We start from the raw sequence: 72089 nt of genomic DNA, 5'->3' as shown, positions 1-72089 counted from the left end.
GCTTCTTCTTGTCTGCTTTCCTGGCTTCCTTCCAAGTTTGGTCCGGGGCTGCCTCTCCCGCTGTAACTTCCTCCGTGATCTTTTCCTGGAGCCCCAGCTTGGTTAGAAAGGTTCTCCCCTCCTCCGGTCGCTGCAACGTGCTCGCTGCTCCATTTTGTATCACCAGAAGGCCAAATGGATATAGCCAGCGGTACCGGGTCCCAGTCTCCCTCAGGATTTTGGTGATGGGGGCAAGTTGTTTTCGTTTAAGCAAGGTGGTGGGAGATATATCCTGGTACATTTGAAACTTATACCCTTCGAAGTCCCCTTGGCTCCTGGTGATTTGGCAAAATGTTTCTTTTACTTTAAAAAAGTGGAACCTTTCTATGATGTCTCGGGGGGGTCACCTTGTTGTGGCCGCGACCGCAGTGCTCTGTGGCAGCGGTCCAGGTGAAGGTCCTGCTCTAAACGGTCCTGCATAAGATGTTGAAGCCATCGGCCCATGAACTCCTCCGGGTCCATTTCAGACTCCGGAACCCCCCGGACCCTCACATTGTTCCGACGGTCCCTATTATCGGCATCCTCCTGCCTGTCCATGATGTCCCTGACCGTGTCCCTCACCTGGGCCACCTGCTTATGGAGGGCTTTTATTGTTGCGTCCTTTTTTTTCTCTAGGGAATCAGTGCGCTCCCCTATCCCGCAGATATCCGCCCTTAACGCTGCAACCTCTGACTGAAAACATTTTTTAATGTCCAGGCAAAATTCACGCATATCTCTGCGCCGCATAATTTGATTGTCCCGGCTTGTATCTTCTGCGTCGGCTTCCTCCTCCGATTCAGATTCACTTCGCGCCATTTCTCCCTGGCTCTTAGCCCGTACTGCGTCTCCTTTGGTGTAATAATCTGTCAGAACCGTGGAGGTTCGTTTTGAGCGGGTCGATCGCGACATCCTGGGTAGTCAGGGCAGCTTTGGGGGATTTATTGGGTTATTTTAATGCACTTTGAAGCTGATTTTTATTGAATTTTGCCGCAGGCTGTGAACGGAGCTAAAGGATCACACGTCCATGCAGTTCAGCCTTCGCGCATGCGCCTCGTTGCTGTCTTTTTTATGTGCCAATAAATTTCTTTTTGTACCCAGTTCCTGCAAGTTTGGTCCCACGCTATTTTTTCAGGCAGATGCACAGCCATCCACGAATTTTTTGCATTAACTAAGAAAGGAGCAGATGCCTCTGCCTGGCCACCTGCAGCACTTCAAGCCTTCGATTCACTCAAAAAAAGCTTTTGTGTCTGCCCTTATCTTACGCCACCCAGACCCCAAACTACCTTTCACTCTGGAGGTAGATGCTTCTGAATTTGGGACTGGGGCTATATTGTCTCAGAGGCAATCACCTCAAGCCAAGCTACCCCCTTGTGGTTTTTTCTCTAAAATAAAATCTTCGGCAGAGCAGAACTATGATATTGGCAACCGGGAGCTTCTAGCTATCAAGCTTGCACTACAAGAATGGAGACACCTTTTGGAAGGTACCGAAAATCACAATACTCACAGATCATAAAAATTTGCTCTATATGGAAAGCGCTCGACGCCTTGGTGCCCGTCAGGTCCGTTGGTCACTTTTTTTCTCTAGATTCAATTATCTTATCTCTTATATTCCTGTGTCAAAAAATCTGAAAGCTGATGCTTTTTTACCAATTCGTGGTAGAAGACAAATCTGAAGACAAATCGGAGAATATCCTTCCCTCCAAATAGATTATTCCGTTAATTATTTTGATGTCCTGGATGGCATTTTGGCTACACAAACTCTCATTCCTGAAGGTCTAGCAGTGCCGGGGGGTTGTTTATATGCTGCATCACAATTTCGTAAGAAAGTTCTAGAATGGGGTCATTCGTTTAAGTCTGCCGGTTATCCTGGTACCAGAAGAACTACGGATTTCATCAGACGAACATTTTGGTGGCCCAACATTTTAAAAGACATTGAAGAATTTATCAAATCCTGCGTCACTTGCGTCCACAATAAAACCACACGCAGCAAACCACCTGGCCTTCGACAACCACTGCCCATACCGGATCGTCCTTGGACTCATCTGTCTAATGGACTTAATTGTTGAACTTCCTATTTCCAGTGAAATGAACACCATTCTGGTTATTATTGCTAGATTTTCAAAGCAATCTCACTTTATTCCTTTGAAAGGCTTACCCAAATCTGCTACCTTGGCAGACATCTTCATTAAGGAAATCTTTCATATTCATGGGGTGCCTTTGTCCATAGTGTTCGATCGTGGATCTCAATTTATCTCGAAATTCTGATGTGCATTCGCCCAAAGGATAGATATTTCTCTTCATTTATCCTCAGGGTATCATCCCCAGACCAATGGACAAACCAAAAGGACTAACAAGACATTGGAGCAATACATAAGATGTTTCTTCTGTGACACTCAAGATGACTGGGTGGATCTTCTTCCATGGGCAGAATTCGCGCACAACTCCCTTATAAACGAATCTACACGGGAATCCCCATTCTTTGTCAATTACGGTTTCCACCCAGCATGGCTTCCCACCACGTCTTCTTCTTCAGGGGTTGCAGCAGCGGACAACTGAATTAATTCTTTACAGGAGTCATGGAGGTGGATTCAAGAGTCTCTCGAGGAGGCAACTCGCAGACTGAAATCAGAGGCTGATCATCATCGCCGCAAGGCACCCAACTTCAAACTTCAGTGTGGCTTTCTTCAAAAAATATCAGGCTTAAGATACCGACTCTCAAATTGGCTACAAGATTCCTGGATCCATTTCCTATCCTGGAGTGAGTCAATCCGGTAGCATATCATCTTAAACTTCTTCCTTCCACGAGGATACCTTCAGTTTTTCATTTGTCTCTCTTGAAGCCTGTTTTCAAAGTTCTCAATTTCCAGATTCCTCATCCAAACCATCACCTGTAATCGTACAAGGACAGGAAGAGTATGAGATACAATCCATCACCCATCATCGAATCAAGATGATCTAGAGGGGCTATCCAGTACCTGGTTCATTGGAAGGGGTTTAAACCAGAAGAGAGGTCCTGGATATCCTACCTTCAAGTACATGCCCCCAGTCTTCTAAGGTGGTTTCATGCTAAGAAAACCTCAAACCATATTGGAGTCATCCTGAGTCCACTCCTCAAGGGGGGTACTGTAAGGAATCGTGGAACACGTCCCCTGCAGCGTGCTCCCTTCTTACATGCCACTTCACAGCCTCCCGCGCACCTTACAGAGGACGTGCACCCACGGAGGGTTTTCAAGGTCCCTACAGAGCTTGACTATGCCCGGCTTGCGACGTACCGCTGCCCCGCTTAGTGCGCGGGCATCGCTCCCCAGCTGCATGTCAACACTCATTATCTCGCTCACCTGTCTCCTGCACCTCACAGCCTATCCTTGCCTCTGCAGAGGCCGCTCCTCTGCTCCACCCCCCTGTCTCATTGGACTCACTCACACATATATGCTCATCTCTCTCACTCCTTCTTTGGCTGAGCATAGTTCATTGTAGCCTTGCTGTTCCCACGTCCCTGTTCCTGCTGTTTTGCCTTGCCTTGCCTGCCTCTGTGTTTGATCTCCTGTGTACCGACCCAGCTAGAATTTGTACCCTTCTCTGGATATCAACCCCAGCTTGCTTCTGACCTTCTGTATCTCTCCATCCCTGAAGACGGCACACGAACAACAATTAGCCTACTGGCTCCAACCCCTTGACCATGGCACCCAGCTATGACTACTCTCCTGGATCCTACCTCTGACCTCGGCAAGTATCAAGACCATTCTACTCTCTCCAACCCTGACCCAGCTAACCTTGACTATCCACACTCCATTTGTGCCTTCACTGCTGTGGGTGGCTTGTTCTATACTCTCCCACCTCAGTAACGGTGTCCCGCCTTGTTCGTGGTTAGCGCAAGCATTACAACAGTATAGAGTTACAGTATATTCTGTACAGTATACAGTAACAGAAAGAGAGAAATAACCCCAATTGATGAACACTCTAACACTGAACAGTTGTGGTTTGTGAATTGATTTAAAATAATCTTTATTAGGAACAAATAATAAAACAATGGGCTTTGAAAAACATGTTAGTGGCGCCTAATTGGTACCAGTTAGAGTGTAATAACTTCGGTATAGGGAAGAAACAATCCCTATTACAGTATGTTAATAACAAACACTGTGCCTAGATAACTGACTAATATACACTGGCGACACACTTTATTCGAGCTCGGCTAGTCCCACGAATTCGGGTATACCCGGGTGTATTGAGGTTTGTGACTGTTTTCTGCCCGAGTGCATTGAGGTATTTTCAAGGCAGGAATTGAAGCATTTTATTCCCGTTGGCTGCAATACTGCACAGTATATATATATATACTGCATTACTATTCATAAATTTATGCCATCTGGTAGACATGCGAAGCATTGCAGCCTATTAAATCCTAATCATTATCATTTAACAGATCAGCCGCCCGTCAGCCAGGCATGAACCCAGGCTGGGAAGGCAAACGCAACGGGGCTTGTCAGAGGTGAGGAGCGGCGCATTCCAGGTATCTGCCAGGTACATACTGGGTATTTGCTCGAATAAAGTGTGTCGGTGCAGTAAGTCGCTACAGAAGAAACTGAATGAATACTAAGGATAAAACGCCACAGGCTAGTCTGGGTATAGTGGACCCCTCAGTTGGAAGCCACTTATTCCTATGTTAATGTGGTCATAGTGGTAGCCACAGAAATCAAGGACTGATAGACTAAGGTTAGCCTTTGATTTATGGTTGTAGTTTGTCAACCTAGGCTGAACCTTAAATAAAAGTACAGATCAATATGATAGGTATAATATACACCTTACTGTACCTAATTAAATGTGTAAGCTGTGAACTTAGATGAAAGCTCCTAGCTATCACTGTAAACCCATGAGACTGCTGAGTAGTAAATTATAGTATTGTTGCAATCAGAAATACTGCAACCCACTGACACACAGTATGAAGACAATGTTGCAAGTGTAACAACCAGTGCACACTACACTAAATAATGTGCTGGCAGAATACCCCTAGTAATGTATAAGCACAGATGGGGGTATTGAGTTGTGTATCAACCCCCAAAGAGGTACAGTACCAGAATGCAAATACCTATGCAAACTTTAATAACCCCAGGTAGGGGTCAGTGAACCCACAGTAGATGTAAAGATACAAGGTTCTGGATGTGAGATCAGCAATATGGCTAATTGTCTGGGTATAAGGAATGCTTGATATACGGTACTGATAAAATACCTATGTCCCTAGGATGTCGAGGAGTGAATACATGAACTTGTGCTAGTAAAAATTAACTGCTTGAACTTGTGCAAATAAAACAAATTCTTCTGTAAAGCAAGAGCTGTGTCTGCTCATCAGAGCAGACCACAGCTTTCTATAATGTGCTTGCTGTGCAGGGACTCCGCAGACGCTCCCATTGAGACAAACTGACTGTGTGTACAATACTAGTGCCCTGCACGTGCACGTGAGAGGAGTGACTGTAGTTATTCAGTTATACAGTATATAGTTTAACAGTAGTTATAGTCCAATATTGTGAAATACTCAATGCCTTTAATGCACTTTAATGCACTAATTTTTTTTTCCAGAGCTGTAGCACTACAGCAATGGGGGGACATGTGCAAAAATATTGTACTGTGTGTATACGGTAGTAACAGTAATTTACACTAATCACAGCCTCTCTCAATGACAAAATAACTTCAGTATGCAATGTAGCCATTACGAAGAAGATAAAGACAAGATTGTAAATTTGGAAGAAGAAGCGACCTACTGTATTTTTGTATTATTAATTTTTCCATGATTATCCTGCACAAATAAAATTGTTCCTTATTTAAATTCATGAGAATCATTTGAACTTTGTGTGTGTGTGTGTGTGTGTGTGATGATTATTAGTTCAAAGAAATGGGAAACAGGTCATCAGAATGTTTAATCCCCCCCACCCCCCAAATAAAAAAGTACAGCATGCCACCCACCTCATAAAGTACAGTATACATGATTGTAGTGTAGAATTAAAAAGCTAGTGATTGATTGTAAGAATAGCAAAAATTGTTATGCAAGCCCATGTCGAGAAGCAAAAAAAAAAGGGATGTCACTTTTTTTTTTCAAGACTAGAAATTCACATTGAATGAGAAGTCATTCTCGCAAAATCCCCCAGAAGTGCTTAATACATGTGCGTGTGCATGGTTTAAACCGGCCTCAAGAAGACTACACAAAGCTTCCAATTAAATGAATGGCTTTAGGGGAGGTGTTGATAAGCATTTGAAATACTTAATGCTGTGTGTGTGTGTGTGTGTGTGTGTGTGTGTGTGTGTGTGTGTGTGTGTGTGTGTGTGTGTGTGTGTGTGTGTGTGTGTGTGTGTGTGTGTGTATATGGGAGTTGTGTGTGTGTGTGTGTGTGTGTGTGTGTGTGTGTGTATATGGGAGGTGTGTGTGTGTGTGTGTGTGTGTGTGTGTGTGTGTGTGTGTGTGTGTGTGTGTGTGTGTGTGTGTGTGTGTGTGTGTGTGTGTGTGTGTGTGTGTGTGTGTGTGTGTGTGTGTGGTGCTACTACTCAAATTTACAGAATCTTTGCTAGACCGGTCATGTGTATGCAGGATTATTAGTTCAATTAAATCTTTTGAACAGGTCATAAGAATGTTTTGAACCCCCCACCCCCCAAATAAAAATTACAGTATGCCACTCCCCTCATAGAGTACAGTATACATGACTGTAGTGTAGAATTAAAAAGCTAGTGATTGATTTTAAGAATAGCAAAAATTATTATGCAAGCCCATGACGAGAAACAAAAAAAAAGGATGTCTCTTTTTTTTCCAGACTTGAAATTCACATTGAATGAGAAATTATTCTTGCCAAATCCCAAAGAAGGATTTACAGTATCACACTGATCCGGGTGTGCAAGATTATACCTGTACCTGTTGTTCAAAGACATACATGAATTCGGCTAAATTTGATGACACACGTGCGTTTCAACAAGGTTCTTATGAGACATACACGCATGCGCATAAATGTGATGACACGCATATGCGTTTCAACAAGTTTCCAATGAGACATACACACATGCACATAAAATAAAAACAGTATGAAAATAAGCCTACAGTAGCAAAAGTTAAAAGTATTGAATAATAAATAATACATATAGAATTAAAGATATACATTTTTATTTTGAGGTTTCTTAGCAGAGACATACTGTACACGCATGAGCGGAAAAAATATTTAACATTCGGAAGAAGAAGCAACGTTGTATTTTTGTATTACTCCTTTTCCATTTATTATCCTGTACAAATACAACACTTAATTTGTACAAAATACTTCTTTCCCATTGTAGACGAACGTTCCCAGAGGTACACAAATGGAGACTTTATAAGGTGAAATTATAATAGGCTTTATTGTGCCTTTTCCTTTTCATCAGGAAATTATCCAAACACAGGGGGGGGGGAACAAAGCTTCTTTTCACTTGGGAGTATTTCTAGTGAAATCCTATGCAATTAATTCACATCTCCCTTCGTCAAGCATATCTCGCAGTCCCAAAACATATAGCATGAAATAAGCAGATATAAGCAGTCTCTTAATAATGAAAGTCTTATCTGTTTCTTGCTGTATAGTAAGCTTCTCTGCTCTCCTGGAACCGCACCCGTGCGTGCACAGAAAATATCAGCATCCAGGTTTAGAAGTCTTATTTGGTGTCTTGCAATCAGCTATGCTGGGCAGAGCTCAAGACCGGTCAGCTCCAGAGATGTGTGTTCTCTTGGTCAGTCTCTCCTGGGAGTCTCAAGAACACTGCTCTGTCTCTTCAAAGGTCAGCTCTCATTCAGAGCTAAGGAGTCCCTTCCTGTCTCAACAGAAAGGCTTTTGTAAGCAATCTAAATCAGGCAGGTGGTGTTTTATTAATTGACTACCAGCAGTTAACCACCACACTGCTAGATTAAAGGCACATTACTTGAACAGGGATTACTCCCCTGTTACACCCATGTACACCATACAATATGAACTCGTAACATTAATCTTCAAATTACAATTACACACAAACACTTGCACAACTGTACGGCAATAATAGACAGGTTGAATTGCTGGTAGATTTTTAAGACAACAACTCGCGATCGCCCACTTGATATTCTCAACGGTATTGCAGACCGCGCTAAAATGCAGTTTTTTGAATCCAATAAAAACCCGAGTCAACACGTGTCTTAAGGCGGTACGGTTGGAAGAAATCAAGCACCACAACATGGGTATTCCGAGGTATTCACCGCGTGATTTGTTCGAATAACGGCCGCTGCTTCTGTATACGGTAACTCTATACTGTATACAGTATAACTATAATAAGTTATGGATTGGAGCACTGAGTCTTACATTCCAGTATTGGTGGTAGTGGTGGGGGGGGGGGGGGGGTTTCCTGCACTTTATCTTTGCCCAGCTCCAGACATGCACATGCAAAACAGAAATAGAAATAAGTGATTATACCAAGCATTAAAGCATTTAAAACAACACTTTTTTTTATTTATTAAAAATATTTTTCTAGAAATTTTGAACTACAGTACTGTTCAATCAAACAGCAACGTCGTCACAAAATTGGCTAGCCTTCAAGGGAAGAGCCCATGTATGCCTCAAAAGGCCATTGATGGTGTTTCTCATAGTTCTCATAACATGAGTGGTATCATGAAAATAACACTACATTTCTTCCAAAATTGTGTTGTTTACATTTTCCGGCAGACGTTTCTTATCTCCTTTATAATTTACATTGTGGGTCCACTCGCTGTACATCTCAAAACTGACGTGATGTTTAAAGATTAACAGGGCATATTTATGGGCTAAACCAGCACTTCCGATATTATATTTCTCCCGGACGCGCTGGGGCAGTTCTCTCAAGATGATGTCTGAGAGCGTTACAATCCTGGTTGCTGGAGCGGGTGTGCTTCTGGCAGCGGGCGAGGGTAGGTGTTCTGGGAGGATGCTTTCCTCCTGTTGTGACCTTATCGGGGTTGTTATCTCCTCCAACAGAAGAGCATGCATGTATTCTGCAGGCGGAGGAGGTGAGCATGGGGGGTTGTGGTTCCTCCGTGGTAGAAAAAGGCTACTCCAGGCCACCCTCCTGCTCCTGTGTCAGACATACAGGGGCAGGGACTCAAAGCAAAGAATAGATCCCTGCGATTCTCCTCTCCATCTTATCCATACACCTATCTATATTGAACATGGTCTCCAAAAGAAGATCAATCTTTTGCACCGTTGAGTTGTCAGGGATTTCAACACAACTTAAATCATTCAGCATGAGGACGAACGAGCTGGATCTGGTGCGAGGAGTGCTGTTGACATCTGCATGGATGATTGCTGAAGCAGGTTTGCTGGGGGTTCCCAGCAGAGCATCATTGTGGATGGGTGCTGGAGCAGGTGAGTTGGGGGTTCCGAGTAGAGAATCGTAGGGAATGGGTGCTGGAGCAGGTGAGCTGGGGGTTCCCAGCAGTGCATTGTAGGGGATGGGTTCTGGAGCAGGTGAGCTGGGGGTTCCCAGCAGAGCATCGGTGGAAAAAGGGTCCTCGTTTTTGGGCGTCCAAAGTGTATGATGTGAGTATATGTTAGCCATTTTCTTCTTCACATAATAAGGACCAGGGTTCTTAGCCTTTGGAGTCTTTGGAACATTTTCTTTATACTTCTTTGGCTTTCGCTTTGGCTTTGAAACAGATTCCGCCTTTTGCTCTCTCGTGGTCAGCACGACAGAAGAAAGCAGCTTCCTGCATCTGTAGAATCTGAGTTGATCCATGGATGCAGATGGAAGAATGCATAATGCAGTATCTGGACAAGGGCAAGTTCAGATAGAGATCAGCGTGTGGGAGGCTATGCAATTTGTGTCCCCTTTTATAAACTGTGTCACTTTTTGAATTTTTTGGCGGGCATGGACAAGAGCTGCAGGTGTTAAAAGTGGGCGAACTGTATACTAAACCTGTCGAGCGAGGTCCATTACAGTACAGTATAAATACATCATCACTTTTGTTGATACACATTGAAAATACATTCCTCTGTGCTTGATTTTTTTTCTAAAAGCAGCGATGCAGAAGAAAAGGATTTCAAAGGATCTCAGCATGAGAATACAGGATTGTTCAAGAGAGGACACAGAATTTTACAAATCCAACGCTGGTTACTTCGGGCCTCGGTTTAGCAAAAAGCACAGTCAGTTATCATGTCCATGGTAAGGCAAAAGTGTAAAGCAGAGTCCCAAAATCACAACAGAGTAAGTATTTTTGTTTTTTTACTGAATGTAATTACACTATTACTGGTCAAATGCATTCGGGTGTTTTACAGTACTTGTTTCCTAGCAATTATTTTAGAGAAAAAAACTTGTCAACAAAATGTACACTCGGACTGGCAAAGTTGCATCTTCCCCCATCACTGTGTCGACTCAGGAGATTCCTTCCTCTCCCTGTCCCTCTCTCCCATCTCCTGTTACCCTTTCTACTCCTTCCCACTCCTCTCCTTCATCTTCTACCTCTCTCCCCTTGCCGCAGCGCATTCCCCGCAGGTCTCGCATACTCACGCGCTCCCTTAGCCCCTGCTTTAATCCTCCTCGCTCCCTCTCCCCCGTGGTAGCTCCTTTACCTTCCCCTGTGGTGCCATCCGTCCTGTTGCCTCCTCCTCACGTGATGCCCGCAGCGCGGCGTTCCGCGCGCCTGGTGACGCGTCCAGTGCATGCACCCCCTCAGCCCACGGGGGACGCACGTGCATATTCCTCTCTGCCTTTGCTAGCCATCGCATGGGCACAGGCCTCGCCCGCATTCCCCTCCTCTTGGCTCTGTCCCCCTCCTGCGGTCTTCCCCTGCTCCGTGCGGGCCGTGCCATATTGCAGCCTGTGCGCGCATCCCCAGCTTACAGGGGGCGCGCGCACAGACTCTACTTATCAGGTTTCCCCTGTCTCCGCCTCCCAAGCTGTTCAGGCCATTCCCCTGACTGCCCCTTCTGTCTCCTCGTCTTCTCTCCCTGACCTCCAGCTTCTCACTCAGAAGCGTGTGTGAAGAGCTCCCAGGCATTTGGTAAGGAATCAGCTTTATTCTTTCTTTATTTGTTATATTTTGCTGTGGATCTGTGGGGGAGTATACTGTCAGTATACTGTGAGTTTTTAGAGGGTTTTGGGTGCTTTTTCAGGTTTAAAAACCGTTTTTGGTTTTCACCCAGAGGCTGCAGTGATTCAACCCTCGAGGGCCCAGGTCCCCTCTGGGACCGCAGGAGATGTCGCTGTCCCATCTCGAACAGTGACATCTGCACCCACCACAGAGGGGTCCTCGGGGGCCCAGGTCCCCCGTGGGACCGCAGGAGATGTCGCTGCCCCATCTCGAGCAGTGACATCTGCACCTCTCCCCGGGGAGCGGAGGGAGGGGGTCGCCCTGGAGTGGCCACCCTCTGTTGTCGCTGTCCCTCCCCCCGGGAGGAGACACCCTGTGCTGCTGCGCCCACCAGGTGGGGCCCTCGGGGGCCCAGGTCCCCCCTTGTACTGCAGGAGATTTCACTGCCCCGTCTCGAGCAGTGACATCTGCACCTCTCCCCGGGGAGCAGAGAGAGGTTGAGGGGGTCGCCCTGGAGCGGCCACCCTCTGTTGTCACTGTCCCCCCCAGGAGAAGAAACCCTGTACCGCTGCGCCCACCGCGGCGTAGCCCTCAGGGGCCCAGGTCCCCCCTGGGACCGTAGGAGATGTCGCTGCCCCATCTCGGGCGGTGACATCTGCACTTCTCCCCAGGAAAAAGAGGGAGAAGAAAACAGTTACCCTGAAGAAGTCACCCTCTATTGTCGCTGTCTCCCACCAGGAGCACCCTACCCCCAATGTAAGCACCGTACAGGGTGCAGGGAAGCGGTGGGAGGCTCCCGCTGAGGAGGTGGCGGTACCCTTTTTGGGGAATCAATCCCCAGGAAGAGGAAAGCAAAAACTAAGAACAAGAGGGTGATTGAGGAGGGCGAGGAGGGTGAACCGTATTACGTTCACCCTCAGAAGTCTCCGAAGCGGAATGCAACATCAATTCCGCACAGGGTGGCCCTGTCCAGCCCATAGGTTAGGATTAGCCAGTGTAAGCCGGACCCCATAAATATGCAGTCCCCCCCCTCGAAGATCTGGAGGGAATGCAGGAGGATGTACCCGGCGTCCCTGGGGTGGAAGATCAAAGTGCTCAACAACATGAGGCTTTGCTCCTAGAAATGGACTTTTGGGAGCCTTCCAACACCCCTCCCAGTTGGAGAACATCCCCCGGGGACTTGTGTTTCGGTGAATCTGCCGCCCCGGACACAGTTGTCTTCGGGGACTCGGAGGTCGGCCAGGATCCCCCTCCTGCTGTGCCGCCTTCGGGTGGCACACTTGAGGCTGAGCCCCGGTTTGTGTCACCGGAAGAAGGGGATGGGCTAGGGCTGACCCCCGTGGTTGGGGGTTTGGAGGATGGAGCGGGGAAGGCGGGTGTGGGTGAGGGTGTTTTAGCGAGCAGAAAGAAGGATATTCAGCGCTCGTGCTGCAGATGTAGAAATTGGAAAATCCCTTTGCTGCACGTGCATGGAGCGTCTCCCCAGAGGCTCCCACTTCAAAGGTGATCCCCCCTAAAAAGGGGGGAGGACACCCTGAGAAACAGAAAAGAAAAAATGAACAAATGCGCACCAGGGATGAAATTAGTATTGTTTATTATTAAAAAAAATACACATAAACAGCTGAGAGGATCCAACCCCTCCTCAGCTAAGTGGGTTAAACTGCCCAGATACATAAACCATACATATGGACTCTAAAAATAGAATACCCTAAACAGTAAAGCACACACAATAAAAATCAACAATCAATGTAATAAATAAGCAAAGAAAGTAACAACAGCCCAAGGTAATTTAAGTTAAAACCGCCATAGAGGACTATAGTACCGCTGACAGGGGGAAACGAACACTCACACTGGGGCAGAGGTGGGGGTCCACGGATGACCGCACAAGATCCGGATCGCGGCACCGCAGAAGGTGAAAAAACGCCACTTGTGCCTCAGGCAGGCTCCGTCTCAGCCTCTCAGCAAACACGCGCAGGATGACCTGTCGTGACCTCTACGCGTTTCGCACCACGTGCTTCGTCAGGAGGTCACATACAGCGTCATCCGCGCATATTTATAGAAGGCAAGGAATCATTAAGGACGGCCCCCTTCAGACGCCAGACCTAGCACCCTTTAAATGCCAACATTATGCTCAGAGTGATGCAGCCTCTTTCCTACAGTATGCAGTTTCACATGTTGCTGCACTCATGGGCTAAAAGTTACAAGAAATAAATAATAAATGAAACCTATACCATGATGCTTCACATAAACATAGCACAGCATAAGAACATCACATGGCATAAAAAGAAAAAGAGGAAAGCAGATACCAATTCATATGTTACATACTAATTGCACATCATAAATAGTTAATTTTATAAAAATAAATGCATAGTGCCCTAATTAGAAAAACATATGATCTTAATACAAATACCATAAAATAGTAAAAAGAGAGACTAATATAATACCAATTAAAAAGAAAAACATTGATCTAAATATTTGTTATCTTAAAAATGGAGTTAGTTCAATGAGTTCATTAAAACCAATAGGATGTCTAGTTTGCATTTCATAGATCCAATACTGTTCACGTTTTAATAAATGGTTCTCTCTATTTCCCTGTCTACTATTCATTTGTATATGTTCAAGCCCCTTAAATGTAATGCAATCAGGGTCATTATTGTGTATCTCATTAAAATGTTTAAATAGCGGGGTAAGTGGCATGCCTTTAGCCAAAGTTTTCGGTGTATTTTTTACATTCCTCAGATGTTCTAGCATGCGCATCTTTAGTGGTCGTTTTGTCTTGCCAATGTACTGTAAATTACAATTAAACTGCAAGACATAAACCACATGCGTAGTCTGACAATTAATAAAACTTTTGGCATTGTAAATCCGTTTGGTGGCACAAGACGTGGCTGTTTTTCCTTTACAGATATGTTTACTCGCCTTGCACTTCCCGCATTTGTATGTGCCCTTAATGCCCAAGCGATCTTTGATGTCACCAGATACAGTAGTTTTTCTGGTGATTTGGCTTGGGGCCAACATATTTTTTAAATTTGGCGCACATTTAAACACTATGCCTGGTTGTGACTTTAACTGAGGGCCCAATACAGGGTCCATTTTCATTATTCCCCAGTGTTTTTTCAAGATTTTTCTAACCCCATAATGCATATCACTGAACTGAGTTATAAAAGCAGGGATTTTGGTAATTTTACTTTTGTCCCTCTTATTCTTGTTATATTTCATCAGCGATTTTCTTGGATTTTTTTCCAGTTTCTTTATTGAGGAATCTATCAATTCCTCATTATAACTCTTATCAAGAAATCTTTTTTTGAGGAACTGAGATTGTTTATCAAATTCCTCAACTTTAGAGTCATTTCTCTTCAGTCTCAGAAACTGGTTAAAGGGAATGTTTTGGACCCATCTTTTGTCATGACAACTAAAAGGGTCAAGATAGGAGTTGACATTTGTTACTTTGAAATATGTTTTAGTCTGAACAGTATTGGATTCAATATATATCTCCAAATCAAGGAAATTTATACTAACTGTACTATTTTCACCACTAAATTTTAGGTTACATTCATTTGCATTTAGCTGATTGACAAACTCAAGATAAGATTCCTCAGTTCCCTCCCACACAATGATAATATCATCGATATATCTCCTCCACAGCCTAAGCTGTGGAGGAGGACATCGAAACACCACAAGCGACTCCCACAGTCCCATATACAAATTGGCGAACGATGGGGCAAATGTGGTCCCCATCGCCGTCCCCAGGATTTGTAAAAAGTAAAGGGAATCAAACATAAAGTAATTGTGACCCAAAATAAAATTGATTGATGTGAGGATAAATTCAATTTGTGTAATGGGTAGTGTTTGTGGGGTCATCAAAAAGTGCCTAACAGCCTCTATTCCTTTTTGATGGGGAATGCTAGTATATAAGGCTTGCACATCTAAAGTGGCTAATCTACAACAGTCATTCCAAACAAAATTTTCCAAAACCTGTAAAACCATAGTAGTGTCTTTAAGGTGAGATGGAAGTGATGTGACAAGTGGTTGTAAATAAAAATCAATATATGTGGATAAATTCGAAGTGATAGAGTTAATCCCTAAAATTATCGGGCGTCCAGGTGGGGAAGTGAGGGACTTGTGAATCTTGGGGATGTAATAAAAAATGGGGACCGTGGGAGTCTCAATATATATATATTCATATTCTGCCTTAGACAAAATCCCAATTTCAAGGGCCCCAATCAGAGGCTTTTTAATAAGGCCCAAATATTCCCCTGTAGGGTCCTTTTTTAGGGGGACATAGGTAATTTTATCTCCCAAAATGCAATAGGCCTCTTTGAAATAGTCCTCTTTGTCTAAGAGGACTATTCCACCCCCTTTGTCAGCTGACCTCAAAACAATATCTGGGTTGGCTTTCAAATTGTTTATACTTTTATTTTCCTCCCAGGTGAGATTGGAATGGTGTTTAGAGTATCTTTTCTTACACATTTCTTTAAAGTCTCTCTCGACCAATTTTCCAAACAATTCAATATTGTGTCCTCTAGAGGTATATGGGTAGAAAACTGAATTTGGCTTAAATCCTGAATGTAGATAACTACCAAAGTTGACAAAATCTGGGTCACTTTCTCTTAGGAGAGCTTCAAGATCCTCAATTAATGCCATCTCTTCAATATTGTGCTCTTTCAGCTCGTTTGATTGAGTACTAGCTGATATGTTGTTTGCACTGCTAAAACGACGCTGTAGAGTCATTTTCCTTAAATATTTCTGGAGATCTATATATAAGTCAAACTCTTTCGCATCCCTTGTAGGTGCAAAGGTGAAACCTTTCTTTAGCACCTGAAAAAGATGTTGGTCTATGGTGAGCGAAGATAAATTAAATATCCCACTGGTAGTTAGTGTTAATGACTCAGGGATCCCCTCTTCGTGGGTGGACTTTCTCCCTCCTCTCTTACCTCATCTGAATATCCCCTTTTGCGGTTCACTTTTGTCAGAGGGTTTGAGGGAGGGTTGTCTAGATCCCAGCTCGGTCTTTTGAGCTTGTTTTTGGATGTTTTCTGAAAAAAACAGTCATTATTATCATCATTATTTTCACTTTCGCTACCTTGACCTCTCAGCTTTGAGAATTTGTTGGAAACCGGTATATCAAATTCTATACGTTTATCTTCCTTGGGAACATATTGTTCTCTCCTTTGATGTTTATATTTATGTTTGATATCATTTGGCTTTCCATTTTTGCCCACTGTTGACCAGTTATCACTATGGCTTCTCTCTCTATGTTTATATTGATGATGAGGCCTTTCTTTAGAGTGATCTTTCTTATTTTCATATTGTGGTCTATTGGAATTTTTCTTCACTTTGTGAGCTTTTTCATTCTTCTGAGGTTTTTTTTTAAAGATTTTTGGATTTTGGGAATGGCACCAGATAGACTTAACTTTTGATCTTTACGTATAAGTTCTTTTTTAGATGGATCTGTGCTTACTGACTTTTGTGGAGTCTGATCATATAAAGTTGTTTCTTTATTAGCACTTTTTGCTGATTTATCTTTCCAATCTTTTTGCCTATTCTCCAAATAATCAATTTTATCTCTTAAAAACTTCTTGTTTTTTCTCATCATAATGCCTTTCTCATGTTTTTTCAGTTTCCCCAAAAATATCTTCCACCAATTTCGGCAGCCCATCTAGTGTTGGCAAACTGATAATGTCCATCTTAACCTTGTCAATTTTGCCTTTGGGACGCTATAAACATGGCGGCGACACTGCTCACCCGATCACACATACCGGGGCCTCTATCTCAGGAAGCAGGGGGTCCCTGGTCCACAAAGCTATGCGGTTCAGCTCAGGGGACCCCCTGCTCACTGTACAGTATTATTAAAACAATATTCATGCTGCTACGCTACCATAGCAGATAGCCGCAAAGGTGAGGAACGAGTCTTTAGTGATATGTGTGTTTTAGTCATAGTGTAGATGTGCAGAGGGTCTCCGGAGCTGAACCGCTTTGGTTTTAGGTCCGGGGACCCCCTGCTTACCGAGATACAGGCCCCTTTATGGGGTGCCGGTATCCCTCTGCTTTGTTTACATTCCGCGGTCACGTGATCGGGACCTTTAAATGCAGAGGGAAACCGGCATCTCATAAAGGGGCCTGTATCTCGGGAAGAAGGGGGTCCCCGGACCTGAAACCAATGCGGTTCAGCTCCGGAGACCCCCTGCACATGTACACTATGAATAAAAATGGTTTTAAAAATAATTTTTAATGTGCCTATGTTTGCGCCGAGAGAGCAGCGGATCTCTCTCTGCTGCAAACACATCTCGGCAGGGGACGGCTTCTCGGCAGTTTCTCGCCAGGCAGCCGTCTCGCCACCGGTTACTAGCCATTTTATCAAATGGTGGTGGCTCATTCATTCGCCAGGGATTCGCCTCTTACAGCATACAGTGAGTTTAACACGCCAAAAATATGGCTAATTGCTAAACTGGCTAATGCATTTTTTCGCTGCTTACTACATGATGCCCTAAGTGCCATAACCGGTATTGATCTTGTATTGGCTACTTCTAGCAGATCAATTATTCGTCGGGTATTATCCGCAGCTTGTCGACCCGCGATAAACCCTACCTGATCTGGGTGCACTAGTCTGGGCAGGATGAGACTCAATCTGTTAGCCAGTAATTTAGCATATATTTTGATGTCCGAATTTATCAGGGATATTGGCCTGTAGCTTCTACAGTCTAGTGGGTCCTTACCCTGTTTGTGTATCACTGAGATTGACGCTTCGAGCATTTACTAGGGGAAGGGGGTGCCTTCTAGTACTTGATTGTACATACGGAGAAGATAAGGGTTCAATTGTTTCGTGTATTTTTTGTAGTATAAATTTGAGAATCCGTCAGGACCCAGGGCTTTAGAGGGTTTAAAGTTTGTGATGACCTCGGCAACCTCCTCTGCTGTAAAGTCTCTGCCCATCACCTCTCTGTCACCCTGATCCATACCCGGTAGGTTTGAGCTTTGCAGAAAATCTGTTAGGGCTTTCTCTATACATGTGGAACGGGTCACCTTCCTTCAATCATATAATTCCTCGTAAAAATGCTTAAATTCTCCTACTAAATTTTTAGGGTTGGCTGTGATTATGCCTGATTTAGTTCGTATAGCTTGGATATTATAGGTCTTATCTTTGGGATTGAGCATCTTGGCCAATAGGGTATATGGCTTGTTTGCCTTTTCAAAGAATTTCCTCTTTGACCAAGTCATTGATTTCTCGGCCTGGGAGGTCAGCAACAGATTCAGCTTAATCTGAGTGTCTCTAATCTTTTGGAACGTAACTGGGTCTGGAGACCTCTGGTGTTGGTCCCATAGGGTTTTCAGGTCTTTCTGACCTGCCATGATTTTTGCATTCCTCTCTCTCTCTTTCTCTTGGCCGCCATACTGATGAGAGCCCCTCTTAGTGTTGCTTTATGTGCCTCCCAGAGTGTGATATGTGAGCGGACACTTCCTTCATTTTCTCTAAAGAAGTTCGAGATGTCTCCACTAATTTGCTCTTGTAATTCGGGTATTTTCAGTAGGGATTCGTTTAGTTTCCAATTTGCTCCTGGCCTGTCCAGCCCTAATTGTGCGCACCTTAGCTCTATTGGTGCATGATCTGACCACGAAATATCGTGGATCCCAGTATGGGAGATCTGTGGGACCAGTCTAATAGCGACAAAGAAGTAATCGATTCTGCTGAAGGAATTATGGGGGTGTGAGTAGAAGGGGTGAAGTTCCCTCCAAGTGTCTACCAGCTCCAAGTCCCGTAACCCCTGTTCTAGGGCTTTGGACCTTGTCGGTGTGCCATGCCTGGGGGGACGTGATCTGTCCAGGTCTGTGTTTAACACTGTTTTAAAGTCGCCTCCTACGATCAAGGCGCCTTTAGCATGTTTTTGGATGGCGGAGAATTTTGTGGTATAGAAAGCGGGGTCGTGTCCATTTGGAGCATAGATTACCGCGATTGTAATAGGCTGCTGATTTATAGTCCCTGCTAGCAGGAGGAACCTTCCTTCTTTATCTTTTTTTACTGTGTCCACCACCAGTCCCACTCTGGTATGTATTAATATTGCAACTCCACGTTTCTTCTCCTTTGCGGAGGATAGAAACATCTGTCTGAATTGCTTGTCAAAATATTTCGGAAAACTGGTGGTGCTGAAATGTGTCTCCTGAATTAAGACCACGTCCGCCCCTTTTCTCTTATAATCATTGAGGGCCACCTTTCTTTTACGGGGGCAGTTTAACCCTTTGACATTATGGGATATAATTGTCAGTGTCATGTTGTGGGTCTGTTCTTACCTATCTTTGAGTGGTTCCCGTGGTAGATGTCGGGGCTCCACCAGGGGGTCTCCTCCCCCTGCGATGTCCCGCAGCTCAACCAGCTCCAACGTTGCACCACCTAGGCAGAAGGCAGGGTGGGGGAGGGAGGACACATAAGGGACACATGACACATAAGGAAATGTACATTGAGTTGGCAGAGACTCAATGGTCCAAGACCATTGCCCCTCACTTGCCTTCGGGACCTGGGAATCCCGGGGAACCATTTCCAGATCGCTACCTGCTGACCTGGTGGCTCCCTTCCCAGTCCTCCTAAGGACTTGTTCGGTACCAGAGGTGCAAACCTCTGACCGAAATTGTAGGCACATAGCGAAGGCCGGACCGCCCTCCCAACCTGCGGCTGCTTCCGGCGTTCTGTCTTAAGCTTGCTAGTTTCAATCTTTTCCCTCCGACTAGCTGTAACGTTGGTTCTAGCTTCATTCCCTATATACATTAAATCCCCTATCCCTCTATTCAAACTTGTAACTCAACTGTGTTCTAATAACTCCTAATGTTCCCCATCTAATAACCTCTTGTAATAACCAGTTAACTCTGACCCCCCTTTGTAGTGGTCCTCCTATTAGAGCTCTTATTTAGATTATTTGTGAGTTGCATATTCAGACGGTTATGTGTGTGCCACTCTGAGCCCCTGCTTGCTTTCCAGGACTGCCGTTAGCCCCTATATCCCTGGCTGTGCCTCCCTTACCCCTCCTCACCTTTCTAGCTGAATTCTATTGTAATGTGAGGTCTAGTGTTTCTCCTCCTCCCCCATCTACCTTGGTTGTATACGTTGATCCTTTGTGGTGGATATTGGACCCCTCTCCCTGCTCAGCCCTCGACCCCTCCCCCGGCATCTTTATTCATTTATTGATGCCTTTATTTATTAATTAATTATCCCCCCACCCTCCATCTCCGGGCCCCCATAGTCCACAGCATCTTGACGCTTTTCCTCCTCGCCCCTCTGAGTCTCCGTCGGCCCGTCCGTCTGCCATCAGATCTCCTGCCGGATTTCCTTGTAAGGTGCCGGTGTCCCGCCTTTTCCGGCTGTCTCCGGCACCATCTTGGATGTGACTCGTCGTCCACGATGTCACTCTCTCGCGAGAACTGGCATTTCCTCCTCTGACGTCATCCGGCTCCTCCCCGGCGGCATTGGGGGTTGAATGCCAGTCCAAGATGGTCGCCACTCTCGGAGGTGCGCTGCAGGAGCTGGGGGGTGGTGAGTCAACTGACCTTAACTGGTCTCGAACTTGGCTCCCAACTGGGGAGCATCAACTGAAGCAGGTAAGCGTGGAGAATCGGCTCCTGGGCTCACTTTGGGCTGCGGGGTTGCTTCTTCTTGTCTGCTTTCCTGGCTTCCTTCCAAGTTTGGTCCGGGGCTGCCTCTCCCGCTGTAACTTCCTCCGTGATCTTTTCCTGGAGCCCCAGCTTGGTTAGAAATGTTCTCCCCTCCTCCGGTCGCTGCAACGTGCTCGCTGCTCCATTTTGTATCACCAGAAGGCCAAATGGATATAGCCAGCGGTACCGGGTCCCAGTCTCCCTCAGGATTTTGGTGATGGGGGCAAGTTGTTTTCGTTTAAGCAAGGTGGTGGGAGATATATCCTGGTATATTTGAAACTTATACCCTTCGAAGTCCCCTTGGCTCCTGGTGATTTGGCAAAATGTTTCTTTTACTTTAAAAAAGTGGAACCTTTCTATGATGTCTCGGGGGGGGTCACCTTGTTGTGGCCGCGACCGCAGTGCTCTGTGGCAGCGGTCCAGGTGAAGGTCCTGCTCTAAACGGTCCTGCATAAGATGTTGAAGCCATCGGCCCATGAACTCCTCCGGGTCCATTTCAGACTCCGGAACCCCCCGGACCCTCACATTGTTCCGACGGTCCCTATTATCGGCATCCTCCTGCCTGTCCATGATGTCCCTGACCGTGTCCCTCACCTGGGCCACCTGCTTATGGAGGGCTTTTATTGTTGCGTCCTTTTTTTTCTCTAGGGAATCAGTGCGCTCCCCTATCCCGCAGATATCCGCCCTTAACGCTGCAACCTCTGACTGAAAACATTTTTTAATGTCCAGGCAAAATTCACGCATATCTCTGCGCCGCATAATTTGATTGTCCCGGCTTGTATCTTCTCCGTCGGCTTCCTCCTCCGATTCAGATTCACTTCGCGCCATTTCTCCCTGGCTCTTAGCCCGTACTGCGTCTCCTTTGGTGTAATAATCTGTCAGAACCGTGGAGGTTCGTTTTGAGCGGGTTGATCGCGACATCCTGGGTAGTCAGGGCAGCTTTGGGGGATTTATTGGGTTATTTTAATGCACTTTGAAGCTGATTTTTATTGAATTTTGCCGCAGGCTGTGAACGGAGCTAAAGGATCACACGTCCATGCAGTTCAGCCTTCGCGCATGCGCCTCGTTGCTGTCTTTTTTATGTGCCAATAAATTTCTTTTTGTACCCAGTTCCTGCAAGTTTGGTCCCACGCTATTTTTTCAGGCAGATGCACAGCCATCCACGAATTTTTTGCATTAACAAAGAAAAGAGCAGATGCCTCTGCCTGGCCACCTGCAGCACTTCAAGCCTTCGATTCACTCAAAAAAAGCTTTTGTGTCCGCCCCTATCTTACGCCACCCAGACCCCAAACTACCTTTCACTCTGGAGGTAGATGCTTCTGAATTTGGGACTGGGGCTATATTGTCTCAGAGGCAATCACCTCAAGCCAAGCTACCCCCTTGTGGTTTTTTCTCTAAAATAAAATCTTCGGCAGAGCAGAACTATGATATTGGCAACCGGGAGCTTCTAGCTATCAAGCTTGCACTACAAGAATGGAGACACCTTTTGGAAGGTACCGAAAATCACAATACTCACAGATCATAAAAATTTGCTCTATATGGAAAGCGCTCGACGCCTTGGTGCCCGTCAGGTCCGTTGGTCACTTTTTTTCTCTAGATTCAATTATCTTATCTCTTATATTCCTGTGTCAAAAAATCTGAAAGCTGATGCTTTTTTACCAATTCGTGGTAGAAGACAAAACTGAAGACAAATCGGAGAATATCCTTCCCTCCAAATAGATTATTCCGTTAATTATTTTGATGTCCTGGATGGCATTTTGGCTACGCAAACTCTCATTCCTGAAGGTCTAGCAGTGCCGGGGGGTTGTTTATATGCTGCATCACAATTTCGTAAGAAAGTTCTAGAATGGGGTCATTCGTTTAAGTCTGCCGGTCATCCTGGTACCAGAAGAACTACGGATTTCATCAGACGAACATTTTGGTGGCCCAACATTTTAAAAGACATTGAAGAATTTATCAAATCCTGCGTCACTTGCGTACACAATAAAACCACACGCAGCAAACCACCTGGCCTTCGACAACCACTGCCCATACCGGATCGTCCTTGGACTCATCTGTCTAATGGACTTAATTGTTGAACTTCCTATTTCCAGTGAAATGAACACCATTCTGGTTATTATTGCTAGATTTTCAAAGCAATCTCACTTTATTCCTTTGAAAGGCTTACCCAAATCTGCTACCTTGGCAGACATCTTCATTAAGGAAATCTTTCATATTCATGGGGTGCCTTTGTCCATAGTGTTCGATCGTGGATCTCAATTTATCTCGAAATTCTGATGTGCATTCGCCCAAAGGATAGATATTTCTCTTCATTTATCCTCAGGGTATCATCCCCAGACCAATGGACAAACCAAAAGGACTAACAAGACATTGGAGCAATACATAAGATGTTTCTTCTGTGACACCCAAGATGACTGGGTGGATCTTCTTCCATGGGCAGAATTCGCGCACAACTCCCTTATAAACGAATCTACACGGGAATCCCCATTCTTTGTCAATTACGGTTTCCACCCAGCATGGCTTCCCACCACGTCTTCTTCTTCAGGGGTTGCAGCAGCGGACAACTGAATTAATTCTTTACAGGAGTCATGGAGGTGGATTCAAGAGTCTCTCGAGGAGGCAACTCGCAGACTGAAATCAGAGGCTGATCATCATCGCCGCAAGGCACCCAACTTCAAACTTCAGTGTGGCTTTCTTCAAAAAATATCAGGCTTAAGATACTGACTCTCAAATTGGCTACAAGATTCCTGGGTCCATTTCCTATCCTGGAGTGAGTCAATCCGGTAGCATATCATCTTAAACTTCTTCCTTCCACGAGGATACCTTCAGTTTTTCATTTGTCTCTCTTGAAGCCTGTTTTCAAAGTTCTCAATTTCCAGATTCCTCATCCAAACCATCACCTGTAATCGTACAAGGACAGGAAGAGTATGAGATACAATCCATCACCCATCATCGACTCAAGATGATCTAGAGGGGCTATCCAGTACCTGGTTCATTGGAAGGGGTTTAAACCAGAAGAGAGGTCCTGGATATCCTACCTTCAAGTACATGCCCCCAGTCTTCTAAGGTGGTTTCATGCTAAGAAAACCTCAAACCATATTGGAGTCATCCTGAGGCCACTCCTCAAGGGGGGTACTGTAAGGAATCGTGGAACACGTCCCCCGCAGCGTGCTCCCTTCTTACATGCCACTTCACAGCCTCCCGCGCACCTTACAGAGGACGTGCACCCACGGAGGGTTTTCAAGGTCCCTACAGAGCTTGACTATGCCCGGCTTGCGACGTACCGCTGCCCTGCTTAGTGCGCGGGCATTGCTCCCCAGCTGCATGTCAACACTCATTATCTCGCTCACCTGTCTCCTGCACCTCACAGCCTATCCTTGCCTCTGCAGAGGCCGCTCCTCTGCTCCACCCCCCTCTCTCATTGGACTCACTCACACATATATGCTCATCTCTCTCACTCCTTCTTTGGCTGAGCATAGTTCATTGTAGCCTTGCTGTTCCCACGTCCCTGTTCCTGCTGTTTTGCCTTGCCTTGCCTGCCTCTGTGTTTGATCTCCTGTGTACCGACCCAGCTAGAATTTGTACCCTTCTCTGGATATCAACCCCAGCTTGCTTCTGACCTTCTGTATCTCTCCATCCCTGAAGACGGCACACGAACAACAATTAGCCTACTGGCTCCAACCCCTTGACCATGGCACCCAGCTATGACTACTCTCCTGGATCCTACCTCTGACCTCGGCAAGTATCAAGACCATTCTACTCTCTCCAACCCTGACCCAGCTAACCTTGACTATCCACACTCCATTTGTGCCTTCACTGCTGTGGGTGGCTTGTTCTATACTCTCCCACCTCAGTACCGGTGTCCCGCCTTGTTCGTGGTTAGCGCAAGCATTACAACAGTATAGAGTTACAGTATATTCTGTACAGTATACAGTAACAGAAAGAGAGAAATAACCCCAATTGATGAACACTCTAACACTGAACAGTTGTGGTTTGTGAATTGATTTAAAATAATCTTTATTAGGAACAAATAATAAAACAATGGGCTTTGAAAAACATGTTAGTGGCGCCTAATTGGTACCAGTTGGAGTGTAATAACTCCGGTATAGGGAAGAAACAATCCCTATTACAGTATGTTAATAACAAACACTGTGCCTAGATTACTGACTAATATAAGTCGCTACAGAAGAAACTGAATGAATACTAAGGATAAAACGCCACAGGCTAGTCTGGGTATAGTGGACCCCTCAGTTGGAAGCCACTTATTCCTATGTTAATTTGGTCATAGTGGTAGCCACAGAAATCAAGGACTGATAGACTAAGGTTAGCCTTTGATTTATGGTTGTAGTTTGTCAACCTAGGCTGAACCTTAAATAAAAGTACAGATCAATATGATAGGTATAATATACACCTTACTGTACCTAATTAAATGTGTAAGCTGTGAACTTAGATGAAAGCTCCTAGCTATCACTGTAAACCCATGAGACTGCTGAGTAGTAAATTATAGTATTGTTGCAATCAGAAATACTGCAACCCACTGACACACAGTATGAAGACAATGTTGCAAGTGTAACAACCAGTGCACACTACACTAAATAATGTGCTGGCAGGATACCCCTAGTAATGTATAAGCACAGATGGGGGTATTGAGTTGTGTATCAACCCCCAAAGAGGTACAGTACCAGAATGCAAATACCTATGCAAACTTTAATAACCCCAGGTAGGGGTCAGTGAACCCACAGTAGATGTAAAGATACAAGGTTCTGGATGTGAGATCAGCAATATGGCTAATTGTCTGGGTATAAGGAATGCTTGATATACGGTACTGATAAAATACCTATGTCCCTAGGATGTCGAGGAGTGAATACATGAACTTGTGCTAGTAAAAATTAACTGCTTGAACTTGTGCAAATAAAACAAATTCTTCTGTAAAGCAAGAGCTGTGTCTGCTCATCAGAGCAGACCACAGCTTTCTATAATGTGCTTGCTGTGCAGGGACTCCGCAGACGCTCCCATTGAGACAAACTGACTGTGTGTACAATACTAGTGCCCTGCACGTGCACGTGAGAGGAGTGACTGTAGTTATTCAGTTATACAGTATATAGTTTAACAGTAGTTATAGTCCAATATTGTGAAATACTCAATGCCTTTAATGCACTTTAATGCACTAATTTTTTTTCCAGAGCTGTAGCACTACAGCAATGGGGGGACATGTGCAAAAATATTGTACTGTGTGTATACGGTAGTAACAGAAATTTACACTAATCACAGCCTCTCTCAATGACAAAATAACTTCAGAATGCAATGTAGCCATTACGAAGAAGATAAAGACAAGATTGTAAATTTGGAAGAAGAAGCGACCTACTGTATTTTTGTATTATTAATTTTTCCATGATTATCCTGCACAAATAAAATTGTTCCTTATTTAAATTCATGAGAATCATTTGAACTGTGTGTGTGTGTGTGTGTGTGTGTGTGTGTGTGTGTGTGTGTGTGTGTGTGTGTGTGTGTGTGTGTGTGTGTGTGTGTGTGTGTGTGTGTGTGTGATGATTATTAGTTCAAAGAAATGGGAAACAGGTCATCAGAATGTTTAATCCCCCCCACCCCCCAAATAAAAAAGTACAGCATGCCACCCACCTCATAAAGTACAGTATACATGATTGTAGTGTAGAATTAAAAAGCTAGTTATTGATTGTAAGAATAGCAAAAATTGTTATGCAAGCCCATGTCGAGAAGCAAAAAAAAAAGGGATGTCACTTTTTTTTTTCAAGACTAGAAATTCACATTGAATGAGAAGTCATTCTCGCAAAATCCCCCAGAAGGGCTTAATACATGTGCGCGTGCATGGTTTAAACCGGCCTCAAGAAGACTACACAAAGCTTCCAATTAAATGAATGGCTTTAGGGGAGGTGTTGATAAGCATTTGAAATACTTAATGCTGTGTGTGTGTGTGTGTGTGTGTGTGTGTGTGTGTGTGTGTGTGTGTGTGTGTGTGTGTGTGTGTGTGTGTGTGTGTGTGTGTGTGTATATGGGAGGTGTGTGTGTGTGTGTGTGTGTGTGTGTGTGTGTGTGTGTGTGTGTGTGTGTGTGTGTGTGTGTGTGTGTGTGTGTGTGTGTGTGTGTGTATATGGGAGGTGTGTGTGTGTGTGTGTGTGTGTGTGTGTGTGTGTGTGTGTGTGTGTGTGTGTGTGTGTGTGTGTGTGTGTGTGTGTGTGTGTGTGTGTGTGTGTGTGTGTGTGTGTGTGTGTGTGTGTGTGTGTGTGGTGCTACTACTCAAATTTACAGAATCTTTGCTAGACCGGTCATGTGTATGCAGGATTATTAGTTCAATTAAATCTTTTGAACAGGTCATCAGAATGTTTTGAACCCCCCACCCCCCAAATAAAAATTACAGTATGCCACTCCCCTCATAGAGTACAGTATACATGACTGTAGTGTAGAATTAAAAAGCTAGTGATTGATTTTAAGAATAGCAAAAATTATTATGCAAGCCCATGACGAGAAACAAAAAAAAAGGATGTCTCTTTTTTTTCCAGACTTGAAATTCACATTGAATGAGAAATTATTCTTGCCAAATCCCAAAGAAGGATTTACAGTATCACACTGATCCGGGTGTGCAAGATTATACCTGTACCTGTTGTTCAAAGACATACATGAATTCGGCTAAATTTGATGACACACGTGCGTTTCAACAAGGTTCTTATGAGACATACACGCATGCGCATAAATGTGATGACACGCATATGCGTTTCAACAAGTTTCCAATGAGACATACACACATGCACATAAAATAAAAACAGTTTGAAAATAAGCCTACAGTAGCAAAAGTTAAAAGTATTGAATAATAAATAATACATATAGAATAAAAGATATACATTTTTATTTTGAGGTTTCTTAGCAGAGACATACTGTACACGCATGAGCGGAAAAAATATTTAACATTCGGAAGAAGAAGCAACGTTGTATTTTTGTATTACTCCTTTTCCATTTATTATCCTGTACAAATACAACACTTAATTTGTACAAAATACTTCTTTCCCATTGTAGACGAACGTTCCCAGAGGTACACAAATGGAGACTTTATAAGGTGAAATTATAATAGGCTTTATTGTGCCTTTTCCTTTTCATCAGGAAATTATCCAAACACATGGGGGGGGAACAAAGCTTCTATTCACTTGGGAGTATTTCTAGTGAAATCCTATGCAATTAATTCACATCTCCCTTCGTCAAGCATATCTCGCAGCCCCAAAACATATAGCATGAAATAAGCAGATATAAGCAGTCTCTTAATAATGAAAGTCGTATCTGTTTCTTGCTGTATAGTAAGCTTCTCTGCTCTCCTGGAACCGCACCCGTGCGTGCACAGAAAATATCAGCATCCAGGTTTAGAAGTCTTATTTGGTGTCTTGCAATCAGCTATGCTGGGCAGAGCTCAAGACCGGTCAGCTCCAGAGATGTGTGTTCTCTTGGTCAGTCTCTCCTGGGAGTCTCAAGAACACTGCTCTGTCTCTTCAAAGGTCAGCTCTCATTCAGAGCTAAGGAGTCCCTTCCTGTCTCAACAGAAAGGCTTTTGTAAGCAATCTAAATCAGGCAGGTGGTGTTTTATTAATTGACTACCAGCAGTTAACCACCACACTGCTAGATTAAAGGCACATTACTTGAACAGGGATTACTCCCCTGTTACACCCATGTACACCATACAATATGAACTCGTAACATTAATCTTCAAATTACAATTACACACAAACACTTGCACAACTGTACGGCAATAATAGACAGGTTGAATTGCTGGTAGATTTTTAAGACAACAACTCGCGATCGCCCACTTGATATTCTCAACGGTATTGCAGAGCGCGCTAAAATGCAGTTTTTTGAATCCAATAAAACCCGAGTCAACACGTGTCTTAAGGCGGTACGGTTGGAAGAAATCAAGCACCACAACATGGGTATTCCGAGGTATTCACCGCGTGATTTGTTCGAATAACGGCCGCTGCTTCTGTATACGGTAACTCTATACTGTATACAGTATAACTATAATAAGTTATGGATTGGAGCACTGAGTCTTACATTCCAGTATTGGTGGTAGTGGTGGGGGGGTGGGGGGGGGTTTCCTGCACTTTATCTTTGCCCAGCTCCAGACATGCACATGCAAAACAGAAATAGAAATAAGTGATTATACCAAGCATTAAAAGCATTTAAAACAACACTTTTTTTTATTTATTAAAAATATTTTTCTAGAAATTTTGAACTACAGTACTGTACAATCAAACAGCAACGTCGTCACAAAATTGGCTAGCCTTCAAGGGAAGAGCCCATGTATGCCTCAAAAGGCCATTGATGGTGTTTCTCATAGTTTTCATAACATGAGTGGTATCATGAAAATAACACTACATTTCTTCCAAAATTGTGTTGTTTACATTTTCCGGCAGACGTTTCTTATCTCCTTTATAATTTACATTGTGGGTCCACTCGCTGTACATCTCAAAACTGACGTGATGTTTAAAGATGAACAGGGCATATTTATGGCCTAAACCAGCACTTCCGATATTATATTTCTCCCGGACGCGCTGGGGCAGTTCTCTCAAGATAATGTCTGAGAGCGTTACAATCCTGGTTGCTGGAGCGGGTGTGCTTCTGGCAGCGGGCGAGGGTAGGTGTTCTGGGAGGATGCTTTCCTCCTGTTGTGACCTTATCGGGGTTGTTATCTCCTCCAACAGAAGAGCATGCATGTATTCTGCAGGCGGAGGGGGTGAGCATGGGGGGTTGTGGTTCCTCCGTGGTAGAAAAAGGCTACTCCAGGCCACCCTCCTGCTCCTGTGTCAGACATACAGGGGCAGGAACTCAAAGCAAAGAATAGATCCCTGCGATTCTCCTCTCCATCTTATCCATACACCTATCTATATTGAACATGGTCTCCAAAAGAAGATCAATCTTTTGCACCGTTGAGTTGTCAGGGATTTCAACACAACTTAAATCATTCAGCATGAGGACGAACGAGTTGGATCTGGTGCGAGGAGTGCTGTTGACATCTGCATGGATGATTGCTGAAGCAGGTTTGCTGGGGGTTCCCAGCAGAGCATCATTGTGGATGGGTGCTGGAGCAGGTGAGTTGGGGGTTCCGAGTAGAGAATCGTAGGGAATGGGTGCTGGAGCAGGTGAGCTGGGGGTTCCCAGCAGTGCATTGTAGGGGATGGGTTCTGGAGCAAGTGAGCTGGGGGTTCCCAGCAGAGCATCGGTGGAAAAAGGGTCCTCGTTTTTGGGCGTCCAAAGTGTATGATGTGAGTATATGTTAGCCATTTTCTTCTTCACATAATAAGGACCAGGGTTCTTAGCCTTTGGAGTCTTTGGAACATTTTCTTTATACTTCTTTGGCTTTCGCTTTGGCTTTGAAACAGATTCCGCCTTTTGCTCTCTCGTGGTCAGCACGACAGAAGAAAGCAGCTTCCTGCATCTGTAGAATCTGAGTTGATCCATGGATGCAGATGGAAGAATGCATAATGCAGTATCTGGACAAGGGCAAGTTCAGATAGAGATCAGCGTGTGGGAGGCTATGCAATTTGTGTCCCCTTTTATAAACTGTGTCACTTTTTGAATTTTTTGGCGGGCATGGACAAGAGCTGCAGGTGTTAAAAGTGGGCGAACTGTATACTAAACCTGTCGAGCGAGGTCCATTACAGTACAGTATAAATACATCATCACTTTTGTTGATACACATTGAAAATACATTCCTCTGTGCTTGATTTTTTTTCTAAAAGCAGCGATGCAGAAGAAAAGGATTTCAAAGGATCTCAGCATGAGAATACAGGATTGTTCAAGAGAGGACACAGAATTTTACAAATCCAACGCTGGTTACTTCGGGCCTCGGTTTAGCAAAAAGCACAGTCAGTTATCATGTCCATGGTAAGGCAAAAGTGTAAAGCAGAGTCCCAAAATCACAACAGAGTAAGTATTTTTGTTTTTTTACTGAATGTAATTACACTATTACTGGTCAAATGCATTCGGGTGTTTTACAGTACTTGTTTCCTAGCAATTATTTTAGAGAAAAAAACTTGTCAACAAAATGTACACTCGGACTGGCAAAGTTGCATCTTCCCCCATCACTGTGACGACTCAGGAGATTCCTTCCTCTCCCTGTCCCTCTCTCCCATCTCCTGTTACCCTTTCTACTCCTTCCCACTCCTCTCCTTCATCTTCTACCTCTCTCCCCTTGCCGCAGCGCATTCCCCGCAGGTCTCGCATACTCACGCGCTCCCTTAGCCCCTGCTTTAATCCTCCTTGCTCCCTCTCCCCCGTGGTAGCTCCTTTACCTTCCCCTGTGGTGCCATCCGTCCCGTTGCCTCCTCCTCGCGTGATGCCCACAGCGCGGCGTTCCGTGCACCTGGTGACGCGTCCAGTGCATGCACCCCCTCAGCCCACGGGGGACGCACGTGCATATTCCTCTCTGCCTTTGCTAGCCATCGCATGGGCACAGGCCTCGCCCGCGTTCCCCTCCTCTTGGCTCCGTCCCCCTCCTGCGGTCTTCCCCTGCTCCGTGCGGGCCGTGCCTGTATTGCAGCCTGTGCGCGCATCCCCAGCTTACAGGGGGCGCGCGCACAGACTCTACTTATCAGGTTTCCCCTGTCTCCACCTCCCAAGCTGTTCAGGCCATTCCCCTGACTGCCCCTTCTGTCTCCTCGTCTTCTCTCCCTGACCTCCAGCTTCTCACTCAGAAGCGTGTGTGAAGAGCTCCCAGGCATTTGGTAAAGAATCAGCTTTATTCTTTCTTTATTTGTTATATTTTGCTGTGGATCTGTGGGGGAGTATACTGTCAGTATACTGTGAGTTTTTAGAGGGTTTTGGGTGCTTTTTCAGGTTTAAAAAACGTTTTTGGTTTTCACCCAGAGGCTGCAGTGATTCAACCCTCGAGGGCCCAGGTCCCCTCTGGGACCGCAGGAGATGTCGCTGTCCCATCTCGAACAGTGACATCTGCACCCACCACAGAGGGGTCCTCGGGGGCCCAGGTCCCCCGTGGGACCGCAGGAGATGTCGCTGCCCCATCTCGAGCAGTGACATCTGCACCTCTCCCCGGGGAGCGGAGGGAGGGGGTCGCCCTGGAGTGGCCACCCTCTGTTGTCGCTGTCCCTCCCCCCGGGAGGAGACACCCTGTGCCGCTGCGCCCACCAGGCGGGGCCCTCGGGGGCCCAGGTCCCCCCTTGTACTGCAGGAGATTTCACTGCCCCGTCTCGAGCAGTGACATCTGCACCTCTCCCCGGGGAGCAGAGAGAGGTTGAGGGGGTCGCCCTGGAGCGGCCACCCTCTGTTGTCACTGTCCCCCCCAGGAGAAGAAACCCTGTACCGCTGCGCCCACCGCGGCGTAGCCCTCAGGGGCCCAGGTCCCCCCTGGGACCGTAGGAGATGTCGCTGCCCCATCTCGGGCGGTGACATCTGCACTTCTCCCCAGGAAAAAGAGGGAGAAGAAAACAGTTACCCTGAAGAAGTCACCCTCTATTGTCGCTGTCTCCCACCAGGAGCACCCTACCCCCAATGTAAGCACCGTACAGGGTGCAGGGAAGCGGTGGGAGGCTCCCGCTGAGGAGGTGGCGGTACCCTTTTTGGGGAATCAATCCCCAGGAAGAGGAAAGCAAAAACTAAGAACAAGAGGGTGATTGAGGAGGGCGAGGAGGGTGAACCGTATTATGTTCACCCTCAGAAGTCTCCGAAGCGGAATGCAACATCAATTCCGCACAGGGTGACCCTGTCAAGCCCATAGGTTAGGATTAGCCAGTGTAAGCCGGACCCCATAAATATGCAGTCCCCCCCCTCGAAGATCTGGAGGGAATGCAGGAGGATGTACCCGGCGTCCCTGGGGTGGAAGATCAAAGTGCTCAACAACATGAGGCTTTGCTCCTAGAAATTGACTTTTGGGAGCCTTCCAACACCCCTCCCAGTTGGAGAACATCCCCCGGGGACTTGTGTTTCGGTGAATCTGCCGCCCCGGACACAGTTGTCTTCGGGGACTCGGAGGTCGGCCAGGATCCCCCTCCTGCTGTGCCGCCTTCGGGTGGCACACTTGAGGCTGAGCCCCGGTTTGTGTCACCGGAAGAAGGGGATGGGCTAGGGCTGACCCCCGTGGTTGGGGGTTTGGAGGATGGAGCGGGGAAGGCGGGTGTGGGTGAGGGTGTTTTAGCGAGCAGAAAGAAGGATATTCAGCGCTCGTGCTGCAGATGTAGAAATTGGAAAATCCCTTTGCTGCACGTGCATGGAGCGTCTCCCCAGAGGCTCCCACTTCAAAGGTGATCCCCCCTAAAAAGGGGGGAGGACACCCTGAGAAACAGAAAAGAAAAAATGAACAAATGCGCACCAGGGATGAAATTAGTATTGTTTATTATTAAAAAAAAACACATAAACAGCTGAGAGGATCCAACCCCTCCTCAGCTAAGTGGGTTAAACTGCCCAGATACATAAACCATACATCTGGACTCTAAAAATAGAATACCCTAAACAGTAAAGCACACACAATAAAAATCAACAATCAATGTAATAAATAAGCAAAGAAAGTAACAACAGCCCAAGGTAATTTAAGTTAAAACCGCCATAGAGGACTATAGTACCGCTGACAGGGGGAAACGAACACTCACACTGGGGCAGAGGTGGGGGTCCACGGATGACCGCACAAGATCCAGATCGCGGCACCGCAGAAGGTGAAAAAACGCCACTTGTGCCTCAGGCAGGCTCCGTCTCAGCCTCTCAGCAAACACGCGCAGGATGACCTGTCGTGACCTCTACGCGTTTCGCACCACGTGCTTCGTCAGGAGGTCACATACAGCGTCATCCGCGCGTATTTATAGAAGGCAAGGAATCATTAAGGACGGCCCCCTTCAGACGCCAGACCAAGCACCCTTTAAATGCCAACATTATGCTCAGAGTGATGCAGCCTCTTTCCTACAGTATGCAGTATCACATGTTGCTGCACACATGGTCTAAAAGTTACAAGAAATAAATAATAAATGAAACCTATACCATGATGCTTCACATAAACATAGCACAGCATAAGAACATCACATGGCATAAAAAGAAAAAGAGGAAAGCAGATACCAATTCATATGTTACATACTAATTGCACATCATAAATAGTTAATTTTATAAAAATAAATGCATAGTGCCCTAATTAGAAAAACATATGATCTTAATACAAATACCATAAAATAGTTAAAAGAGAGACTAATATAATACCAATTAAAAAGAAAAACATTGATCTAAATATTTGTTATCTTAAAAATGGAGTTAGTTCAATGAGTTCATTAAAACCAATAGGATGTCTAGTTTGCATTTCATAGATCCAATACTGTTCACGTTTTAATAAATGGTTCTCTCTATTTCCCTGTCTACTATTCATTTGTATATGTTCAAGCCCCTTAAATGTAATGCAATCAGGGTCATTATTGTGTATCTCATTAAAATGTTTAAATAGCGGGGTAAGTGGCATGCCTTTAGCCAAAGTTTTCGGTGTATTTTTTACATTCCTCAGATGTTCTAGCATGCGCATCTTTAGTGGTCGTTTTGTCTTGCCAATGTACTGTAAATTACAATTACACTGCAAGACATAAACCACATGCGTAGTCTGACAATTAATAAAACTTTTGGCATTGTAAATCCGTTTGGTGGCACAAGACGTGGCTGTTTTTCCTTTACAGATATGTTTACTCGCCTTGCACTTCCCGCATTTGTATGTGCCCTTAATGCCCAAGCGATCTTTGATGTCACCAGATACAGTAGTTTTTCTGGTGATTTGGCTTGGGGCCAACATATTTTTTAAATTTGGCGCACATTTAAACACTATGCCTGGTTGTGACTTTAACTGAGGGCCCAATACAGGGTCCATTTTCATTATTCCCCAGTGTTTTTTCAAGATTTTTCTAACCCCATAATGCATATCACTGAACTGAGTTATAAAAGCAGGGATTTTGGTAATTTTACTTTTGTCCCTCTTATTCTTGTTATATTTCATCAGCGATTTTCTTGGATTTTTTTCCAGTTTCTTTATTGAGGAATCTATCAATTCCTCATTATAACTCTTATCAAGAAATCTTTTTTTGAGGAACTGAGATTGTTTATCAAATTCCTCAACTTTAGAGTCATTTCTCTTCAGTCTCAGAAACTGGTTAAAGGGAATGTTTTGGACCCATCTTTTGTCATGACAACTAAAAGGGTCAAGATAGGAGTTGACATTTGTTACTTTGAAATATGTTTTAGTCTGAACAGTATTGGATTCAATATATATCTCCAAATCAAGGAAATTTATACTAACTGTACTATTTTCACCACTAAATTTTAGGTTACATTCATTTGCATTTAGCTGATTGACAAACTCAAGATAAGATTCCTCAGTTCCCTCCCACACAATGATAATATCATCGATATATCTCCTCCACAGCCTAAGCTGTGGAGGAGGACATCGAAACACCACAAGCGACTCCCACAGTCCCATATACAAATTGGCGAACGATGGGGCAAATGTGGTCCCCATCGCCGTCCCCAGGATTTGTAAAAAGTAAAGGGAATCAAACATAAAGTAATTGTGACCCAAAATAAAATTGATTGATGTGAGGATAAATTCAATTTGTGTAATGGGTAGTGTTTGTGGGGTCATCAAAAAGTGCCTAACAGCCTCTATTCCTTTTTGATGGGGAATGCTAGTATATAAGGCTTGCACATCTAAAGTGGCTAATCTACAACTGTCATTCCAAACAAAAATTTCCAAAACCTGTAAAACCATAGTAGTGTCTTTAAGGTGAGATGGAAGTGATGTGACAAGTGGTTGTAAATAAAAATCAATATATGTGGATAAATTCGAAGTGATAGAGTTAATCCCTAAAATTATCGGGCGTCCAGGTGGGGAAGTGAGGGACTTGTGAATCTTGGGGATGTAATAAAAAATGGGGACCGTAGGAGTCTCAATATATATATATTCATATTCTGCCTTAAACAAAATCCCAATTTCAAGGGCCCCAATCAGAGGCTTTTTAATAAGGCCCAAATATTCCCCTGTAGGGTCCTTTTTTAGGGGGACATAGGTAATTTTATCTCCCAAAATGCAATAGGCCTCTTTGAAATAGTCCTCTTTGTCTAAGAGGACTATTCCACCCCCTTTGTCAGCTGACCTCAAAACAATATCTGGGTTGGCTTTCAAATTGTTTATACTTTTATTTTCCTCCCAGGTGAGATTGGAATGGTGTTTAGAGTATCTTTTCTTACACATTTCTTTAAAGTCTCTCTCGACCAATTTTCCCAACAATTCAATATTGTGTCCTCTAGAGGTATATGGGTAGAAAACTGAATTTGGCTTAAATCCTGAATGTAGATAACTACCAAAGTTGACAAAATCTGGGTCACTTTCTCTTAGGAGAGCTTCAAGATCCTCAATTAATGCCATCTCTTCAATATTGTGCTCTTTCAGCTCGTTTGATTGAGTACTAGCTGATATGTTGTTTGCACTGCTAAAATGACGCTGTAGAGTCATTTTCCTTAAATATTTCTGGAGATCTATATATAAGTCAAACTCTTTCGCATCCCTTGTAGGTGCAAAGGTGAAACCTTTCTTTAGCACCTGAAAAAGATGTTGGTCTATGGTGAGCGAAGATAAATTAAATATCCCACTGGTAGTTAGTGTTAATGACTCAGGGATCCCCTCTTCGTGGGTGGACTTTCTCCCTCCTCTCTTACCTCGTCTGAATATCCCCTTTTGCGGTTCACTTTTGTCAGAGGGTTTGAGGGAGGGTTGTCTAGATCCCAGCTCGGTCTTTTGAGCTTGTTTTTGGATGTTTTCTGAAAAAAACAGTCATTATTATCATCATTATTTTCACTTTCGCTACCTTGACCTCTCAGCTTTGAGAATTTGTTGGAAACCGGTATATCAAATTCTATACGTTTATCTTCCTTGGGAACATATTGTTCTCTCCTTTGATGTTTATATTTATGTTTGATATCATTTGGCTTTCCATTTTTGCCCACTGTTGACCAGTTATCACTATGGCTTCTCTCTCTATGTTTATATTGATGATGAGGCCTTTCTTTAGAGTGATCTTTCTTATTTTCATATTGTGGTCTATTGGAATTTTTGTTCACTTTGTGAGCTTTTTCATTCTTCTGAGGTTTTTTTTTTAAAGATTTTTGGATTTTGGGATTGGCACCAGATAGACTTAACTTTTGATCTTTACTTATAAGTTCTTTTTTTAGATGGATCTGTGCTTATTGACTTTTGTGGAGTCTGATCATATAAAGTTGTTTCTTTATTAGCACTTTTTGCTGATTTATCTTTCCAATCATTTTGCCTATTCTCCAAATAATCAATTTTATCTCTTAAAAACTTCTTGTTTTTTCTCATCATAATGCCTTTCTCATGTTTTTTCAGTTTCCCCAAATATATCTTCCACCAATTTCGGCAGCCCATCTAGTGTTGGCAAACTGATAATGTCCATCTTAACCTTGTCAATTTTGACAGACAGTTCTTGTAGTTCCTTTTTCCTCTCTCCCATAAGGAGTTTAATGAGGTTTGTGGAACTGATCTCAAGAATTTCTTCCCAAATGGCTAGGAAAGCTGGATTTTCATTGCCATATGTGGGTTTAATTAACAATCTAAGGCCTCTAGGGATCCTTTTGTGTTTAATATATTCCTCAAAGGATACAAGCTCCCAAAATGCCTTAGTTTCTTGTTCTAACAATTTAGTAAGAGCAAGTACTAATGATGGTAAATCAGTGGAGTTGTCTTCTAAATTGACATTATCACAAAACATTTGACCCACTAGAGCACTTCTATTGTTTCTATTGTCTAAGCTAGACAAGAATAAAGTGGTGAAATTAGGTAACAATAAGTTTTTAAGAGATAAAATTGATTATTTGGAGAATAGGCAAAAAGATTGGAAAGATAAAATGTGCTAATAAAGAAACAACTTTATATGATCAGACTCCACAAAAGTCAGTAAGCACAGATCCATCTAAAAAAGAACTTATAAGTAAAGATCAAAAGTTAAGTCTATCTGGTGCCATTCCCAAAATCCAAAAATCTTTAAAAAAACCTCAGAAGAATGAAAAAGCTCACAAAGTGAACAAAAATTCCAATAGACCACAATATGAAAATAAGAAAGATCACTCTAAAGAAAGGCCTCATCATCAATATAAACATAGAGAGAGAAGCCATAGTGATAACTGGTCAACAGTGGGCAAAAATGGAAAGCCAAATGATATCAAACATAAATATAAACATCAAAGGAGAGAATAATATGTTCCCAAGGAAGATAAACGTATAGAATTTGATATACCGGTTTCCAACAAATTCTCAAAGCTGAGAGGTCAAGGTAGCGAAAGTGAAAATAATGATGATAATAATGACTGTTTTTTTCAGAAAACATCCAAAAACAAGCTCAAAAGACCGAGCTGGGATCTAGACAACCCTCCCTCAAACCCTCTGACAAAAGTGAACCGCAAAAGGGGATATTCAGACGAGGTAAGAGAGGAGGGAGAAAGTCCACGCACGAAGAGGGGATCCCTGAGTCATTAACACTAACTACCAGTGGGATATTTAATTTATTTTCGCTCACCATAGACCAACATCTTTTCAGGTGCTAAAGAAAGGTTTCACCTTTGCACCTACAAGGGATGCGAAAGAGTTTGACTTATATATAGATCTCCAGAAATATTTAAGGAAAATGACTCTACAGCGTCATTTTAGCAGTGCAAACAACATATCAGCTAGTACTCAATCAAACGAGCTGAAAGAGCACAATATTGAAGAGATGGCATTAATTGAGGATCTTGAAGCTCTCCTAAGAGAAAGTGACCCAGATTTTGTCAACTTTGGTAGTTATCTACATTCAGGATTTAAGCCAAATTCAGTTTTCTACCCATATACCTCTAGAGGACACAATATTGAATTGTTTGGAAAATTGGTCGAGAGAGACTTTAAAGAAATGTGTAAGAAAAGATACTCTAAACACCATTCCAATCTCACCTGGGAGGAAAATAAAAGTATAAACAATTTGAAAGCCAACCCAGATATTGTTTTGAGGTCAGCTGACAAAGGGGGTGGAATAGTCCTCTTAGACAAAGAGGACTATTTCAAAGAGGCCTATCGCATTTTGGGAGATAAAACTACCTATGTCCCCCTAAAAAAGGACCCTACAGGGGAATATTTGGGCCTTATTAAAAAGCATCTGATTGGGGCCCTTGAAATTAGGATTTTGACTAAGGCAGAATATGAATATATGTATATTGAGACTCCCACGGTCCCCATTTTTTATTACATCCCCAAGATTCACAAGTCCCTCACTTCCCCACCTGGACGCCCGATAATTTCAGGGATTAACTCTATCACTTCGAATTTATAAACATATATTGATTTTTATTTACAACCACTTGTCACATCACTTCCATCTCACCTTAAAGACACTACTATGGTTTTACAGGTTTTGGAAAATTTTGTTTGGAATGACAGTTGTAGATTAGCCACTTTAGATGTGCAAGCCTTATATACTAGCATTCCCCATCAAAAAGGAATAGAGGCTGTTAGGCACTTTTTGATGAACCCACAAACACTACCCATTACACAAATTGAATTTATCCTCACATGAATCAATTTTATTTTGGGTCACAATTACTTTATGTTTGATTCCCTTTACTTTTTACAAATCCTGGGGACGGCGATGGGGACCACATTTGCCCCATCGTTCGCCAATTTGTGTATGGGACTGTGGGAGTCGCTTGTGGTGTTTCGATGTCCTCCTCCACAGCTTAGGCTGTGGAGGAGATATATCGATGATATTATCATTGTGTGGGAGGGAACTGAGGAATCTTATCTTGAGTTTGTCAATCAGCTAAATGCAAATGAATGTAACCTAAAATTTAGTGGTGAAAATAGTACAGTTAGTATAAATTTCCTTGATTTGGAGATATATATTGAATCCAATACTGTTCAGACTAAAACATATTTCAAAGTAACAAATGTCAACTCCCCTATCTTGACCCTTTTAGTTGTCATGACAAAAGATGGGTCCAAAACATTCCCTTTAACCAGTTTCTGAGACTGAAGAGAAATGACTCTAAAGTTGAGGAATTTGATAAACAATCTCAGTTCCTCAAAAAAAGATTTCTTGATAAGAGTTATAATGAGGAATTGATAGATTCCTCAATAAAGAAACTGGAAAAAATTCCAAGAAAATCACTGATGACATATATAACAAGAATAAGAGGGACAAAGGTAAAATTACCAAAATCCCTGCTTTTATAACTCAGTTCAGTGATATGCAATATGGGGTTAGAAAAATCTTGAAAAAACACTGGGGAATAATGAAAATGGACCCTGTATCGGGCCCTTAGTTAAAGTCACAACCAGGCATAGTGTTTAAACGTGCGCCAAATTTAAAAAATATGTTGGCCCCAAGCCAAATCACCAGAAAAACTACTGTATCTGGTGACATCAAAGATCGCTTGGGCATTAAGGGCACATACAAATGCGGGAAGTGCAAGGCGTGTAAACATATCTGTAAAGGAAAAACAGCCACGTCTTGTGCCACCAAACGGATTTACAATGCCAAAAGTTTTATTAATTGTCAGACAACGCATGTGGTTTATGTCTTGCAGTGTAATTGTAATTTACAGTACATTGGCAAGACAAAACGACCACTAAAGATGCGCATGCTAGAACATCTGAGGAATGTAAAAAATATACCGAAATCTTTGGCTAAAGGCATGCCACTTACCCCGCTATTAAAACATTTTAATGAGATACACAATAATGACCCTGATTGCATTACATTTAAGGGGCTTGAACATATACAAATGAATAGTAGACAGGGAAATAAAGAGAACCATTTATTAAAACGTGAACAGTATTGGATCTATTAAATGCAAACTAGACATCCTATTGGTTTTAATGAACTCATTGAACTAACTCCATTTTTAAGATAACAAATATTTAGATCAATGTTTTTCTTTTTAATTGGTATTATATTAGTCTCTCTTTTTACTATTTTATGGTATTTGTATTAAGATCATATGTTTTTCTAATTAGGGCACTATGCATTTATTTTTATAAAATTAACTATTTATGATGTGCAATTAGTATGTAACATATGAATTGGTATCTGCTTTCCTCTTTTTCTTTTTATGCCATGTGATGTTCTTATGCTGTGCTATGTTTATGTGAAGCATCATGGTATAGGTTTCATTTATTATTTATTTCTTGTAACTTTTAGCCCATGAGTGCAGCAACATGTGAAACTGCATAGGAAAAAGGCTGCATCACTCTGAGCATAATGTTGGCATTTAAGGGGTGCTTGGTCTGGCGTCTGAAGGGGGCCGTCCTTAATGATTCCTTGCCTTCTATAAATACGCGCGGATGACACTGTACGTGACCTCCTGACGAAGCACATGGTGTGAAACGCGTAGAGGTCACAACAGGTCATCTGCGCGTGTTTGCTGAGAGGCTGAGACGGAGCCTGCCTGAGGCACAAGTGGCGTTTTTTCACCTTCTGCGGTGCCGCGATCCGGATCTTGTGCGGTCATCCGTGGACCCCCACCTCTGCCCCAGTGTGAGTGTTCGTTTCCCCCTGTCAGCGGTACCATAGTCCTCTATGGCGGTTTTAACTTAAATTACCTTGGGCTGTTGTTACTTTCTTTGCTTATTTATTACATTGATTGTTGATTTTTATTGTGTGTGCTTTACTGTTTAGGGTATTCTATTTTTAGAGTCCATATGTATGGTTTATGTATCTGGGCAGTTTAACCCACTTAGCTGAGGAGGGGTTGGATCCTCTCAGCTGTTTATGTGTATTTTTTTAATAATAAACAATACTAATTTCATCCCTGGTGCTCATTTGTGCATTTTTTCTTTTCTGTTTTAGCGAGCACTTCATTTTGCATCTGGGAAATGCCAAATGTGAGCTCTCCTGGTGAGGAGTTTTGGTCGGGCACTTTGTTGGAGGCGACTGCTGGGCTGAACCCTCCCTATGAGGTACTTGCTGAAAAATGCCCTCCCGCGATTAATGCGAATGCCCGTGGCATCCCGTTTATTCGCATGGTGGTAGAGGAGACCAGGAGGGCACTGTGTGCCTCGTTGGCCCCCGAGGACACTAGGGAGACCGCTACCTCCGCCATACCGCCACCAGCTCCCCCTGAACATCCCACCCCAGTGTTGGATGTGGAGGATATAGTGGACCCTCTGCAAACACGGAACCACGAAGGTGCAGTTGGCCCTTGGAAGGTGGAAGGATGCCTCGGTCATTCTCCACTCTCTCTTTTTATGTACATCAGGGCTAACCACAAGGCCAAAATCTCTAGGCCTATCCATCTTCGTGTCCTGAAATTTCATAAATTGATGCGAGACCACATAAAGGCTTCTCGGGGTGTAGCTCCCTGAGCGCCTGTGGAAAGCAAAACTCCTGATTAACAATGGCTTTGAGCATTGGTACACTTAACGTGAATGGCTGTAAGGACGGGTTTCGCAGGTTCCAGGTACTCTCCTTTTTACAGTAGGGAATGTATTCTGTGAGTTTCCTGCAGGAAACCCATACCACTCCAGAGGCTGAAGCCAGCTGGCATCTGGAGTGGCGAGGCAAGGTCTTCTTCAGCCACCTCAATTCGTCATCTAGTGAGGTGGTGACACTGTTCTCTGCTTGCCAAAACTGTTGTTCCAGGTCGCCTGTTGCATCTCAGCGTCCGGCACGAGGACTACACGTTTAATTTCTTGAACGTGTATGCTCCTGCCACCGGACCCCTGAGATGGCAGTTCTTCGTCAGAATGTCTGAATACCTGGAGACAGTGGACGCGGATGAACACGTGGTGCTCGGAGGTGATTTCAACTGCACACTCGAGGCTCTGAAAGACCGGAATGGCCCGGAGCCACACCCGTGTTCTGCGTCGGCCTTGCGGGAGGTCATCACCCGCTACTCCTTGGTAGACTTCTGGCGAGAACAACATCCCGAGGCATCCACTGAGTTCACCCATGTTAGGGTTTTTAGGGGTGAACGGATGTCCTGGTCCCGGATCGACAGGCTGTATATATCCAGCCACAGCTTGTCGCGAGCCTATTCCAGTACCATTAGGCTGGCACCGTTTTCGGACCACAATTGTGCGTCCATGACGGTGGCGCTACTTCCAGCAGCGCCCTCGGCCGCCTATTGGCACTTCAACAATACGTTGTTGGAAGACAAGGGGTTTGCAACGTCGGTCCGAGACTTTTGGATGGCCTGGAGAGGTTGCAGATCAGACTTTGCCACGTTAGAGCAGTGGTGGGATGTGGGCATGGTTCATCTGCGCCTCGTTTGTCAGGAGTACACCAAAGGTGCCAGCAGGCGGTGCGATGCTGAGATCGAGGCCCTTAGGGAAGAGGTGCTCGATCTCGAGAAGCGGCTGTCTGTGGCAGGAGACCAATACCTGCAGTGTGCGTACGTGGAGAGGAAGTGCGCTCTCCGGGACTTGGAAGATCGGAGAGCTCGGGGGGCGTATGTGTGATCCCGCATCCACTTCCTTAGGGAGATGGGTCACAGGTCACGCCTCTTCTATGCGCTGGAGAAAAAGAGGGGAAACCGTAAACATATCACCTGCTTCCTAGCAGAAGACGGTACCCCTCTGACTGACCCGGAGAGCATCCGGGACAGAACCCGGAGATTCTACGTAGACCTTTTCTCTCCGGAGTCCATCCAGCCAGACGCATGCAGGGTCTTATGGGAGGGGCTTCCCACGGTTGGCGAGGATGGAAGGGAGCGGCTTGAGTTACCTTTGACTCTGGCCGAGCTCTCTGAAGCCCTTAGTCTCATGTCCCGTGGAAAAATGCCGGGGCTAGACGGGCTGACTGTGGAGTTCTTCCGTTTTTTCTGGGAGATGCTGGGACCTGATTTCACCGAGGTCCTGGCCGAAGCCCTGGAGGCCGGTGAGATGCCCCTTTCCAGTCGGCGGGCAATACTGTCTTTGCTGCCGAAGAAGGGGGGTCTCCGCCAGATCTCTAACTGGCGACCGATCTCACTGCTAAGCATGGACTATAAGATCGTAGCCAAAGCGCTCTCGCTGAGGCTCAAGTCAGTGCTGGCAGAGGTGATTCAGCCCGACCAGTCCTATACTGTCCCGGGCCGGAGTATTCATGACAACATTTTTTCTGGTCCGGGACCTGCTACATCACACGCAGAGGACTGGTTTGTCACTCGCCCTCCTGTTCCTAGATCAGGAGAAGGCGTTTAACAGGGTGGGTCACCATTACCTCATGCAGACCCTGCGGGAGTTTGGCTTCGGCCCACAATTTGTGGGCTTTCTCCAGATGCTGTACGCCTCTGCAAAGTGTCTGGTGAAGATCAATTGGTCCCTCACGGCACCTTTTGTGTTTGGTCGGGTAGTACGTCAAAGGTGCCCCCTGTCTGGGCAACTGTACACGCTGGCCATTGAGCCCTTCCTCTGCCTACAGAGAAGGATGCTCACCGGGCTGGTGCTGCGGGAGCCCGACATGCGGGTAGTCCTGTCGGCTTATGCCGATGACGTGCTCCTCGTGGCCCAGGACCTAGATGATCTAGAGCGGGCACAAGCGTGCCAAGAGGTCTACACCGTGGCCTCTTCTGCTCGGATCAACTGGTCTAAGTGCTCCGGCATTTTGGTGGGTCCCTTACAGGTGGACTCTTTGCCCCCCATGTTTCGTAATGTCTCGTGGGGGAGCGATACTCTCAAATATCTGAGAGTCTACCTGTCTGCTGCGGAGAACCCGGCCCCAGAAAACTTCAGTGATCTTGAGGAACGAGTCATTGCTCGTCTGGTGTCTTGGGTGTATCTGTCGAGAATGCTTTCCCTCAGGGGAAGAACCCTGGTGATCAACCAGCTGGTGGCCAGTCAGCTATAGCACCGGCTGATAGCCATGGTTCCGACCCCCGAATTTATCTACAAGATTCAGAGGAGGTTGATGGATTTTCTCTGGATGGGGAAGCATTGGGTCTCTGCGGGAGTTGCGTGCCTTCCTTTGGAGGAGGGTGGACAGGGAGTGGTGTGTGTCCGCTCCCAGTTACACACTTTACGCCTCCAATACCTGCAGAGATACCTATTCGTAGATCCGTCTCCGCAGTGGTGCCAGCTGGCAACCAGTTTCATTCGCCAGCTGCGCAATATGAGGTATGACAGGCAACTGTTTATAATCAGGCCCGAGGGTTTAGGTAGAGACCTCTCGGAGCTGCCGGCATACTACCGGGACTTACTTAAGGCCTGGAAACTGGTCTCCACGACCAGGAAGGAACAGGCGGTGGGGGTTGATTTCCTCGCCGAGCCCCTGCTGTATAATCCGGCAGTGGGGGCTCGGATGTTGGATTCACCCTCTATTTGCCGCCGGCTAATCCTGGCGCAGGTGATCAGAGTCGGGGATCTCCTGGACTTTGAGCGGCGAGACTGGGTTAGGGAACAGGTGCTCGCACCCCGTATGGGTCTGCGTACTGCCCGCGTCCCTCATTATTTTATCCGGGAGATTAAAGATGCCATCCACCCCGACTCACGCACCTTCATTGAGGGGTTATTGCAGACCGGAGAGCCTTGTCAACCTATCATCTTCAGCTCTCCGGATCTTTGCGTGGAACCAAAGCCACGGATACCCCCTCGGGCTCCTCTCTCCCCCAACCTCAGCAGGTTGGGGGATATGTCCCCGGCTAATCCTGGCGCAGTTGACCAGAGTTGGGGATCTCCTGGACTTTGAGCGGCGAAACTGGGTTAGGGCAGAGGTGCTCGCACCCCGTATGGGTCTGCGTACTGCCCGCGTCCCTCATTGTTTTATCCGGGAGATTAAAGATGCCATCCACCCCGACTCACGCACCTTCATTGAGGGGGTATTGCAGACCGGAGAGCCTTGTCAACCTATCATCTTCAGCTCTCCGGATCTTTGCGTGGAACCAAAGCCACGGATACCCCCTCGGGCTCCTCTCTCCCCCAACCTCAGCAGGTTGGGGGATATGTCCCCGGCATGTTTCCGCGGCATGCCGAGGAAAGTCCTGTATTCTCTAGTGCTCCATATAGTGCACTACCTCACCCTTGTCACCCGCCCTGATACTATCTGGAGGCGGGTATTTCCTGCGAATGAGGGCGAGAGACCCTGGTGGAAGGAACTCTATTCAGGTTTGGTTCCCCGTCCCGACGGGGATTTGAGTTGGAGGGTCCTCCCCGGTGCACTGAGCACAGGAGAGTACTTGGCACACTTCACGGACTCCCCCGCCGCCTGTCCCTTTTGTGGCGAGCGGGAGTCCGTATATCACATTTATTTCAGTTGCGTCAGACTGCAGCCCCACTTTTCCTTCTTGAAGAGCCTTCTCCTGCAGTTCTTGCTACACTTCTCCCCTCATCTTTTTATTTTTGGGTGCCCAGTGTCCCGGAACGATAAGCCTAGGGATCTCCTGGTCAACCTGCTCCTAGCATTGGCTAAGGTAGCCATTTGTAAAACCAGGAAGCAGGTTTTGGAGGGGGGGGGGGTCCCAACAAACATCGTGGCCATGTTCCGGGCGCTGGTGCACTCCCGTATTCGGGCAGAGTACTCGTACGCCGAGTCTACTGGGACGGTTTCAGAGTTTGCCTCCCAGTGGGCGTTAGGCGGGGTGCTCTGCTCGGTATCCCCCATCAAGGGTTCTTTAGAGTTAACCCTTCTGCTTTAAGTGCACTTCAACAGTGCACTTGTTGGTCTTCTTTTGAATATTTGTTTGACTGGTTTTTCTTTGTTCTACTTGGCAACAAGTAGAATTGCTGTTCAACTGAATTGGCCGGCTTCGTCGGCCAATCATTTTTAAACCAGATCAAAATAGACCCACTTCTCTCTCTACTCCTCCCCTCTCTGTCATTGGTGCACCTTCCTTTATAATCCCTATCTGTCCACCTCTTCCTCGCTCTGCATAGTTCCTGTTTCCCTGTGTGTTCCTGACCTATGCTGTGCTCTCTCTGTGCTCCTGTAATTACCTGCTCCTGTGTTACTTTGGATTTCCCTGGCTTTGACCCCTGCTTACCCTGGACTACTCTGCTCTCTGAAATCCCTTTGAACCCTGCTCCGCATACGACTCCGCTGACCTCTGGCTTCCTAGGACCTGGCTTGCCCTCTGACAACTCTACCCTCTGGATCCCTGAACATTGGCAAACGGACACGACTATTCTCACGGACATTCCGCAAGCTTTGCAAGTATACACTAACAACTCTTCCAACAGGCCCAGCAACGCTATACCACACTCCGGGCTTGCTCCCACTGCTGTGGTTGTGTGGTATCATACCGTTCCCACCTCAGTACTGGGGTCTAGCTTGGTCTGCGGGCAGTCCGGCGTTACATTAGGCAGAGCCCAACAAACGCAGACCCCCCTGAGGTGGGTACAAGTATTACCATAGAGGCCTTATGCTTTGTTAGTGATCAGCTGTCCACGGTTTCCAGCAATTAGCCACCTTCACCCGTCAGGAGGGTTCCACGGCTTCTGCGCCAACAATGGCCAATACCTAAACCAGCCTGGCCCACGGATTCCCTCTCCGAATCGCTATGATGCCGCTCAACTTCTGCGGGTTCTTAAACCAATGTGAGGTGCAGTTTGAGATGTCTCCCTCTCTGTTTTGTACTGGCCTTGGTAAGATTGCTTATATTTACGCCCTACTCACCGGAGACGCCCTTGCCTGGGCCTCTCCCCTATGGGAGCGTGGAAGCGAAATAACGCAAGACTATACTTTATTCAGACGTGAATTTCAACTTGTGTTTGATACCCCTGCATGGCACGAGACAGCTGCCTTCTCCCTCTTCCATCTTTCTCAGGGTTTGAAATTCAGCTGCCAAATATGCCATCGTGTTCCGTACACTGGCCGCCGAAGTCCAATGGAATGATGAGGCGCTCGCAGCCGGGAAACGGGCACACAAAGTATAGGTAGAGAGGCTTCTACTGGGTACTGTCTCTCCTAACCCCTCTCCTTCCAAAATTCTCCCAAAGAAACTGATGCTACCAGCCACACTGGAGGGTCCCAACCTTGTCGTAAAGGTCGAAGCGTTCATAGATTCCGGATCGGGCGGTAATTTCCTGGACCAGCAGTTTGCAGTGGAGAATCAAATCCCCATGGTCAGAAGGAAGAGCCCAGTTGGCCTTGAGGCCATCGACGGACGACCACTCCAGCCAGCATTCATCATCTGGGAGTCTATTCCTCTTACCTTGACCCTGGCTGATGGTCACAAGGAGGTAATTGTCTTTGATGTTTTCCAGTCTCCTTCTGTACAAATTATATTAGGATTGCCTTGGCTTCAACTCCACAATCCGCGCATTGATTGGTCCGGTACCTTGCCCATCCAGTGGCCCTCGTCCGCAGATACTACTCCAGTGGATCCTCCCGAAGTTGTGCTTGCTGGTCTGGACTCCATATCTGCCGATCGTTTGTCCCTGCCTGCCGTGTACCATGAGTACCTGGACGTGTTCAACAAGGTACAAGCAGAGGTCCTCCCTCCTCATTGCCCATACGATTGCCCGGTCGACCTCATTCCTGGGACTGTTCTGCCGAAGTCTAAGTCTTACCCACTCTCCATCCCGGAGACCGAGGCCATGACTACTTATATTGAAGAAAACCTGGAAAAAGGTTTCATCCCTAACTCCACCTCTCCTGCCGGTGCTGGGTTTTTTTTGTGAAGAAGAAGGATGGGTCTCTAAGGCCATGCATAGACTACCGCGGACTCAATAAGATCATGGTGAAAAACAGGTATCCGCTTCCGCTCATTTCTGAACTGTTTGATCGTCTTCAAGGGGCCTCTATTTTTTCAAAACTTGACTTAAGGGGTGCCTATAATCTCATTTGCATAAGAGAGGGAGACGAGTGGAAAACAGCATTAAACACATGTTCTGGACACTATGAATACCTTGTTATGCCCTATGGGCTGTGTAACGCCCCGGCCATGTTTCAGGAATTTATGAACGCCATCTTCCGTGACATTTTGGGAACTTTTGTCATTGTCTATCTAGACGACATCCTTATTTTTTCTAAAAATCTGGAGGAACACATTCAACATACCAAACTTGTGCTCTCTAAGCTTCATTCCAACCGTCTTTACGCCAAGATGGAGAAGTGTTTGTTTCACCAAGCTTCCACGGCCTTCCTAGGCTATATCATCTCCAGCCAAGGTTTCTCCATGGACCAAGAGAAACTGATGGCGGTCCTTGATTGGCCACTTCCTAATTCGCTCAAGGCTGTGCAACGTTTTCTTGGCTTCGCCAATTATTACAGGAAGTTTATCAAAAAAAATTCTTCCGTTGCCCTTCCCATCACCGCCTTGACCAAGATGGGCGCCGACGTCTCATCCTGGTCACCAGAGGCCATCGCAGCCTTTGAGACTCTCAAGAAGGCGTTCGTGTCTGCCCCCATCCTTTGTCATCCGGATACCTAACTCCCCTTTACTTTGGAGGTTGACGCCTCAGACGTAGGAGATGGTGCAGTTCTGTCCCAGAGGACTTCTCCCCAAAAAAAACTCCATCCTTGTGGTTTATTTTCACGGAAATTCTCAGCAGCAGAAAAGAATTATGATGTTGGTAATCGTGAACTTTTGGCCATTAAGTTGGCTCTCCAGGAATGAAGACAGCTGATCTCATTAAACAGACTTTTTGGTGGCCTAAGATGAATCAAGATATTCTCAATTTTACTTCCGCCTGTCCTGTATGTGCCCAGAGTAAAACCCTCCATCATAAGCCTTCTGGACTTCTGCTACCCCTTCCCATTCCTAAACAACCCTGGAAACACATTTCGATGGACTTTATCATTAAACTGCCTGTGTCCAAAGGGATGAACACTATTTTGGTCTTGGTTGATAGATTTTCAAAGCAGGCTCACTTTATTCCCCTCAAGGGTCTTCCCAACTTGGCCACCTTGGCGGATGTCTTCTCCAAAGAGATCTTCAGGCTGCATGACGTTCCCATTTCTATCGTCTCAGACCATGGGTCCCAGTTCATCTCAAAATTCTGGCGAGCTTTCACTCAAAGATTGGGTATCTCCCTTTTGTTCTCCTCTGGATATCATCCACAAACCAATGGGCAAACTGAAAGGATGAACCAAACTCTCGAACAGTATCTAAGATGCTTCATTTCTGACTCACAAGATAACTGGGTGGATCTTCTACCATGGGCCGAATTTGCCATTAATTCCTTAAAGAACGAGTCTACTCAAGAGTCTCCTTTCTTTATAAACTGTGGCATTCACCCCAGTAGTCTCCCTCTCTCACCTTCTCCATCTGGTGTTCCTGCAGCCGACTCTCATATCACCAACTTGCAAGAATCCTGGAAAAAGATTCTCAAGTTCTTACGGTCTGCGGTGGCCAAGCAAAAGACCAAGGCTGATCGTCACCGCCAAAAAGGTCCTTCGTTCAAAGCTGATGATCTGGTCTGGCTGTCGTCCAAAAATATTAGGCTCAAAACTCCTTCACCCAAACTGTCTCCTAGATTCTTGGGACCATTCAAAATCCTAGAGAAGGTTAATCCTGTAGCCTATCGCCTCGAGCTTCCCCCCTCAATGAAAATTCCGTCAGTTTTTCACTTTTCCCTCCTTAAGGAATTTGTGTCCAGCCCTCATTTCCCGGATCCCTCTCGGAGACCTAATCCAGTGTCCACCAAGGGTCAACAGGAGTACAAGATACAGTCTCTCATCGACTCGCGTGTCTCCAAAAAAGTACTTCAGTTTTTAGTACACTGGAAGGGCTACGGTCCTGAGGAACGGTACTGGGTATCAGCACATCACATCCACGCCCCAAGGTTGCTTTCCCAGTTTCACCAGAAATTCCCCCTTAAGCCGTGGTTGGATCACTCGGAGATTGATCCTCAAGGCGGGGATACTGTGACGACTCAGGAGATTCCTTCCTCTCCCTGTCCCTCTCTCCCATCTCCTGTTACCCTTTCAACTCCTTCCCACTCCTCTCCTTCATCTTCTACCTCTCTCCCCTTGCCGCAGCGCATTCCCCGCAGGTCTTGCATACTCACGCGCTCCCTTAGCCCCTGCTTTAATCCTCCCTGCTCCCTCTCCCCCGCGGGAGCTCCTTTACCTTAACCAGTGGTGCCATCCGTCCCGTTGCCTCCTCCTCGCGTGATGCCCGTGGCGCGGCGTTTCGCTCGCCTGATGGGGAAGCACGTGCATGCTCCTCTCTGCCTTTGATGGCCATCGCACGGGCACAGGCCTCGCGCGCGTTCCCCTCCTCTTGGCTCCGTCCCCCTCCTGCGGTCTTCCCCTGCTCTGTACTGGCCACGCCTGTGTTGCAGCCTGTGCGCGCGCATCCCCAGCTTACAGGGGGCGCACGCACAGACTCTTCTTATCAGGTTTCCCCTGTCTCCACCTCCCAAGCTGTTCAGGCCATTCCCCTGACTGCCCCTTCTGTCTCCTCCTCTTCTCTCCCTGACCTATCTCTAGCTTCTCCCACTTCTCTCTCTACTCCTCCCCTCTCTGTCATTGGTGCACCTTCCTTTATAATCCCTGTCTGTCCACCTCTTCCTCGCTCTGCATAGTTCCTGTTTCCCTGTGTGTACCTGACCTATGCTGTGCTCCCTCTGTGCTCCTGTGATTACCTGCTCCTGTGTTACTTTGGATTTCCCTGGCTTTGACCCCTGCTTACCCTGGACTACTCTGCTCTCTGGTATCCCTTTGAACCCTGCTCCGCATACGACTCTGCTGACCCCTGGCTTCCTAGGACCTGGCTTTCCCTCTGACGACTCTACCCTCTGGATCCCTGAACATTGGCAAACGGACATGACTATTCTCACGGACATTCCCCAAGCGTTGCAAGTATACACTAACAACTCTTCCAACAGGCCCAGCAATGCTATACCACACTCCGGGCTTGCTCCCACTGCTGTGGGTGTGTGGTAATATACCGTTCCCTCCTCAGTACTGGGGTCTAGCTTGGTCTGCGTCGCCTGGGCGTCTCCGTGAATGGAAGGTGTGCACGCCAGCCGGCGTGTGGGCGGATGGTCTCACTCAGCACACTGGAAAGAACGTACAGCTATTCCCGGATCGGCAGCAGCAGATTCGTCTCGGGTATCCCAAACAAACAGCTAGCTGACAGCCAGCAAACGCTGATTCGCCTCTGCTATCGTGGAGAGGGGAATCGCCAACCAATTGGTGCAGAGGTGCCTCCTTTGCCACCCTACGCATTTCAAAAGCTAACCGCTTTCTTCTTCAGGGGTATATGATGATAGAGTCCTTAAAAGTCCTTTAAATAGAGCATCCATTAATTATTTAATTAATTTTCACCTGCAGACTTATACACATGTGCATATGGGCGGACTAAACAGTTAATGATCGTGCTGTGTTTTTAAACACATGCGCTTTTGAGTAGTCCTTGCCAGTAGTAATCGTGCTGCTGGGGTCTGATAGCTCAGCTGTTAACAAACAAGACATACAAAATACTAATAGAAAAAAACCTTATTTAAACAATAAAAAAATATAGATGATATGTGTAAAGTGCAAATAAATGGGTATCTGATATAACCAATGTGTATATAATCATATAATGAGTGTTTTAATAAACTACTAATATATATATATATTAGCTATAACTTAATCAAGTGTGAAGTGCATAATTAACCATAAAAATGTATAAACGTATAAATAGTGTAATATATTTACTGATGTGAAATTGTGAATCATTAAAAATAAATGTCTTTTGTAATTAAATAAAGTGGTGTGTGTGTCTTAATATATTTAATAAATAAATTTAATTAGTGCTGTGAACATACAATAAACATACAGTAAGTGACATAAACTTTGGATTTAAATATATTTTACAAATAGATATAAACAGCATTTAGCATTAGTTATATATATACCAAAGGATTGCCAAATATAACAAATATTCATTAACAATGTATTCTCAAATAACCGTATGAATATATTGCAAAAGATAGATAAACTATATGGATACAGTGCAGGTTAAGCCAACCAAAAATGCCTTTCGATCAAAATCCACGTTGAGGCCTAATGGGGATAGAGTGCGCAATTCATAAATCCAAAAGGATTCTCTCCTCCCCAGTAGGCTCACAACGTTTCCTCCTCTCCAATTTGGAGTGATGGTCTCTATTGCAATACATTTTAAGCCTTTGGGGTTCTGTCCATGCACTTGAAGAAAATGATTTGATACGTTATGTGTTGTTAAACCAGTTTTGATATTATATATGTGTTCATATAAGCGTCTTTTAACTGATCTGGTGGTCATACCCACATACTGCAGACCACATGGACATTCAAGCAAATAAATAACATAAGAACTATTACACGTAATGTGTTGTTTTATTTTATCATTTTTTAAAGTGTTATTTGATACAAATATTGATTTTTTTTGTGCTATATTTGCAAGCGGTACATCTATTGAAAGTGAAGTATCCCGTGTATGGAGTGATCTTCCGATGAATGGGTTGCAGCGATGGACAACTTGGTGCCAACTTTTGTCCTATATTGGGTGCTTTTGTAAATATAATTTGTGGATGTTCCGGTAATATGCCCTCTAATTCTTTATCCTTTCTTAGAATCGGCCAATGTTTTTTGAACATTTTCCGTATATTAGGTGCCATTTGATTAAACTGGGTTATAAAAGCCAAATTTGCTGTTTTATTAGTGTTTTTCTTTTTGTATTTCAAAAGATTGGATCTGTCTATCGCTGCAACTTCAGTGATTACATTATCTAAATCTTGTGGGGAATACTTCCTTTCTATGAATTTATTTTTGAGATCTTCCGCTTGGATGTTAAACATTTCTATGTTTGAACTATTTCTTTTTAATCTAATGAATTGACCCTTTGGTATATTTTTTACCCATGATGGGTTATGGTGACATTGTCACCAACTTGCAAGAATCCTGGAAAAAGATTCTCAAGTTCTTACGGTCTTCGGTGGCCAAGCAAAAGACCAAGGCTGATCGTCACCACCAAAAAGGTCCTTCGTAAAAAGCTGGTGATCTGGTCTGGCATTCACCCCAGTAGTCTCCCTCTCTCACCTTCTCCATCTGGTGTTCCTGCAGCCGACTCTCATATCACCAACTTGCAAGAATCCTGGAAAAAGATTCTCAAGTTCTTACGGTCTGCGGTGGCCAAGCAAAAGACCAAGGCTGATCGTCACCGCCAAAAAGGTCCTTCGTTCAAAGCTGATGATCTGGTCTGGCTGTCGTCCAAAAATATTAGGCTCAAAACTCCTTCACCCAAACTGTCTCCTAGATTCTTGGGACCATTCAAAATCCTAGAGAAGGTTAATCCTGTAGCCTATCGCCTCGAGCTTCCCCCCTCAATGAAAATTCCGTCAGTTTTTCACTTTTCCCTCCTTAAGGAATTTGTGTCCAGCCCTCATTTCCCGGATCCCTCTCGGAGACCTAATCCAGTGTCCACCAAGGGTCAACAGGAGTACAAGATACAGTCTCTCATCGACTCGCGTGTCTCCGAAAAAGTACTTCAGATTTTAGTACACTGGAAGGGCTACGGTCCTGAGGAACGGTACTGGGTATCAGCACATTACATCCACGCCCCAAGGTTGCTTTCCCAGTTTCACCAGAAATTCCCCCTTAAGCCGTGGTTGGATCACTCGGAGATTGATCCTCAAGGGGGGGATACTGTGACGACTCAGGAGATTCCTTCCTCTCCCTGTCCCTCTCTCCCATCTCCTGTTACCCTTTCTACTCCTTCCCACTCCTCTCCTTCATCTTCTACCTCTCTCCCCTTGCCGCAGCGCATTCCCCGCAGGTCTCGCATACTCACGCGCTCCCTTAGCCCCTGCTTTAATCCTCCCTGCTCCCTCTCCCCCGCGGGAGCTCCTTTACCTTCCCCAGTGGTGCCATCCGTCCCGTTGCCTCCTCCTCGCGTGATGCCCGTGGCGCGGCGTTCCGCTCGCCTGATGGGGAAGCACGTGCATGCTCCTCTCTGCCTTTGATGGCCATCGCACGGGCACAGGCCTCGCGCGCGTTCCCCTCCTCTTGGCTCCGTCCCCCTCCTGCGGTCTTCCCCTGCTCTGTACTGGCCACGCCTGTGTTGCAGCCTGTGCGCGCGCATCCCCAGCTTACAGGGGGCGCACGCACAGACTCTTCTTATCAGGTTTCCCCTGTCTCCACCTCCCAAGCTGTTCAGGCCATTCCCCTGACTGCCCCTTCTGTCTCCTCCTCTTCTCTCCCTGACCTATCTCTAGCTTCTCCCACTTCTCTCTCTACTCCTCCCCTCTCTGTCATTGGTGCACCTTCATTTATAATCCCTGTCTGTCCACCTCTTCCTCGCTCTGCATAGTTCCTGTTTCCCTGTGTGTACCTGACCTATGCTGTGCTCCCTCTGTGCTCCTGTGATTACCTGCTCCTGTGTTACTTTGGATTTCCCTGGCTTTGACCCCTGCTTACCCTGGACTACTCTGCTCTCTGGTATCCCTTTGAACCCTGCTCCGCATACGACTCTGCTGACCCCTGGCTTCCTAGGACCTGGCTTTCCCTCTGACGACTCTACCCTCTGGATCCCTGAACATTGGCAAACGGACATGACTATTCTCACGGACATTCCCCAAGCGTTGCAAGTATACACTAACAACTCTTCCAACAGGCCCAGCAATGCTATACCACACTCCGGGCTTGCTCCCACTGCTGTGGGTGTGTGGTAATATACCGTTCCCTCCTCAGTACTGGGGTCTAGCTTGGTCTGCGTCGCCTGGGCGTCTCCGTGAATGGAAGGTGTGCACGCCAGCCGGCGTGTGGGCGGATGGTCTCACTCAGCACACTGGAAAGAACGTACAGCTATTCCCGGATCGGCAGCAGCAGATTCGTCTCGGGTATCCCAAACAAACAGCTAGCTGACAGCCAGCAAACGCTGATTCGCCTCTGCTATCGTGGAGAGGGGAATCGCCAACCAAATGGTGCAGAGGTGCCTCCTTTGCCACCCTACGCGTTTCAAAAGCTAACCGCTTTCTTCTTCAGGGGTATATGATGATAGAGTCCTTAAAAGTCCTTTAAATAGAGCGTCCATTAATTATTTAATTAATTTTCACCTGCAGACTTATACACATGTGCATATGGGCGGACTAAACAGTTAATGATCGTGCTGTGTTTTTAAACACATGCGCTTTTGAGTAGTCCTTGCCAGTAGTAATCGTGCTGCTGGGGTCTGATAGCTCAGCTGTTAACAAACAAGACATACAAAATACTAATAGAAAAAAACCTTATTTAAACAATAAAAAAATATAGATGATATGTGTAAAGTGCAAATAAATGGGTATCTGATATAACCAATGTGTATATAATCATATAATGAGTGTTTTAATAAACTACTAATATATATATATTAGCTATAACTTAATCAAGTGTGAAGTGCATAATTAACCATAAAAATGTATAAACTTATAAATAGTGTAATATATTTACTGATGTGAAATTGTGAATCATTAAAAATAAATGTCTTTTGTAATTAAATAAAGTGGTGTGTGTGTCTTAATATATTTAATAAATAAATTTAATTAGTGCTGTGAACATACAATAAACATACAGTATGTGACATAAACTTTGGATTTAAATATATTTTACAAATAGATATAAACAGCATTTAGCATTAGTTATATATATACCAAAGGATTGCCAAATATAACAAATATTCATTAACAATGTATTCTCAAATAACCGTATGAATATATTGCAAAAGATAGATAAACTATATGGATACAGTGCAGGTTAAGCCAACCAAAAATGCCTTTCGATCAAAATCCACGTTGAGGCCTAATGGGGATAGAGTGCGCAATTCATAAATCCAAAAGGATTCTCTCCTCCCCAGTAGGCTCACAACGTTTCCTCCTCTCCAATTTGGAGTGATGGTCTCTATTGCAATACATTTTAAGCCTTTGGGGTTCTGTCCATGCACTTGAAGAAAATGATTTGATACGTTATGTGTTGTTAAACCAGTTTTGATATTATATATGTGTTCATATAAGCGTCTTTTAACTGATCTGGTGGTCATACCCACATACTGCAGACCACATGGACATTCAAGCAAATAAATAACATAAGAACTATTACACGTAATGTGTTGTTTTATTTTATCATTTTCTAAAGTGTTATTTGATACAAATATTGATTTTTTTTGTGCTATATTTGCAAGCGGTACATCTATTGAAAGTGAAGTATCCCGTGTATGGAGTGATCTTCCGATGAATGGGTTGCAGCGATGGACAACTTGGTGCCAACTTTTGTCCTATATTGGGTGCTTTTGTAAATATAATTTGTGGATGTTCCGGTAATATGCCCTCTAATTCTTTATCCTTTCTTAGAATCGGCCAATGTTTTTTGAACATTTTCCGTATATTAGGTGCCATTTGATTAAACTGGGTTATAAAAGCCAAATTTGCTGTTTTATTAGTGTTTTTCTTTTTGTATTTCAAAAGATTGGATCTGTCTATCGCTGCAACTTCAGTGATTACATTATCTAAATCTTGTGGGGAATACTTCCTTTCTATGAATTTATTTTTGAGATCTTCCGCTTGGATGTTAAACATTTCTATGTTTGAACTATTTCTTTTTAATCTAATGAATTGACCCTTTGGTATATTTTTTACCCATGATGGGTTATGGTGACATTGTCACCAACTTGCAAGAATCCTGGAAAAAGATTCTCAAGTTCTTACGGTCTTCGGTGGCCAAGCAAAAGACCAAGGCTGATCGTCACCACCAAAAAGGTCCTTCGTAAAAAGCTGGTGATCTGGTCTGGCATTCACCCCAGTAGTCTCCCTCTCTCACCTTCTCCATCTGGTGTTCCTGCAGCCGACTCTCATATCACCAACTTGCAAGAATCCTGGAAAAAGATTCTCAAGTTCTTACGGTCTGCGGTGGCCAAGCAAAAGACCAAGGCTGATCGTCACCGCCAAAAAGGTCCTTCGTTCAAAGCTGATGATCTGGTCTGGCTGTCGTCCAAAAATATTAGGCTCAAAACTCCTTCACCCAAACTGTCTCCTAGATTCTTGGGACCATTCAAAATCCTAGAGAAGGTTAATCCTGTAGCCTATCGCCTCGAGCTTCCCCCCTCAATGAAAATTCCGTCAGTTTTTCACTTTTCCCTCCTTAAGGAATTTGTGTCCAGCCCTCATTTCCCGGATCCCTCTCGGAGACCTAATCCAGTGTCCACCAAGGGTCAACAGGAGTACAAGATACAGTCTCTCATCGACTCGCGTGTCTCCGAAAAAGTACTTCAGTTTTTAGTACACTGGAAGGGCTACGGTCCTGAGGAACGGTACTGGGTATCAGCACATCACATCCACGCCCCAAGGTTGCTTTCCCAGTTTCACCAGAAATTCCCCCTTAAGCCGTGGTTGGATCACTCGGAGATTGATCCTCAAGGGGGGGATACTGTGACGACTCAGGAGATTCCTTCCTCTCCCTGTCCCTCTCTCCCATCTCCTGTTACCCTTTCTACTCCTTCCCACTCCTCTCCTTCATCTTCTACCTCTCTCCCCTTGCCGCAGCGCATTCCCCGCAGGTCTCGCATACTCACGCGCTCCCTTAGCCCCTGCTTTAATCCTCCCTGCTCCCTCTCCCTCGCGGGAGCTCCTTTACCTTCCCCAGTGGTGCCATCCGTCCCATTGCCTCCTCCTCGCGTGATGCCCGTGGCGCGGCGTTCCGCTCGCCTGATGGGGAAGCACGTGCATGCTCCTCTCTGCCTTTGATGGCCATCGCACGGGCACAGGCCTCGCGCGCGTTCCCCTCCTCTTGGCTCCGTCCCCCTCCTGCGGTCTTCCCCTGCTCCGTACTGACCACGCCTGTGTTGCAGCCTGTGCGCGCGCATCCCCAGCTTACAGGGGGCGCACGCACAGACTCTTCTTATCAGGTTTCCCCTGTCTCCACCTCCCAAGCTGTTCAGGCCATTCCCCTGACTGCCCCTTCTGTCTCCTCCTCTTCTCTCCCTGACCTATCTCTAGCTTCTCCCACTTCTCTCTCTACTCCTCCCCTCTCTGTCATTGGTGCACCTTCCTTTATAATCCCTGTCTGTCCACCTCTTCCTCGCTCTGCATAGTTCCTGTTTCCCTGTGTGTACCTGACCTATGCTGTGCTCCCTCTGTGCTCCTGTGATTACCTGCTCCTGTGTTACTTTGGATTTCCCTGGCTTTGACCCCTGCTTACCCTGGACTACTCTGCTCTCTGGTATCCCTTTGAACCCTGCTCCGCATACGACTCTGCTGACCCCTGGCTTCCTAGGACCTGGCTTTCCCTCTGACGACTCTACCCTCTGGATCCCTGAACATTGGCAAACAGACATGACTATTCTCACGGACATTCCCCAAGCGTTGCAAGTATACACTAACAACTCTTCCAACAGGCCCAGCAATGCTATACCACACTCCGGGCTTGCTCCCACTGCTGTGGGTGTGTGGTAATATACCGTTCCCTCCTCAGTACTGGGGTCTAGCTTGGTCTGCGTCGCCTGGGCGTCTCCGTGAATGGAAGGTGTGCACGCCAGCCGGCGTGTGGGCGGATGGTCTCACTCAGCACACTGGAAAGAACGTACAGCTATTCCCGGATCGGCAGCAGCAGATTCGTCTCGGGTATCCCAAACAAACAGCTAGCTGACAGCCATCAAACGCTGATTCGCCTCTGCTATCGTGGAGAGGGGAATCGCCAACCAAATGGTGCAGAGGTGCCTCCTTTGCCACCCTACGCGTTTCAAAAGCTAACCGCTTTCTTCTTCAGGGGTATATGATGATAGAGTCCTTAAAAGTCCTTTAAATAGAGCGTCCATTAATTATTTAATTAATTTTCACCTGCAGACTTATACACATGTGCATATGGGCGGACTAAACAGTTAATGATCGTGCTGTGTTTTTAAACACATGCGCTTTTGAGTAGTCCTTGCCAGTAGTAATCGTGCTGCTGGGGTCTGATAGCTCAGCTGTTAACAAACAAGACATACAAAATACTAATAGAAAAAAACCTTATTTAAACAATAAAAAAATATAGATGATATGTGTAAAGTGCAAATAAATGGGTATCTGATATAACCAATGTGTATATAATCATATAATGAGTGTTTTAATAAACTACTAATATATATATATTAGCTATAACTTAATCAAGTGTGAAGTGCATAATTAACCATAAAAATGTATAAACTTATAAATAGTGTAATATATTTACTGATGTGAAATTGTGAATCATTAAAAATAAATGTCTTTTGTAATTAAATAAAGTGGTGTGTGTGTCTTAATATATTTAATAAATAAATTTAATTAGTGCTGTGAACATACAATAAACATACAGTATGTGACATAAACTTTGGATTTAAATATATTTTACAAATAGATATAAACAGCATTTAGCATTAGTTATATATATACCAAAGGATTGCCAAATATAACAAATATTCATTAACAATGTATTCTCAAATAACCGTATGAATATATTGCAAAAGATAGATAAACTATATGGATACAGTGCAGGTTAAGCCAACCAAAAATGCCTTTCGATCAAAATCCACGTTGAGGCCTAATGGGGATAGAGTGCGCAATTCATAAATCCAAAAGGATTCTCTCCTCCCCAGTAGGCTCACAACGTTTCCTCCTCTCCAATTTGGAGTGATGGTCTCTATTGCAATACATTTTAAGCCTTTGGGGTTCTGTCCATGCACTTGAAGAAAATGATTTGATACGTTATGTGTTGTTAAACCAGTTTTGATATTATATATGTGTTCATATAAGCGTCTTTTAACTGATCTGGTGGTCATACCCACATACTGCAGACCACATGGACATTCAAGCAAATAAATAACATAAGAACTATTACACGTAATGTGTTGTTTTATTTTATCATTTTTTAAAGTGTTATTTGATACAAATATTGATTTTTTTTGTGCTATATTTGCAAGCGGTACATCTATTGAAAGTGAAGTATCCCGTGTATGGAGTGATCTTCCGATGAATGGGTTGCAGCGATGGACAACTTGGTGCCAACTTTTGTCCTATATTGGGTGCTTTTGTAAATATAATTTGTGGATGTTCCGGTAATATGCCCTCTAATTCTTTATCCTTTCTTAGAATCGGCCAATGTTTTTTGAACATTTTCCGTATATTAGGTGCCATTTGATTAAACTGGGTTATAAAAGCCAAATTTGCTGTTTTATTAGTGTTTTTCTTTTTGTATTTCAAAAGATTGGATCTGTCTATCGCTGCAACTTCAGTGATTACATTATCTAAATCTTGTGGGGAATACTTCCTTTCTATGAATTTATTTTTGAGATCTTCCGCTTGGATGTTAAACATTTCTATGTTTGAACTATTTCTTTTTAATCTAATGAATTGACCCTTTGGTATATTTTTTACCCATGATGGGTTATGGTGACATTGTCACCAACTTGCAAGAATCCTGGAAAAAGATTCTCAAGTTCTTACGGTCTTCGGTGGCCAAGCAAAAGACCAAGGCTGATCGTCACCACCAAAAAGGTCCTTCGTAAAAAGCTGGTGATCTGGTCTGGCATTCACCCCAGTAGTCTCCCTCTCTCACCTTCTCCATCTGGTGTTCCTGCAGCCGACTCTCATATCACCAACTTGCAAGAATCCTGGAAAAAGATTCTCAAGTTCTTACGGTCTGCGGTGGCCAAGCAAAAGACCAAGGCTGATCGTCACCGCCAAAAAGGTCCTTCGTTCAAAGCTGATGATCTGGTCTGGCTGTCGTCCAAAAATATTAGGCTCAAAACTCCTTCACCCAAACTGTCTCCTAGATTCTTGGGACCATTCAAAATCCTAGAGAAGGTTAATCCTGTAGCCTATCGCCTCGAGCTTCCCCCCTCAATGAAAATTCCGTCAGTTTTTCACTTTTCCCTCCTTAAGGAATTTGTGTCCAGCCCTCATTTCCCGGATCCCTCTCGGAGACCTAATCCAGTGTCCACCAAGGGTCAACAGGAGTACAAGATACAGTCTCTCATCGACTCGCGTGTCTCCGAAAAAGTACTTCAGATTTTAGTACACTGGAAGGGCTACGGTCCTGAGGAACGGTACTGGGTATCAGCACATCACATCCACGCCCCAAGGTTGCTTTCCCAGTTTCACCAGAAATTCCCCCTTAAGCCGTGGTTGGATCACTCGGAGATTGATCCTCAAGGGGGGGATACTGTGACGACTCAGGAGATTCCTTCCTCTCCCTGTCCCTCTCTCCCATCTCCTGTTACCCTTTCTACTCCTTCCCACTCCTCTCCTTCATCTTCTACCTCTCTCCCCTTGCCGCAGCGCATTCCCCGCAGGTCTCGCATACTCACGCGCTCCCTTAGCCCCTGCTTTAATCCTCCCTGCTCCCTCTCCCCCGCGGGAGCTCCTTTACCTTCCCCAGTGGTGCCATCCGTCCCGTTGCCTCCTCCTCGCGTGATGCCCGTGGCGCGGCGTTCCGCTCGCCTGATGGGGAAGCACGTGCATGCTCCTCTCTGCCTTTGATGGCCATCGCACGGGCACAGGCCTCGCGCGCGTTCCCCTCCTCTTGGCTCCGTCCCCCTCCTGCGGTCTTCCCCTGCTCTGTACTGGCCACGCCTGTGTTGCAGCCTGTGCGCGCGCATCCCCAGCTTACAGGGGGCGCACGCACAGACTCTTCTTATCAGGTTTCCCCTGTCTCCACCTCCCAAGCTGTTCAGGCCATTCCCCTGACTGCCCCTTCTGTCTCCTCCTCTTCTCTCCCTGACCTATCTCTAGCTTCTCCCACTTCTCTCTCTACTCCTCCCCTCTCTGTCATTGGTGCACCTTCATTTATAATCCCTGTCTGTCCACCTCTTCCTCGCTCTGCATAGTTCCTGTTTCCCTGTGTGTACCTGACCTATGCTGTGCTCCCTCTGTGCTCCTGTGATTACCTGCTCCTGTGTTACTTTGGATTTCCCTGGCTTTGACCCCTGCTTACCCTGGACTACTCTGCTCTCTGGTATCCCTTTGAACCCTGCTCCGCATACGACTCTGCTGACCCCTGGCTTCCTAGGACCTGGCTTTCCCTCTGACGACTCTACCCTCTGGATCCCTGAACATTGGCAAACGGACATGACTATTCTCACGGACATTCCCCAAGCGTTGCAAGTATACACTAACAACTCTTCCAACAGGCCCAGCAATGCTATACCACACTCCGGGCTTGCTCCCACTGCTGTGGGTGTGTGGTAATATACCGTTCCCTCCTCAGTACTGGGGTCTAGCTTGGTCTGCGTCGCCTGGGCGTCTCCGTGAATGGAAGGTGTGCACGCCAGCCGGCGTGTGGGCGGATGGTCTCACTCAGCACACTGGAAAGAACGTACAGCTATTCCCGGATCGGCAGCAGCAGATTCGTCTCGGGTATCCCAAACAAACAGCTAGCTGACAGCCAGCAAACGCTGATTCGCCTCTGCTATCGTGGAGAGGGGAATCGCCAACCAAATGGTGCAGAGGTGCCTCCTTTGCCACCCTACGCGTTTCAAAAGCTAACCGCTTTCTTCTTCAGGGGTATATGATGATAGAGTCCTTAAAAGTCCTTTAAATAGAGCGTCCATTAATTATTTAATTAATTTTCACCTGCAGACTTATACACATGTGCATATGGGCGGACTAAACAGTTAATGATCGTGCTGTGTTTTTAAACACATGCGCTTTTGAGTAGTCCTTGCCAGTAGTAATCGTGCTGCTGGGGTCTGATAGCTCAGCTGTTAACAAACAAGACATACAAAATACTAATAGAAAAAAACCTTATTTAAACAATAAAAAAATATAGATGATATGTGTAAAGTGCAAATAAATGGGTATCTGATATAACCAATGTGTATATAATCATATAATGAGTGTTTTAATAAACTACTAATATATATATATATTAGCTATAACTTAATCAAGTGTGAAGTGCATAATTAACCATAAAAATGTATAAACTTATAAATAGTGTAATATATTTACTGATGTGAAATTGTGAATCATTAAAAATAAATGTCTTTTGTAATTAAATAAAGTGGTGTGTGTGTCTTAATATATTTAATAAATAAATTTAATTAGTGCTGTGAACATACAATAAACATACAGTATGTGACATAAACTTTGGATTTAAATATATTTTACAAATAGATATAAACAGCATTTAGCATTAGTTATATATATACCAAAGGATTGCCAAATATAACAAATATTCATTAACAATGTATTCTCAAATAACCGTATGAATATATTGCAAAAGATAGATAAACTATATGGATACAGTGCAGGTTAAGCCAACCAAAAATGCCTTTCGATCAAAATCCACGTTGAGGCCTAATGGGGATAGAGTGCGCAATTCATAAATCCAAAAGGATTCTCTCCTCCCCAGTAGGCTCACAACGTTTCCTCCTCTCCAATTTGGAGTGATGGTCTCTATTGCAATACATTTTAAGCCTTTGGGGTTCTGTCCATGCACTTGAAGAAAATGATTTGATACGTTATGTGTTGTTAAACCAGTTTTGATATTATATATGTGTTCATATAAGCGTCTTTTAACTGATCTGGTGGTCATACCCACATACTGCAGACCACATGGACATTCAAGCAAATAAATAACATAAGAACTATTACACGTAATGTGTTGTTTTATTTTATCATTTTCTAAAGTGTTATTTGATACAAATATTGATTTTTTTTGTGCTATATTTGCAAGCGGTACATCTATTGAAAGTGAAGTATCCCGTGTATGGAGTGATCTTCTGATGAATGGGTTGCAGCGATGGACAACTTGGTGCCAACTTTTGTCCTATATTGGGTGCTTTTGTAAATATAATTTGTGGATGTTCCGGTAATATGCCCTCTAATTCTTTATCCTTTCTTAGAATCGGCCAATGTTTTTTGAACATTTTCCGTATATTAGGTGCCATTTGATTAAACTGGGTTATAAAAGCCAAATTTGCTGTTTTATTAGTGTTTTTCTTTTTGTATTTCAAAAGATTGGATCTGTCTATCGCTGCAACTTCAGTGATTACATTATCTAAATCTTGTGGGGAATACTTCCTTTCTATGAATTTATTTTTGAGATCTTCCGCTTGGATGTTAAACATTTCTATGTTTGAACTATTTCTTTTTAATCTAATGAATTGACCCTTTGGTATATTTTTTACCCATGATGGGTTATGGTGACATTGTCACCAACTTGCAAGAATCCTGGAAAAAGATTCTCAAGTTCTTACGGTCTTCGGTGGCCAAGCAAAAGACCAAGGCTGATCGTCACCACCAAAAAGGTCCTTCGTAAAAAGCTGGTGATCTGGTCTGGCATTCACCCCAGTAGTCTCCCTCTCTCACCTTCTCCATCTGGTGTTCCTGCAGCCGACTCTCATATCACCAACTTGCAAGAATCCTGGAAAAAGATTCTCAAGTTCTTACGGTCTGCGGTGGCCAAGCAAAAGACCAAGGCTGATCGTCACCGCCAAAAAGGTCCTTCGTTCAAAGCTGATGATCTGGTCTGGCTGTCGTCCAAAAATATTAGGCTCAAAACTCCTTCACCCAAACTGTCTCCTAGATTCTTGGGACCATTCAAAATCCTAGAGAAGGTTAATCCTGTAGCCTATCGCCTCGAGCTTCCCCCCTCAATGAAAATTCCGTCAGTTTTTCACTTTTCCCTCCTTAAGGAATTTGTGTCCAGCCCTCATTTCCCGGATCCCTCTCGGAGACCTAATCCAGTGTCCACCAAGGGTCAACAGGAGTACAAGATACAGTCTCTCATCGACTCGCGTGTCTCCGAAAAAGTACTTCAGTTTTTAGTACACTGGAAGGGCTACGGTCCTGAGGAACGGTACTGGGTATCAGCACATCACATCCACGCCCCAAGGTTGCTTTCCCAGTTTCACCAGAAATTCCCCCTTAAGCCGTGGTTGGATCACTCGGAGATTGATCCTCAAGGGGGGGATACTGTGACGACTCAGGAGATTCCTTCCTCTCCCTGTCCCTCTCTCCCATCTCCTGTTACCCTTTCTACTCCTTCCCACTCCTCTCCTTCATCTTCTACCTCTCTCCCCTTGCCGCAGCGCATTCCCCGCAGGTCTCGCATACTCACGCGCTCCCTTAGCCCCTGCTTTAATCCTCCCTGCTCCCTCTCCCTCGTGGGAGCTCCTTTACCTTCCCCAGTGGTGCCATCCGTCCCATTGCCTCCTCCTCGCGTGATGCCCGTGGCGCGGCGTTCCGCTCGCCTGATGGGGAAGCACGTGCATGCTCCTCTCTGCCTTTGATGGCCATCGCACGGGCACAGGCCTCGCGCGCGTTCCCCTCCTCTTGGCTCCGTCCCCCTCCTGCGGTCTTCCCCTGCTCCGTACTGACCACGCCTGTGTTGCAGCCTGTGCGCGCGCATCCCCAGCTTACAGGGGGCGCACGCACAGACTCTTCTTATCAGGTTTCCCCTGTCTCCACCTCCCAAGCTGTTCAGGCCATTCCCCTGACTGCCCCTTCTGTCTCCTCCTCTTCTCTCCCTGACCTATCTCTAGCTTCTCCCACTTCTCTCTCTACTCCTCCCCTCTCTGTCATTGGTGCACCTTCCTTTATAATCCCTGTCTGTCCACCTCTTCCTCGCTCTGCATAGTTCCTGTTTCCCTGTGTGTACCTGACCTATGCTGTGCTCCCTCTGTGCTCCTGTGATTACCTGCTCCTGTGTTACTTTGGATTTCCCTGGCTTTGACCCCTGCTTACCCTGGACTACTCTGCTCTCTGGTATCCCTTTGAACCCTGCTCCGCATACGACTCTGCTGACCCCTGGCTTCCTAGGACCTGGCTTTCCCTCTGACGACTCTACCCTCTGGATCCCTGAACATTGGCAAACAGACATGACTATTCTCACGGACATTCCCCAAGCGTTGCAAGTATACACTAACAACTCTTCCAACAGGCCCAGCAATGCTATACCACACTCCGGGCTTGCTCCCACTGCTGTGGGTGTGTGGTAATATACCGTTCCCTCCTCAGTACTGGGGTCTAGCTTGGTCTGCGTCGCCTGGGCGTCTCCGTGAATGGAAGGTGTGCACGCCAGCCGGCGTGTGGGCGGATGGTCTCACTCAGCACACTGGAAAGAACGTACAGCTATTCCCGGATCGGCAGCAGCAGATTCGTCTCGGGTATCCCAAACAAACAGCTAGCTGACAGCCAGCAAACGCTGATTCGCCTCTGCTATCGTGGAGAGGGGAATCGCCAACCAATTGGTGCAGAGGTGCCTCCTTTGCCACCCTACGCATTTCAAAAGCTAACCGCTTTCTTCTTCAGGGGTATATGATGATAGAGTCCTTAAAAGTCCTTTAAATAGAGCATCCATTAATTATTTAATTAATTTTCACCTGCAGACTTATACACATGTGCATATGGGCGGACTAAACAGTTAATGATCGTGCTGTGTTTTTAAACACATGCGCTTTTGAGTAGTCCTTGCCAGTAGTAATCGTGCTGCTGGGGTCTGATAGCTCAGCTGTTAACAAACAAGACATACAAAATACTAATAGAAAAAAACCTTATTTAAACAATAAAAAAATATAGATGATATGTGTAAAGTGCAAATAAATGGGTATCTGATATAACCAATGTGTATATAATCATATAATGAGTGTTTTAATAAACTACTAATATATATATATATTAGCTATAACTTAATCAAGTGTGAAGTGCATAATTAACCATAAAAATGTATAAACGTATAAATAGTGTAATATATTTACTGATGTGAAATTGTGAATCATTAAAAATAAATGTCTTTTGTAATTAAATAAAGTGGTGTGTGTGTCTTAATATATTTAATAAATAAATTTAATTAGTGCTGTGAACATACAATAAACATACAGTAAGTGACATAAACTTTGGATTTAAATATATTTTACAAATAGATATAAACAGCATTTAGCATTAGTTATATATATACCAAAGGATTGCCAAATATAACAAATATTCATTAACAATGTATTCTCAAATAACCGTATGAATATATTGCAAAAGATAGATAAACTATATGGATACAGTGCAGGTTAAGCCAACCAAAAATGCCTTTCGATCAAAATCCACGTTGAGGCCTAATGGGGATAGAGTGCGCAATTCATAAATCCAAAAGGATTCTCTCCTCCCCAGTAGGCTCACAACGTTTCCTCCTCTCCAATTTGGAGTGATGGTCTCTATTGCAATACATTTTAAGCCTTTGGGGTTCTGTCCATGCACTTGAAGAAAATGATTTGATACGTTATGTGTTGTTAAACCAGTTTTGATATTATATATGTGTTCATATAAGCGTCTTTTAACTGATCTGGTGGTCATACCCACATACTGCAGACCACATGGACATTCAAGCAAATAAATAACATAAGAACTATTACACGTAATGTGTTGTTTTATTTTATCATTTTCTAAAGTGTTATTTGATACAAATATTGATTTTTTTTGTGCTATATTTGCAAGCGGTACATCTATTGAAAGTGAAGTATCCCGTGTATGGAGTGATCTTCTGATGAATGGGTTGCAGCGATGGACAACTTGGTGCCAACTTTTGTCCTATATTGGGTGCTTTTGTAAATATAATTTGTGGATGTTCCGGTAATATGCCCTCTAATTCTTTATCCTTTCTTAGAATCGGCCAATGTTTTTTGAACATTTTCCGTATATTAGGTGCCATTTGATTAAACTGGGTTATAAAAGCCAAATTTGCTGTTTTATTAGTGTTTTTCTTTTTGTATTTCAAAAGATTGGATCTGTCTATCGCTGCAACTTCAGTGATTACATTATCTAAATCTTGTGGGGAATACTTCCTTTCTATGAATTTATTTTTGAGATCTTCCGCTTGGATGTTAAACATTTCTATGTTTGAACTATTTCTTTTTAATCTAATGAATTGACCCTTTGGTATATTTTTTACCCATGATGGGTTATGGTGACATTGTCACCAACTTGCAAGAATCCTGGAAAAAGATTCTCAAGTTCTTACGGTCTTCGGTGGCCAAGCAAAAGACCAAGGCTGATCGTCACCACCAAAAAGGTCCTTCGTAAAAAGCTGGTGATCTGGTCTGGCATTCACCCCAGTAGTCTCCCTCTCTCACCTTCTCCATCTGGTGTTCCTGCAGCCGACTCTCATATCACCAACTTGCAAGAATCCTGGAAAAAGATTCTCAAGTTCTTACGGTCTGCGGTGGCCAAGCAAAAGACCAAGGCTGATCGTCACCGCCAAAAAGGTCCTTCGTTCAAAGCTGATGATCTGGTCTGGCTGTCGTCCAAAAATATTAGGCTCAAAACTCCTTCACCCAAACTGTCTCCTAGATTCTTGGGACCATTCAAAATCCTAGAGAAGGTTAATCCTGTAGCCTATCGCCTCGAGCTTCCCCCCTCAATGAAAATTCCGTCAGTTTTTCACTTTTCCCTCCTTAAGGAATTTGTGTCCAGCCCTCATTTCCCGGATCCCTCTCGGAGACCTAATCCAGTGTCCACCAAGGGTCAACAGGAGTACAAGATACAGTCTCTCATCGACTCGCGTGTCTCCGAAAAAGTACTTCAGTTTTTAGTACACTGGAAGGGCTACGGTCCTGAGGAACGGTACTGGGTATCAGCACATTACATCCACGCCCCAAGGTTGCTTTCCCAGTTTCACCAGAAATTCCCCCTTAAGCCGTGGTTGGATCACTCGGAGATTGATCCTCAAGGGGGGGATACTGTGACGACTCAGGAGATTCCTTCCTCTCCCTGTCCCTCTCTCCCATCTCCTGTTACCCTTTCTACTCCTTCCCACTCCTCTCCTTCATCTTCTACCTCTCTCCCCTTGCCGCAGCGCATTCCCCGCAGGTCTCGCATACTCACGCGCTCCCTTAGCCCCTGCTTTAATCCTCCCTGATCCCTCTCCCCCGCGGGAGCTCCTTTACCTTCCCCAGTGGTGCCATCCGTCCCGTTGCCTCCTCCTCGCGTGATGCCCGTGGCGCGGCGTTCCGCTCGCCTGATGGGGAAGCACGTGCATGCTCCTCTCTGCCTTTGATGGCCATCGCACGGGCACAGGCCTCGCGCGCGTTCCCCTCCTCTTGGCTCCGTCCCCCTCCTGCGGTCTTCCCCTGCTCTGTACTGGCCACGCCTGTGTTGCAGCCTGTGCGCGCGCATCCCCAGCTTACAGGGGGCGCGCGCACAGACTCTTCTTATCAGGTTTCCCCTGTCTCCGCCTCCCAAGCTGTTCAGGCCATTCCCCTGACTGCCCCTTCTGTCTCCTCCTCTTCTCTCCCTGACCTATCTCTAGCATCTCCCACTTCTCTCTCTACTCCTCCCCTCTCTGTCATTGGTGCACCTTCCTTTATAATCCCTGTCTGTCCACCTCTTCCTCGCTCTGCATAGTTCCTGTTTCCCTATGTGTACCTGACCTATGCGGTGCTCCCTCTGTGCTCCTGTGATTACCTGCTCCTGTGTTACTTTGGATTTCCCTGGCTTTGATCCCTGCTTACCTCGGACTACTCTGCTCTCTTGTATCCCTTTGAACCCTGCTCCGCCCAAGACTCTGCTGACCTCTGGCTTCCTAGGACCTGGCTTTCCCTCTGATGACTCTACCCTCTGGATCCCTGAACATTGGCAAATGGACACGACTATTCTCACGGACATTCCCCAAGCGTTGCAAGTATACACTAACAACTCTTCCAACAGGCCCAGCAACGCTATACCACACTCCGGGCTTGCTCCCACTGCTGTGAGTGTGTGGTATCATACCGTTCCCACCTCAGTACTGGGGTCTAGCTTGGTCTGCGGGCATACAGGCGTTACACTCACAAAGCATAGCAGAAGGGCATTCAACTGCTTATCGACACCTCCCCCAGAGCAAAACAGGACATTCACACAGTCTCATTCTTTTTCAGGCTGCATTGCATATGACAAACTATTGCCTGTTATTCAGGTAATACAAGATTAACTTGTAATTATTTTAGAGAAAATGTGGGGCCTACTTTTACAAATTGTTCTGTTTTTCTTTACACTGTTTACACTGTAGGACGACAACTCTTCTGGTGGACAAAATCAGTGCAGATAATGATGAGCAGTGCGTAGCAAGAGTCAAAACTGCTCTAGAAAAAACTCACAATATTCCAGCATCTGAGACCAGCATCAGACAGATGAGACGCAAATAGGGATGGAAATATGGACATGTAAAGTAAGTATCTTACTGTAACTAAGTACAGTACTGTATATTGCATACAGTACTAAATAAACTACAGTACAGGCATACCCCGGTTTAAGAACACTCACTTTAAGTGCACTTTAAGTACACTCGCGTGTAAGGACATATTGCCCAATAGGCAAATGGCAGCTCACGCATGCGCCTGTCAGCACTTTCTTAATAGCAATACCGACTCCCTACCTGTAACGAAGCTGTATGCAAGGAGGGAGATTATAGAGCCTGTTACAAGTGCGTTATTTACATCGGTTATGCATGTATATGACGATTGCAGTAAAGTACACTGGCGACACACTTTATTCGAGCTCGGCTAGTCCCACGAATTCGGGTATACCCGGGTGTATTGAGGTTTGTGACTGTTTTCTGCCCGAGTGCATTGAGGTATTTTCCAGGCAGGGATTGAAGCATTTTATTCCCGCTTGCTGCAATACTGCACAGTATATATATATATATACTGCATTACAATTCATGAATTTATGCCATCTGGTAGACACGCGAAGCATTGCAGCCTATTAAATCCTAATCATTATCATTTAACAGATCAGCCGCCCGTCAGCCAGGCATGAACCCAGGCTGGGAAGGCAAACACAACGGGGCTTGTCAGAGGTGAGGAGCGGCGCATTCCAGGTATCTGCCAGGTACATACTGGGTATTTGCTCGAATAAAGTGTGTCGGTGCAGTACATGCATCGATAAGTGGGAAAAAGGTAGTGCTTCACTTTAAGTACATTTTCGCTTTACATACATGCTCCGGTCCCATTGCGTATGTTAATGCGGGGTATGCCTGTTATCAGTAGTAATACCCCCTGCCGATGCTTTCTATACAGTATACAGTAGTAATATAGTTCAGTATATTGCAATAGAACTGTATGAAGAGTACTGTGCTGTAGTTAGTACTGGACAGTAGTTAATAGTGCGGTTTTACTGTACCTTTAAAATTATTCCATTTCATTACAGAGCGTATCCTATGATAAGGGATGCAAAGAAGATCAAAAGATTAGACCACGGGAAAGGATCTATAGTGGCACGGCTTTTCAAGATATCATCTTTAAGGACGAGTAACTGTAGCTTTTGAGAAATTTGCCACTTTTGCATTCCACAAAAAAGGACTCCTATCTTTGAAGCCGCGTCCCAAGCACCCAGTAAAGATTCATCTATGGGGTGTGATCTCTAGACGTGGACCAGGATGCATTATCTGTGAGGGTAAAATAAGGCACAAAGTTACATGCTGTGGCTTTATGCACTGTACAACTGTAGTGTACAGTATTTGGTACTCTAATATGACATTTTCTTTTTTTGCTCCAGGAATCATGGATAAAGTATTTTTTTCCAAGAGAAAAATTTCCCCCGTAT

The sequence above is a fragment of the Ascaphus truei genome, chromosome 4 (assembly GCF_040206685.1).
Source record: "Ascaphus truei isolate aAscTru1 chromosome 4, aAscTru1.hap1, whole genome shotgun sequence".
In the NCBI taxonomy this organism is placed as follows: domain Eukaryota; kingdom Metazoa; phylum Chordata; class Amphibia; order Anura; family Ascaphidae; genus Ascaphus; species Ascaphus truei.
Note: the sequence above shows the minus strand (reverse complement) of the source record.